Raw genomic sequence first — 72,089 nt, forward strand, 5'->3', positions numbered from 1 at the left:
AAATCCCTGAGCGGTTTCCTTCCTCTCCGGCAACTGAGTTAGAAAGGACGCCTGTATCTGGGTAGTGACTGGGTGTATTGATACACCATCCAAAGTGTCATTAATAACTTCAACATGCTCAAAGGGATATTCAGTGTCTGCTTTTTTTTCCTTTTTTTTTACCTATCTACCAATAGGTTTCCTTCTTTGTGAGGTATTGGAAAACCTCCCTGGTCTTTGTGGTTGAATCTGTGTTCGAAATTCACTGCTCGGCTGGGGTACAAAGATGAGGTAGTCATTCAAAAATCCTTGTTAGGCAAATTCGTACTCCTGAACTTATTTTGGCTTGCCATAACAAAGGGGTTGAACACCTACTGAGTCAAGACATTTCAGATTTTCATTTTTTATTAATGTGTACAAATTTCTAAAAACATAATTCCACTTTGCCATTATTATTGTATTGTGTGTAGGTCATTGACAACAAAAAAAATCTAAATTGAATCAATTTTAAATTCAAGCTGTAACACAACAAAATGTGGAAGAAGTATGTCATAAAAAATGTTTCATCTGTTGTTGCTAGGGATAGTCACAACAACATTTAAATCAAAATTGTATTTCTTCCACTTTATTTTTTCTTCCACTTTATTTTGTATTTATTGTCACGGAGCCCCTGCAGTACCTCCGGTTGAATTCCCCTGCATTAGGCAGCAGGGAAAGGGCATTCAGTGTCTTTTGATGGCTGTACATTGTGTCATATGGATGTGTGGAACTCTACTTCTCTTCATTTCCTTTGTTGCATTTGTCCTCTTTTCTCTATACAAGTATTTCCCCCACCTCTGAATCACCAGTATTGTAGCAGTAATTTGTATGGTTTGAATTTAACTCCCATATCCTCCCTTCATGTCCTCTGCCCGCTGTGTACAGTATAACACAGGTAGAGCAGGTCCTTGCCCAGCTAACTAGCAGCCAAGTCTGATACGGTACCTGTAGTTCAGCTCAGGTGTGCAGGGCCTGTGTTACCGTCAGAGAGTCCTTGCTCAGGTGTGCTATAGTGTGCTGAGAGGTTCAGTGGAAGAGCATGGTCAGACATGGTCTTTATGGATCTGTCCTCTCAGCTGGAGATGATTTCAATGAAGACGAGTCATTGACCCTAAAGATGAACGGGTCATGGCTCATGTATCCATGGCTCAGGTACTGTATCCATTATCCATGCTCAGGTGTGCACATCAGGTGTGCCGGGCCTAAGGTCCAGTACAGGTCATAAGCCTTGCCTGACATGGTTATGATGGACCTATTGGCCTCTCAGCAGCAGATGATCTTATTGAAGTAGAGTCATTGCCCCTGATAATATGCAGTCAGGCTCAGGCCATGACTCATGCGTCTTATTCATACTCAGGTATGCCGGGCCCAAGGTCCAGTACAGTTCAGGTGCCTGGCCATTAGCCTGACATGGTCATGCCGGACCAACTCTGTTCTCAGCAGCTGAGGATCTTGATGAAGGCGCGTCTGAACTCAATGTTGAAGGTGGTGTAGATGACAGGGTTGAGGGCGCTGTTGACATAGCCCAGCCAGGTGAAGGCGCTGTAGAGCTCCGGGGGAATACGACATGTCCTGCAGTGGGTGTTCAGGATGTGAGTCACGAAGAACGGCAGCCAGCAGATCAGGAACACTCCTGGAAGATGGAGAGAGAGAGAGAGAGAGTGATGGAGAGAGAGAGGGAGGGAAGGGGGAGGGAGAGATAGAGAGAGAAAGTCATGGAGAGAGAGAGGGGGGGGGGAGGGGGAGAGAAAGGGATGGAGAGAGAGAGAGAGACAGGGGAGGGAGAGATGGAAGGATGGAGAGAGAGAGGGAAGGAAGGGGGAGAGAGAGGTGGAGGGATGGAGAGAGAGCGATGGAGAGAGCAAGAGGGATGGAGAAAGAGGGGGAGGGATTAGGAGATATGGATGGGGAAGAGGGAAGAGGGAGAGCATGATGGACAGAGAGAGAGAGAGAGAGAAAGGGATGGAGAGAGAGGGGGGGACAGAACGAGAGATCGAACGAGATAAAGAGGAGGGAGTGAAAAAGTAAAAGAGAGGGAGTCAGAATTATGACTTCAAACACTTTCATTTCTCATGAACCTGTACAGTGTGTGGTGTATACATTAGCCTTACGGTCAGCTAACGCATGCTACAGCAGCCACAGAGAGCAAGCCTGGTCTACAGGGTTAATGGGTTTAACTTATGCTCCTATACAAACATCCTCCAGCAAGTTAACACACAGCAACTTCAACACACTGACAGAATTCCAAGTAGACCCATACCCCCATAGACACTTTATGTACAGATCTTAATGTAGGATGTTCCTTTATGTAGGATCTTAATTTGACCGGTTTCTTTGAAGGAGTAAAATAACCCTGCAGCAGGAGGATTTGATTATTATCATAAAAGTGATCATTTCTAATGGGAAACTAGTTGTTTAGAGTCCAATTGAATTTCGGATACACTTGTACGTCATAGTGGAGAGACCAATATCGCTTGTGTCATTAAAGATGCGTTATAAAGGTTTCGTATCATTTCTGCCAGTAGTTTTGAAAGTTTTGTAAACAATTTCATATGTATTAAGCCCTGCAAAAAAATTATACAGTGCCTTCAGAAAGTGTTCTTACCTCTCGACTTCTTCCATATTTTGTTGTGTTACAGCCTGAATTCAAAACGGATGAAAAATCAAGTAAAATACATCTCACCCATCTATACACACTACCCCATAGCAACAAAGTGAAAACATGTTTTTTACATTTTTGCTAATTTATGAAAATGAAATACAGAAATATCTAATTTACATAAGTATTCACACCCCTGAGTCAATACATGTTAGAATCACCTTTAGCAGCAATTCAGCGCTGTGAGTCTTTCTGGGTAAGTCTCTAAGAGCTTTGCACACCTGGATTGTACAATATTATTCCTTAAAGAATTCTTTAAGATCTGTCAAGTTAGTTGTTAATCATTGCTAGACAGCCATTTTTAAATATTGCCATAGATCTTCAAGCCAATTTAAGTCAAAACTGTAACTAGACCACTCAGGAACATTCAATGTAGATTTGGCCTTGTGTTTCAGGTTATTGTCCTGCTGAAAGGTGAATTCATATCCCAGTGTCTGTTGGAAAGCAGACTGAACCAGGTTTTCCTTTAGGATTTTGCATGTGCTTAGCTCTATTCTGTTTCTTTGTATCATAAAAAACTGCCTAGTCCTTGCCGACGACAAGCACATCTATAACATGATGCAGCCACAACCATGCCTGAGAATATGAAGAGTGGTACTCAGTGATGTGCTGTATTGGATTTGGTCCAAACATAACACTTTGTATTAAGGACATACATTTGCCACATTTTTTGCATTATTACTTTAGTGCCTTATTGCAAACCGAACGCATGTTTTGGAATATTTTTATTCTTTACAAGCTTCCTTCTTTTCACTTTGTCATTTCGGTTAGTATTGTGGAGTGAATACAATGTTGTTGATCCATCCTCAGTTTTCTCCTATCACAAAGATTAGACTCTGTAACTGTTTTAAAGTCACCACTGGCCTTGTGGTGAAATCCTTGAGCGGTTTCCTTCCTCTCTGGCAACTGAGTTAGGAAGGACAACTGTATCTTTGGAGTGATAGGGTGTATTGATACACCATCCAAATGAATAACTTCAACTTTAACTTGGTTGGTGGTACCTTAATTGGGGAGGACAGGCTCGTGGTAATGACTGGAGCAGAATAGGTGGAAAGGTATCAGATACATTACACACATGGAAACCATGTGTTTGATGCCATTTCATTTGCTCCTTTCCAGTCATTCTTATGAGCCCTCCTGCCCTCAGCAGCCTCCACTGACTTCAACGTGCTCATTGGATATTCAATGTCTGTGTTTGAAATTCACTACTCGAAAGAGGGACCTTACAGATAATTATACGTGTGGGGTACAGTGATGAGGTAAACACTATTTTTGCACACAGAGCAATTTATTATGTGCCTTGTTAAGCCCATTTCTACTCCTGATATTGTTTAGGTTTGCCATATCAAAGGGGTTGAATACTTATTGACTCAAGACATTTCAGCTTTTCATTTTTAATGAATTTGTAAAAATGTCTAAAAACATAATTCCACTTTGACATGATGGGGTATTTTGCGTGTAGCCCAGTGACACAAAGTCTCAATTTAATACATGTTAAAGGCCGTAAGACAACAACATGTGGAAAAAGTCAAGAGGTGTGAATACTTTCTGAAGGCACTGTATGTTATGAATTCCAATTCAACAATATCTTACGGATTTGTAAGTGCTTAAGATTCCCTTCAATCTCTTTAAGCTTTATAAAACAGTGGTTGTTGATGTGTATGGCTGCATTTAAAACCTCTCTGATCTCCCCATCCCGGATCCGGGATCGTGAATACAGACTCAAGCTCATTACCATAACGCAACGTTAACTATTCATGAAAATCGCAAATGAAATGAAATAAATATGCCATCTCTCAAGCTTAGCCTTTTGTAAACAACACTGTCATCTCAGATTTTCAAAATATGCTTCTCAACCATAGGAAAACAATCATTTGTGTAACAGTAGCTAGCTAGCGTAGCATTTAGCGTTAGCATTAGCGTTAGCATCCAGCAGGCAACATTTCAACAAAAACAAGAAAAGCCTTAAAATAAAATAATGTACCTTTGAAGAACTTCGGATGTTTTCAATGAGGAGACTCTCAGTTAGATAGCAAATGCTCAGTTTTTCCAAAAAGATTCTTTGTGTATTAGAAATAGCTCCGTTTTTTACATCACATTTGGCTACCAAAAAAAAACGAAAATTCAGTCCTCAAAACGCGAACTTTTTTCCAAATTAACTCCATAATATCGACTGAAAACATGGCAAACGTTGTTTAGAATCAATCCTCAAGGTGTTTTTCACATATCTCTTCGATGATATATCGTTCGTGGAAGCCTGGTTTCTCCTCTCTATCAAATGGAAAAATACTTGCACCTGGCGTTGCGCACCAATTTCGACGCAGGACACCAGGCGGACACTTGGAAAATGTAGTCTCTTATGGTCAATCTTCCAATGATATGCCTACAAATACGTCACAATGCTGCCGACATCTTGGGGAAACGGCAGAAGGTCTAAGCTTATTCCTGTCGCATTCACAGCCATATAAGGAGACATTAGAAAACAGAGCTTCAGAAATTCTGCTCATTTCCTGTTTTACGTTTCATCTTGGTTTCGCCTGTAGAATGAGTTCTGGGGCACTCACAGACAATATCTTTGCAGATTCTGAAACTTCAGAGTGTTTTCTTTCCAAAACTGTCAATAATATGCATAGTCGAGCATCTTTTCGTGACAATATATTGCGCTTAAAACGGGAACGTTTTTTATCCAATAATGAAATAGCGCCCCTATAGATTTTAAGATACTGTACATTTGAATGTCGCAGTAGTAGGACCTACAGTAGGACCTAGTAGTAGGAAATGTATTCTTTCTGGTGCTTTAGTGTTAAGCGAGTGATTGAGAAAGAGAACTGCAGGGTTTTAGTGAATTTATGTAAATCACGGGCTCATTTGACGACGCAGAAAAATTCTCACCGACAACAGAGTGATCAAATTAAGATACCGCGGGCTAGGTGTCGATTTGGAATTCAGAAAGTGGCTCCCCCACAGTTCAAAGTCGTCCAAGTCATGTGACATGGCTGACCGATCCAATTCTCTCTAGGCCAGAGAAGCTAGGGAGTGTGTCAGGCTGAGGACATCTGCTCTCTCTGTGTGTGTGTGTTTGTGTGGTATGTGTGCGTACGTGACTCTTCTGTCTAATTAAGCAGACACCTCTGATTAGCTTCAGTCTCACTCAGTAGGGCATGGACTCGCCAACATGCCAGCTCTCACAATGAACAGCCTGGACCAATGGAGGCTAACAACATCCGCTAATCATTACAGTGTGTATGTTTGTGTGTGTATGTGTGTGTGCGGTGCATGCGTGTGTGCAGGTGTGTATACATGTGTCTGTGCGTGTGCGCTTGCGTGTGAGTGAAAGAAAAATAGAATGGTAAGGTGCTACTGCAGGTGTTTCACCTCATAAAGTGGATATCTATCTTTAGATCCACCCACCCAATTTACATATCTATATTTAGATCCACCCGTCCAATTTACATATCTATCTTTAGATCCATCCATGCAATTTACATATCTATATTTAGATCCACCCATCCAATTTACATTTCAGCTTTACCATGGTCTGTTCTGATTTAATAAAGTCTCACTAGAACTGAAGACAAACTAGTGCTAGGCACCCAGCAGTGAAGGTAATGAATTATAACTGATGGTATTGTATGGCTCTGGAGACATTGTTCTATTATTCTGCAGAGTAAAATGGTGTTATAATGGCGGGAATAGATCTGGGAGGGAGAGTGATTCTGACCTCTGACCCCCATGTCCATAACCCCAGTATTCTACAACAGTATTCACAGTCTATCATCCCAAGCTTCTGATTGACCCATTTGACTACTTTGTCTCTCCTCTCCTTTCCACTCTTCCCCATGTTGTCCATGTGTTCTCAATCAAATCACGTGGTAGAGTTCATAGAGATGAATGAATAATATACATGGTGATAGTCCTAATAGAGAGAGTACTACTTCTTACCAAGAACAATGGCCAGCATCTGCGTAGCCTTCTTCTCCCTGTTCTGCATGCTCCTGATTCCATGTTGTTGTTGTTGTTGGCCGGCCAGGGACTGGGAGCAGGGGGTGGGGCGGAGGGCCGTGTGAATGCGTCCATTGGACAACTCCTTGACCTCACAGCTCCTTCTCACGGGTCTACGCGCTCTCTCTTTGGCCAACTCCTCCTCTTCTTCGGCACGGTCCTGTTCGTGCTCGGTGCGGCCACAGGAGGCGTGGCTGATGCTGCAGTAGTTCTGGATGTCCACTGGGGGCAGCAGAGTGTTCTCCACAGGGGCCGTCCGGGTACGCTTACGCCTCAGGCACCCCGACAGGAGGTGAGTTTTAGGGGGCACTGCCGGCTCCACACTCTCCTGGAAGGAACACACAGTCAGTCATATCTGAAGGTGCTGATCAATGACCCTACTGTTGATCTGGTCCAAAAACAACCCCTTGTCTGATTCCAGAGGGAGGGGATGGGGGTATGCAGATTAAGGTCTGCAACACTGTTTGCTTTCATATTTCCCCTCTAATCAGGGACTTTTTCAGACCTGGGACACCAGGTGACAGGATTCCCTGACATTTACTCCTGATTCTGGACGTGTACCTGATCTCCACCCCATACTTTCAGAGACCCCGGCCCTTCCTAGTTCACTGCTCCTTCCTGTTTCTCATGTTTCCACCTGTCAATCTGAACACACGTCTAACAGCCGAGCCTCGCAGCCCTGTTCTCAGTAGGAAATTAAAGCTTGTCATTTTCTCCATCTTTGAAGTCATTTGTTGATTATGCGCGAGCTGGTGTGACAAATAAAGCGCAAAACTTTAAGATTGGGATCGCAGTTTAGAGGCAGTAGGCGAGGAGAGGAGCTTCATAATTCAGATTTTCAGCTTCCTCTCAGCCCTGGGGCTAAGACAAAGTAATGACACACACACACACACACACACACACACACACACACACACACACACACACACACACACACACACACACACACACACACACACACACACACACACACACACACACAGTGCTAAAAAGAGAACAGACACTCACAGCCAAGAATATCTGAATTTGCCACCTGATTCATTGAAAGTCGTGAGTTATTTAGATTCTGTTTAAACCAACAACAGTGCAGCTTGAATACCCATCCAAAAACTCAGGTTGTCTATCTATCTGCCTCGAAGCTGTCTATCTCACACACACTCTTAGTATTAGTGGTGACTCAAGAAACCCTGGAGATCCTCAAGGAACCCCTGTAGTTCCTAAAGGAACCATTGCTAGTTGCTAGTCAATTGTTCATATTTGCACCTTTGGTTGGTCAAACGGCCAATTTAAATAATCAGAATTGGGCTGCCTGTGTAAACATACCCTCGGTTCTTCAAGAGTCTACTCAAATCCCGAAGTTGGAATAGTTAACACTTTATTACTATATATAATCAGCAATGTTAATATCATTAATATTATATTAGAATACGTAATATGCATAAATATTCAAGGAGAATATGTTCAAACTTAACATGATAAACAGGAATGAGATTTACTCTAACGTTTGGCCAAAAATAACTATTTGAAAGCCATACCTTCTGATAGGCTGCCACCTCTACAATATATTATTAAAAAGGTAAAAAATGGAACCCCTCCCATCACAAAAAGGTTCCAGTTTCAACCTTTACACAGGGATTCCTCTTTTCAGAGAGGTTCCTCGAGGAACCTTTTTGAACTGGAAAGGTTCCCTGTGTGGCAATTTTTAGAACCCCAAAAGGTTCTCCCAGGCTCCTTTCCTTCTAAAAGTGTACTTTACCCTCTCATACTTTCCAACATAAACAAGCACCTACATGCAGACCGCATAAAGACATACACGCATGGACTCAGATATACACACACACACGCACTCAGACACACACATATACACACACACACATATACACACTACTCTTACCACTTTGATCCTGATGGGAGACAGGTCTCTCTTCTCCTTGGGGGTTTCCTCCTGCAGACACGTCTCCTGGGAGAGGGGAATGAAGGGAGAGAGAAAGGGATGAATGGAACGAGAGAGGGATGAATGGGGCATGAGAGAGATGGAGAGAGGGATACACATGATGACTGACTCATCTTGCAACATGTAAGGGACAGTTTGAAATTTACCCTCATAGAATTAACTCAAAATAATGTTTACGACCACAAATAATAATCCTAGCGACCCTGTGTTTATAGTCGTGGATATCGACTTTGCCACTTCAGCATGCTTTTGTGGCATAGTCGATGCCGCAAAGGGATACGGGCCAGGAGGTTGAGGGTTCGCCCACCACCAAGGATGAGTTCAATCTCCCTGCCTGTTTCATTAGTCCTACACTACAATCAGAGCCAGACAATGATCAGCTATGGGGATATCAGATTATCACAATTATGATGCCATATTTAGAATAATATAAACAACTCATTTTCCACCAACAGGTTTCTGTGCCAATGCACCACACAAAGCATAACGACTTCAGGTTCTTCAAAATCATGGTATGCGTTTTCAATACCATGATAGACTATGTCAATCTCGACAAACAGAAAATACATCCCTCCCTGCCTTGTAGGCCTACCCAGTAACCGAGGTCTGTTTCCATTTATCAAATGGCCGCTGCACAGTTTGGATTGATTTTATTTGTCAGTTACAAAATATATACATACTGTATATATACAGTGCATTGGGAAAGTATTCAGACCCCTTGACTGAGCGCTCTGGAGCAGGTTTTCATCAAGGATCTCTCTGTACTTTGCTCTGTTCCTCTTTCAATCAATCCTGACTATTCTCCCAGTCCCTGCCACTGAAAAACATCCCCACAGCATGATGCTGCCATCACCATGCTTCATCGTAGGTATGGTGCCGGGTTTCCTCCAGAAATGACGCTTGGCATTTAGGCCAAAGAGTTCAATCTTGGTTTCATCAGACTAGAGAATCTTGTTTCTTGTGATCTGAGAGTCCTTTAGGTGCCTTTTGGCAAACTACAAGCGGGCTGTCATGTGCCTTCAACTGAGGAGTGGCTTCCGTCTGGCTACTCTACCATAAAGGCCTGATTGGTGCTGCAGAGATGGTTGTCCTTCTGGAAGGTTCTCCCATCTCCACAGAGGAACTCTGGAGCTCTGTCAGTGTCCATTGGGTTCTTGGTCACCTCCCTGACCGAGGCCCTTCTCCCCTGATTGCCCCGTTTTTACCGGTCGGCCAGCTTTAGGAAGAGTCTTGGTGGTTCCAAACTTCTTCCATTTAAGAATGATGGAGGCCACTGCCTTCTTCGGGACCTTCAATGCTGCGGAAATGTTTTGATACCCTTCCCCAGATCAATCCTGTCTCGGAGCTCTACGGACAATTCCTTCAACCTCATGGCTTGGTTTTTGCTCTGACATGCGCTGTCAACTGTGGGACAAAAGGCGTGTGCCTTTCCAAATTATGTACAATCAATTGAATTTAACACTGGTGGACACCAATCAAGTTGTAGAAACATCTCAAGGATGATCCATGGAAACAGGATGCACCTGAGCTCAATTTCGAGTCTCATAGCAAAGGGTCTGAATACTTATGTAAATAAGGTATTTTCACTGCAGCCTAGAGTATAATTTTGTACTCACTTAAATACAATATTGCAATTATTAATTGCATTGTGGTGTTGTAGGCTAGTTTTGTTAGGATAATTGTATTGTCCCTAAACAAGATCAATAGGGGAGCTTTTTCAGCTGTGTGTCTCATGTCTTCACTGTTCTTTCATGCGCAATGATGCAACTGGCCTCTCCGCTGCCTATCAGCTATTCCTATTTGTTCTTGTGGATTCATATTGAAAATGTATGCAGCTTTGAATGCTTTTACCTGTGGTATGATTGCTAGTTAGCCTATTGCAGATCTGGAGAAATGAGCCACCAACTCCTATTGTCACTATGAATGGTGAATAGAGGGCAGGATAGACAGACTGCTAGACCATATTGACCTGTGGTATAGTAAAAATTAGCACACAGAAAAGCGTAGTGCATAAAGGAAGTACCAAAACACCTTGATATAGTGGAGGTGCATGCAAGCAGATGAGGAAACTTGGCTGTATGGATAAATTATATAGTAAACCTGCAAAAGAGCGAATGTTAACTTCTTTGAGATAGGGGGCAGCATTTTCACTTTTGGATGATTAGCGTGCCCAGAGTGAACTGCCTCCTACTCAGTCTTAGATGCTAATATATACATATTATTATTTGTATTGGATAGAAAACAATCTGAAGTGTCTAAAACTGCTTGAATGATGTCTGTGAGTATAACAGAACTCAAACAGGAAGTGGGAAATCTGAGGTTTGTAGTTTTTTTAACTCACCCGTCTTGAATACACAGTGGGATATTGGTTATGTTGCACTTCCTAAGGCTTCCACTAGATGTCAACCGTATTTAGAACGTTGTTTTAGGCTTCTCATGTGATGTGGGACCGGATGGGAGCTCTTTGAGTCAGTGTTCTGCCTACAGCCTCGTTCTCAGTTACGCGCTTTCACTTGAGAGGTAGCTGTCGTTCCATTGCTTTTCAACAGACAATGGAATTCTCCGGTTGGAACATTATTGAACTTTTATGATAAAAACATCCTAAAGATTGATTCTACGCTTAGTTTGACAAGTTTCTTTGACCTGTAATATAACTTTTTGAACGTTTCGTCCGAAAGGACCAGATCGCGCAATTGGATTTGTTTACCAAACGGCCTAGCAAAAGAAGCTATTGGACATAAATGGACATAAATGTTGGACATTATCGAACAAAACAAGCATTTATTGTGGAACTGCGATTTCTGGGAGTGCATTCTGATTAAGATCATCAAAGGTAAGTGAATATTTATAATGCTGTTTATGAATAATGTTGACCAACATGGCGGATTTTTCTCTGGCTGGTTTGGGCTCTGAGCGCCGTTCTCAGATGATGCTTTTTCCGTAAAGTTTTTTTGAAATCTGACACAGTGGTTGCATTAAGGAGAAGTGTATCTATATTTCCATGTCTAAAAATTGCATTTTCATTGACATTTATAAATATTTATGTGAATTCATGTGGCTCTCTGCAATATCACTGCATGTTTAGGAACTACTGAACGTAACACGCCAATGTAAAATAAGATTTTTGAATATAAATATGAACATTACCGAACAAAACAAACAAGTATTGTGTAACATGAAGTCCATTAAGTGTCATTTGATGAAGATCATCAAAGGTTAGTGATTAATTTTATCTCTATTTGTGCTTTTTGTGACTCCTCTCTTTGGCTGGAAAAATGGCTGGGTTTTTCTGTGAGTTGGTGATGACCTGACATAATCGTTTGTGGAGCTTTCGCTGTAAAGCATTTTTGAAATCAGACACTTTGGCTGGATTAACGAGAATTTTATCTTTAAAATGGTGCCTAATACTTGTGTTTGAGAAATTTGATTTATGAGATTTCTTTTGATTTGTATTTGGCGCCCTGCAATTTCATTGGCTGTTGAACCCCAGTCCTAGACAGGTTAACAAGGGAAAAAAATGCACTACCATCCTCTTTGCCCAATGAAACAATACACAACCCTCACCAAAGCAAAACAAAAGTTAGTCAACCCTCCCCTATTTTGGACCCCTAACCCCCCCACCCCAGTAAATTTCAAACTGTCCCTAAACACACAGGAGGCAAGACGGAGGGAGGGAGAGAAGGAGGGAGAGAGGATTGGCAGAGAGGAAATATCACACCTGACTCATCCTTCAAAAGGTAAACAAATCTATCTTAGCACCCATTCCCCCATCCATCCATCTGTCAATATAGTAGCTGTTAACTATACCACGTAGCACAGGGCTCTCGAACACCTTAAACCAGATTCCTCAAGTTCTTAACGTCTTTGCCTGCTGTGTTGCAGATAATATTGCTCTAATCTCTGATTGACTATATTGAAATTGGATGGGGAGAAAAAATTGCATTCCATTTATATCAAAATAAAAATACATCAGGACAGCATTGAAAGCTTTTCTCTCCATATCACATTTTTCTCCAGTTAGCTGGAACTAAATCCTGTTCCAACATTCCCAAACAGCACCGTTAGTTCCCTCATCCCAGATGTCTCCTAGGACGTGATTCGATAACACAAACGACCCATAATGGATATGATCAAACCTGGGCTCAATGACTGGAAATGATCCTGCTACCCGCTGCTCAAACGAAGGGTCTGATCTTATAACCAGTCCCAATGTCACTGATTCAATTCTCTTTATTTGACTTCCCCTCCAGATGGTGTTGCTTGGTATTTACTAAGACATTATGTGGTAACAATTGGCACCCTTTGGAACTAAATACAACATAATGGCTCCTATTTTAATGAATCCCAATTAAACAAAACAGTAATTAGTTTATAATTACCATGTAATTACCATTTATTTGACATTGTGATTTCTAAGCCGGTAAAGAGCGGACTGTAACATAAACTATCCTTCCACCTGCTACCGTCACATTATGGGCATGACCTTACAGTCACCTCTAGTGTGATGGAAATGACCCTGAAACCTGCCTGAACATGAATGTAATGATCAAAGGAACTCCAACAAGCCCACGGATCCTCAGATCCCACATGATCGTATAACATGAACTGACAAATGAGTAGAACTGAGCCTCTTCGCCCAGCTCTCACATCACAGATACGCTCCTTTCTACACATCACATGGAGCCGGCCACCTAGAGAGCAGCACGGACCTCAGCACAACTCCATGGAGTGGTTATATCATCATCCCTCCTCCTGCAACCACGACAAGCCTAATAGCTGGATGACCTCCTCTCTACATCAGATCTCTCCAAGATCTCTGTATGATGGTGGTAAACATTTCATTGTGGTTGTGTCACATGACAGATGCCACTTGTGACATTGGCTATTCATGAGTGGAATGTTGATGTGAGCGTGTAGTGCTTTATCATTCATTTATCTATGTGAGTCCCATTGAGATTGCCATCTCATGTGTAAGGAAATCCTTACACCGATGTGCAGATGTATGAGGGTATGCACTCACTTCAATGTACATTTGCACTATCACTGTGGGACCATTTGGATGTGTTCTCACCACTGAGGGCAGGGCCGAGCCTGGCTGGACCTTTCCACTTCTGGCCTGGCGGAAGGCGATCCTCTTCCTCCTTTTCCGTAGGAAGACATAGATGCGGACGTACACCAGCAGGGTGACAGTGAAGGGCAGGTAGAAGGACACCACCGACGAGTAGATCACAAAGTCAGGGTTGGAGATGGAGCACACCGTCGGGTCGCCTGAGGAAGAAGAAAACAACCGTTCGGAGAACACAACCATGGTCTAATTACTAAACACTTACAGTACGCCCCTGATCCTGATATGAGCTGAACATCTAGTCCAGTGGTTCCCAAGCTGTGGGTCGGGACCCAAGCTGCAAGGTTTCGGATCCCTCCGGAACATTCATTACTTCCCACTGATTAGTACTCGTATAAGTGTGCCCTTTGGTGTCCATTGGGCTGTACATTACTGTTACAATGTCCGTTGGTGCGTGTGAGTACCTGTGCTGTTTGTTTTGGCTTCCGTGCCATTGTGGATTGCGCAGATGATTACGGGTCTCGTCCCGTGTGTTAATCATTGTGCGCGTGTGTTATTTATTCGAGGTACTCCTCACTCTTTTGTTTTGGGTTTCAACCCTGTGTTTTTGTATAGTGTTTGTTTCGCCTTCGTTGTAACGCTCGTCGTTGCATGAAGAAGGAGTGGATCAAAGCGCAGCGTGGTACGTGTTCATGATCATTTATTTAAACTGAACACTGAGACAAAATAACAAAATGGAACAAAAGAAAACAGTTCTGTCTGGTGCAGACACAAAACAGAAAACAACTACCCACAAAACATATGTGGGAAAAAGCTACCTAAGTATGGTTCCCAATCAGAGACAACGATAGACAGCTGTCCCTGATTGAGAACCATACCCGGCCAAAACAAAGAAATACAAAAACATAGAAAAAAGAACATAGAATGCCCACCCAAATCACACCCTGACCAAACCAAAATAAAGACGTAAAAAGCTCTAAGGTCAGGGCGTGACATTCGTTCCCGTGCATTTTTACGGCAAGCCGTAATTTTGGTACAATAACAAACCCTATGACCCATTCCTGCGTCTGATCCCGGCAATCAAACAAGCTAAGCGTCAGTATAGAGACAAAGTAGAATCTCAATTCAACGGCTCAGACACAAGAGGTATGTGGCAGGGTCTACAGTCAATCACGGATTACAAAAAGAAAACCAGCCCCGCAGGCCCAGATGGCATCCCCAGCCGCGCCCTCAGAGCATGCGCAGACCAGCTGGCTGGTGTGTTTACGGACATATTCAATAAATCCCTATCCCAGTCTGCTGTTCCCACATGCTTCAAGAGGGCCACCATTGTTCCTGTTCCCAAGAAAGCTAAGGTAACTGAGCTAAACGACTACCGCCCCGTAGCACTCACTTCCGTCATCATGAAGTGCTTTGAGAGACTAGTCAAGGACCATATCACCTCCACCCTACCTGACACCCTAGACCCACTCCAATTTGCTTACCGCCCAAATAGGTCCACAGACGATGCAATCTCAACCACACTGCACACTGCCCTAACCCATCTGGACAAGAGGAATACCTATGTGAGAATGCTGTTCATCGACTACAGCTCGGCATTTAACACCATAGTACCCTCCAAGCTCGTCATCAAGCTCGAGACCCTGGGTCTCGACCCCGCCCTGTGCAACTAGGTACTGGACTTCCTGACGGGCCGCCCCCAGGTGGTGAGGGTAGGCAACAACATCTCCACCCTGCTGATACTCAACACTGGGGCCCCACAAGGGTGCGTTCTGAGCCCTCTCCTGTACTCCCAGTTCACCCACGACTGCGTGGCCACGCACGCCTCCAACTCAATCATCAAGTTTGCGGACGACACAACAGTGGTAGGCTTGATTACCAACAACGACGAGACGGCCTACAGGAAGGAGGTGAGGGCCCTCGGAGTGTGGTGTCAGGAAAATAACCTCACACTCAACATCAACAAAACTAAGGAGATGATTGCGGACTTCAGGAAACAGCAGAGGGAACACCCCCCTATCCACATCGATGGAACAGTAGTGGAGAGGGTAGCAAGTTTTAAGTTCCTCGGCATACACATCACAGACAAACTGAATTGGTCCACCCACACAGACAGCATCGTGAAGAAGGCGCAGCAGCGCCTCTTCAACCTCAGGAGGCTGAAGAAATTCGGCTTGTCACCAAAAGCACTCACAAACTTCTACAGATGCACAATTGAGAGCATCCTGGCGGGCTGTATCACCGCCTAGTACGGCAACTGCTCCGCCCACAACCGTAAGGCTCTCCAGAGGGTAGTGAGGTCTGCACAACGCATCACCGGGGGCAAACTACCTGCCCTCCAGTACACCTACACCACCCGATGTCACAGGAAGGCCATAAAGATCATCAAGGACAACAACCACCCGAGCCACTGCCTGTTCACCCCGCTATCATCCAGAAGGCGAGGTCAGTACAGGTGCATCAAAGCTGGGACCGAGAGACTGAAAAACAGCTTCTATCTCAAGGCCATCAGACTGTTAAACAGCCACCACTAACATTGAGTGGCTGCTGCCAACACACTGACTCAACTCCAGCCACTTTAATAATGGGAATTGATGGGAAATTATGTAAAATATATCACTAGCCACTTTAAACAATGCTACCTTATATAATGTTTACATACCCTACATTATTCATCTCATATGTATACGTATATACTGTACTCTATATCATCTACTGCATCTTTATGTAATACATGTATCACTAGCCACTTTAACTATGCCACTTTGTTTACATACTCATCTCATATGTATATACTGTACTCGATACCATCTACTGTATCTTGCCTATGCCGCTCTGCACCATCACTCATTCATATATCTTTATGTACATATTCTTTATCCCCTTACACTTGTGTCTATAAGGTAGTAGTTTTGGAATTGTTAGCTAGATTACTTGTTGGTTATTACTGCATTGTCGGAACTAGAAGCACAAGCATTTCGCTACACTCACATTAACATCTGCTAACCATGTGTACGTGACAAATAAAATTTGATTTGATTTGAATCATTTATACCAGTGTTACAGGGATGGAGAAACGCTTTCAGTGTAAACTTAAACCAAATAGAAAATATATAGAAAAGTTAATGGACCTACAGTACCAATCAAAAGTTTAGAACACCTACTCATTCCAGGGTTTTCCTTTATTTTTACTATTTTCTACATTATAGAACAATAGAACAATAGTGAAGACATCAAAACTATAAAATAACACATATGGAATAATGTAGTAAATTATGCTAGTAAATGATGAACAAGGTGATTAGCTCACTAAGGTGAACAAGGTGATTAGCTCACTAAAGAACTCTAAAGCCAATGATGTGTTTGGGCTGACCTCTACCTTTCTTAAAAACTACAAAGAGTCACTCATTGGTCCCATTACTAAGGTCACCAACACATCTATTGGTCTCGGGGTGTTTCCAAGGGTATGGAAGTCGGCCATAATAATGGCCATCTTTAAATCAGGCGACCTTGCTGACGTGAGTCACTACAGGCCCATTAGTATACTACCTGTGGTGTCAAAAGGTTGTTGAAAAGTGTGTAGCAGAACAACTGATTGCCCACCTCAACAACAGCCCCTTCACATTACACTCCATGCAGTTTGTCTTCAGAGCGAAACACTCCACAGAAACGGCCAACTGCTTTCTTCTGGAAAATGTGAAGTCCAAGATGGACAAAGGGGGCGTTGTTGGGGCTGTGTTACTGGACCTAAGGAAGGCTTTGATACTGTTAACCATGAGATTCTCATCACAAAATTGTCCAAGTTAAACTTTTCCTCCGATGCCTTGAGATGGATGAAATCATACGTTGAAGGCAGAACTCAGTGTGTCAGACTGAGCAAAGAGCTGTCGCCCACTCTTAGCTATGATGTGGACGTACCCCAAGGGTCAATACTGGGGCCCCTCCTGTTCAGCCTGTACATTAATGATCTGCCTTCTGTCTGTACTGGGTCTGAAGTTCAAATGTATGCAGATGATACAGTGATATATGTGCATGGAAAGTGCAAACAACAAGCTGCACAAGAACTCACTACTGTAATGGTCCAGGTTACAAAGTGGCTCAGTGACTCGTGTTTGCATCTCAATGTGAAAAAAACTGTTTGCATGTTCTTCACAAAGAGGGCAACAGATGCTACCGAGCCAGATGTATATGTGTCAGGGGAGAAGCTCCAGGTGGTATCTGATTTTAAGTACCTTGGCATCATACTTGATTCTAACCTCTCTTTTAAAAAGCATGTGAAAAAGGTAATTCAAATAACCAAATTCAACCTAGCTAATTTCCGACTAATACGAAATTGTTTGACTACAGAGGTAGCAAAACTGTACTTCAAATCTATGATACTCCCCCACTTAACATACTGCTTGACTAGTTGGGCCCAAGCTTGCTGTACAACATTAAGACCTATTCAGTCTGTCTACAAACAGGCTCTCAAAGTGCTTGATAGGAAGCCCAATAGCCATCATCACTGTTACATCCTCAGAAAGCATGAACTCCTGAGTTGGGAAAATCTTGTGCAATACACCGATGCATGTCTTGTATTCAAGATCCTAAATGGCCTGGCTCCCCCTCCACTCAGTATTTTTGTTAAACAGAAAACACAAACATATGGCAGCAGATCCACAAGGTCTGCCATGAGAGGTGACTGTATAGTTCCCTTAAAGAAAAGCACCTTTAGTAAATCCGTTTTCTCTGTGAGAGCTTCCCATGTCTGGAATACACTGCCATCAGACACACATAACTGCACCACATATCACACTTTCACAAAATGCTTGAAGTCAATCAGATTTGTGAACATGGTCCCTAGCTGTGTGTTGCCACTTTCCATGTCTGTTGTCTGTAACTTGTGAGGTGTGGAAACACTTTGATGCTTTTATGAATTTTGTCTTGCTGTTGCTCGGTCTGTATGCTACGTCTTGCTTGTCCTATGTTGCTCTGTCTGTATGCTATGTCTTGCTTGTCCTATGTTGCTATTGTCTATATTGTCATTGTTTTTAATAACCTGCCCAGGGACTGTGGTTGAAAATTAGCCGGCTGGCTAAAACCGGCACTTTTACTGAAACGTTGATTAATGTGCACTGTCCCTGTAAAAATAAAATAAACTCAAAGTCAAACTCAAAGAACCATTAAACAGGTCAAAATGTATTTTATAATTGAGATTCTTCAAAGTAGCCACCCTTTGCCTTGATGACAACTTTGCACACTATTGGCATTCTCTCAACCAGCTTCACCTGGAATGCTTTTCCAACAGTCTTGAAGGAGTTCCCACATATGCTGAGCACTTGTTGGCTGTTTTTCCTTCTCTCTGCGGTCCAACTCATCCCAAATCATCTCAATTGGGTTGAGGTCAGGTGATTGTAGAGCCCAGGTCATCTGATCCAGCACTCCATCACTCTTCATCTTGGTCAAATAGCCCTTACACAGCCTGGAGGTGTGTTGGGTCATTGTCCAGTTGAAAAACAAATGATAGTCCCAATAAGCGCAAACCAGATGGGATGGTGTACTGCTGCAGAATGCTGTGGTAGCCATGCTGGTTGTGTGCCTTGAATTCTAAATAAATCACTGACAGTGCCACCAGCAAAGCATCCCCACACCATCATACCTCCTCCTCCAAGCTTCACGGTGCGAACCACACATGCGGAGATCATCCGTTCAGCTACTCTGCGTCTCACAAAGACACGGCTGTTGGAACCAAAAATCGCAAATTTAGTCTCATCAGAACGAAGGACAGATTTCCAGTGGTCTAAAGTCCATTGCTCATGTTTCTAGGCACAAGCAAGTCTCTTCTTATTATTGGTGTTCTTTAGTAGTGGTTTCTTTGCAGCAATTCGATCATGAACGCCTGATCTTATATTCGTCTATATCTTATATCTTATATTCGTTCAAGAAACACATTCATGCAAAGAGGACTTTTTTTTTAATTTTGGAAAAAAGCAATCAAATAAAATGTGTCACATGCGCTGAATACGACAGGTGTCTTACAGTGAAATGCTTACTTACAAGCCCTTAACCAACAATGCAGTTCAATTCTTTTGTTTAAATTATACCTAAAAAAAAATACGAATACGAAATTTAGATTAATAAAAATCAGCGGGGCAGTGACATTTTCTTGTCCACGGGACTAATCATGCAGCTGGGGTTGCAATTTTAGCACACAATTTCAAAGGGACATTTTTGTTTACTCACATGGACACCAATGGACATTGGCTAGTAGCGGTCATCAACCACATTGACAGATTTGTGTTGTGTAATGTGTATGGATCCTGTTCTAGTCCTCCAAATCTCTTATCACAAATCACTCTGAGAAAATATCCATCCAGTCAGATTATAGTTGGTGGGGATTTTAATATGGTTTATTATAATGAGACTGATAGATTACCCCATAGACCTAACATTGGTGTGAACAATTTGGTGAATTTCTGAAAAAGCCTGGACTTAATTGACATATGGAGAGAAACAACACACACTGAGTAATAGAGATCATTCACTACAATCAAGAACTGACTCACTGGCTAGGGAGGCAGTTTTCAAAGGGTATAGGGGCTCACTGGATAGTGGTTAATTTCAAACTGTGTTGGCGCGAGGGGGTGTGGGTGTGTCTCACCTGTACTCACGTGTCTCACCTGATGTGTTAAATCCGAACAGCAGGGGGCAGGATACAGCAAAGGCCAGGATCCACACTGTCGCGATCATGACCGAGACCCGCTTCCTGGAGCTGTGTGTGGTGTTGTAGAGGACAGGCATCACCACCGCTGTGTACCTGGAGATGGATCACACAAACGGGTTATACTAACTAACCCTAACCGTATCCCTGGAAATGGATCAGTCACCACAAACAGACTGGTTATGCTAACTAACCCTAACCCTGGAAATTGATCAGTCAGGTTATACTGATCTGTGACAAGATCTCTTACTCTGAGAGAGGAAGTTTGTGTTTGAGAAAGAGACAGAGAGAGATAGAAAGAGACAGATGGGGAGAGAGAGAGAATTTGTAAAAGGGAGAGGTCAATTAAGTTAGAAAAATTAGAAGTTAACAGAAAGAGAAAGAAGCAAATTAAATTCCAATGAGCGTGATATCAATTTCCACAATGGAACAGCAAATAAAGCACTTCTATATTGAAATTGTTTCACAATTACTTAATTTGGCTATTCAGCAAATTGGCAAGGAAAGCTTTGATAAAATTCATCAACTTTGTGTTGTATGCCAAGAATGCGTAATGGCTGGTGGCATTGTCATGCTGGAGGGTCATGTCAGGATGAGCCTGCAGGAAAGGTACCACATGAGGGAGGAGGATGACTTCCCTCTAATGCACAGCGTTGAGATTGCCTGCAATGACTTCAGAACACTTCCGAACACGGCAGATCACTTCAGAACACTTCAGAACACTTCGTGTCACTTCGGATCACTTCAGAACACTTCAGAACACTTCGGATCACTTCAGAACACGGCAGATCACTTCAGAACACTTCAGAACACTTCGTGTCACTTCGGATCACTTCAGAACACTTCAGAACACTTCGGATCACTTCAGAACACGGCAGATCACTTCAGAACACTTCAGAACACTTTGGATCACTTTGGATCACTTCAGAACACGGCAGATCACTTCAGAACACTTCAGAACACTTCGTGTCACTTCGGATCACTTCAGAACACTTCAGAACACTTCAGATCACTTCAGAACACGGCAGATCAGGGGCCTCCCGGGTGGCGCAGTGGTTAAGGGCGCTGTACTGCAGCGCCAGCTGTGCCATCAGAGTCCCTGGGTTCGCGCCCAGGCTCTGTCGTAACCGGCCGCGACCGGGAGGTCCGTGGGGCGACGCACAATTGGCCTAGCGTCGCCCGGGTTAGGGAGGGCTTGGTCGGTAGGGGTGTCCTTGTCTCATCGCGCACCACCGACTCCTGTGGCGGGCTGGGCGCAGTGTACGCTAACCAAGGTGGCCAGGTGCACGGTGTTTGGTGCGGCTGGCTTCCGGGTTGGATGTGCGCTGTGTTAAAGAAGCAGCGGCTTGGTTGGTTGCGGCTTGGTTGTTGTGTATGACTTTCAACCTTCGTCTCTCCCGAGCCCGTAAGGGAGTTGTAGTGATGAGACAAGATAGTAGCTACTACAACAATTGGATACTACGAAATTGGGGAGAAAAAGGGGTAAAATAAAAAAAATAAAAAAATAAATAAAAAAAAGAACACGGCAGATCACTTCAGAACACTTCAGAACACGGCAGATCACTTCAGAACACTTCGGATCACTTCAGAACACGGCAAATCACTTCAGATCACTTCAGATCACTTCGGAACACTTCGGAACACTTCGGATCACTTCAGATCACTTTAGCGTTGAACTCAGAAAATGTGAAACGTAATGAAAAAAATGTGGGTGTTTCTCATGAGCCAAACAGTATGAGTCAGTCCGACCCCTGGACCTGCATCATCACATTATCAATCACTTACTATCTATTTTGATATATTTATCCTAATATATTGTATTACAGTTTCTTGCGATTGCTTACACACTTGTTGCGGAATTTGGCTCATTGTGTCAAACCTCTACACACAAGCCACTTGGAGATAAATATTGTATTTCTATGTCAAAATGAAACTCTGCAATCAAAACCTAACAATCCTTTTTCAAAGTGGCATTTTTGCAACAAAATGATACATACATGCACCATTTACAATTTTTTACAATCACTCTGGCACTAATTTCGGAACCTTGATGTCATTTTACAAAACTCTAGACACAACTCTAGACACAAAACTCACAACCAATGATTGGTACCCCAGGTAATCTTAGGTTTTATTATATACAGTCGGGAGGAACTATTGGATATAAGAGCAACGTCAACTCACCATCATTACGACCAGGAATACTTTCCCAAAGCGGATCCTCTGTTTCCCCCACCACGCAGGGCAATGGATCAGATCCCAGCCCGCGAACCAAAACAACGACGCCGTAAAAGAGGCAGACGAAGCGGTCTTCTGGTCAGGCTCCGTAGACGGGCACATCGCGCACCGCTCCCGAGTATACTACTCGCCATTGTCCTGTCTCTTGACAAAAAGGTAGATGAAATCCGAGCAAGGGTAGCATTCCAGAGAGACATAAGAGACTGTAACGTTCTTTGCTTCACGGAAACATGGCTCACTTGAGACACGCTATCGGAGTTAGTACAGCCAGCTGGTTTCTTCACGCATCGCCCCGACAGAAACAAGCATCTTTCTGGTAAGAAGAGGGGCGGGGGGGTATGCCTTATGATTAACGAGACGTGGTGTGATCATAACAACATACAGGAACTCAAGTCCTTCTGTTCACCTGACTTAGAATTCCTCACCATCAAATGTCGACAGCATTATCTACCAAGAGAATTCTCTTTGATTATAATCACAGCCGCATATATTCCCCCCAAGCAAACACATTGATGGCCCTGAACGAACTTCATTTGACTCTATGTAAACTGGAAACCACATATCCTGAGGCTGCATTCATTGTAGCTGGGGATTTTAACAAGGCCAATCTGAAAACAAGACTCCCTAAATTCTATCAGTATATTGATTGTGCAACCAGGGCTGGTAAAACCCTGGATCATTGTTATTCTAACTTCCGCGACGCATATAAGGCCCTCCCCCACCCTCCTTTCGGAAAAGCTGACCACGACTCCATTTTGTTGCCTCCAGCCTATAGACAGAAACTAAAACAGGAAGCTCCCACGCTCAGGTCTTTTCAACGCAGGTCCGACCAATCTGCTTCCACGCTTCAAGATTAATTCGATCATGTGGACTGGGATATGTTCTGCATTGCGTCAAACAACAACATTGACGAATACGCTGATTCGGTGAGGGAGTTTATTAGCAAGTGCATCGGCGATGTCGTACCCACAGCAACTATTAAAACATTTGTAATGGCTTCCTTTCCTCTTTACCATAGCCACTGCCCAGGCCTGAAGCGGGGTTGTTTGGTACGCATACAATCCACACTCAGGGTTTCCAAACGGCCAAACATTCAATGACATCCAGGGATATTTATTATTCTTATATCTAACAAAGAAATGATTCTCCAATCAACTTAAAGCATAGATTACTTGATATGGAAAATACATAATATGACCTGTCTCTATGTATGTCTGTATGGTCAAAAAATTATACCGCTCCCGCATCTAGCAAGGACTTCCTGCCTTTATCCTAACACACTTACCACAATACAATGAATGGGCAAGAGGGAAGGGACAAAAACTGAATTACAATAACAAATGAATATATCTCAATCAGGTAAATATAAATCATAACGGTACGTACCTAATATTTCATCATGTACATTAATATTTACTATATTTACACAAATGTACATGGAGCTCGGTGCAAATATGTCCAAATCGGCTCTAACAACATTCCCAAACCAGAAACCGTGGAATGATGGCAGCATTCGCACGAAACTGATAGTGCGAACCACTGCTTTTAACCAGGGCAAGGTGACCGGTAACATGACCGAATACAAACAGTGTAACTATTCCCTCAGCAAGGCAATCAAACAAGCTAAGAGTCAGTATAGAGACAAAGTAGAGTCGCAATTCAACGGCTCAGGCACAAGAGGTATGTGGCAGGGTCTACAGTCAATCACGGATTACAAAAAGAAAACCAGCCCAGTCGCGGACCAGGATGTCTTGCTCCCAGACAGACTAAACAACTTCTTTGCCCGCTCTGAGGACAATACAGTGCCACTGACACGGCCTGCTCCCAAAACCTGCGGACTCTCCTTCACTGCAGCCGACGTGAGTAAAACATTTAAGTGTGTTAACCCTCGCAAGGCTGCAGGCCCAGATGGCATCCCCAGCCGCGTCCTCAAAGCATGCACAGACCAGCTGGCTGGTGTGTTTACGGACATATTCAACCAATCCTTATCCCAGTCTGCTGTCCCCACATTCTTCAAGAGTGCCACCATTGTTCCTGTTCCCAAGAAAGCTAAGGTAACTGAGCTAAACGAATACCCCCCCCCGTAGCACTCATGTCCGTCATCATGAAGTGCTTTGAGAGACTAGTCAAGGACCATATCACCTCCACTCTACCTGACACCTTAGACCCACTCCAATTTGCTCACCGCCCAAATAGGTCCACAGACGATGCAATCGCAACCACACTGCACACTGCCCTAACCAATCTGGACAAGAGGAATTCCTATGTGAGAATGCTGTTCATCAACTACAGCTCAGCATTTAACACCATAGTATCCTCCAAACTCGACCCTGGGTCTCGACCCCGCAATGGGCAACTGGGTACTGAACTTCCTGACGGGCCACCCCCAGGTGGTGAGGGTAGGTAACAACATCTCCACTCCGCTGATCCTCAACACTGGGGCCCCACAAGGGTGCGTTCTGAGCCCTCTCCTGTACTCCCTGTTCACCCACGACTGCGTGGCCATACACGCCTCCAACTCAATCATCAAGTTTGCAGGATGACACTACAGTGGTAGGCTTGATTACCAACAACGACGAGACGGCCTACAGGGAGGAGGTGAGGGCCCTCGGAGTGTGGTGTCAGGAAAATAACCTCACACTCAATGTCAACAAAACAAAGGAGATGATGGTGGACTTCAGGAAACAGCAGAGGGAGCACCCCCCTATCTACATCGATGGGACAGCAGTGGAGAGGGTAGTAAGTTTTAAGTTCCTCGGCATACACATCACGGACAAACTGAATTGGTCCATCCACACAGACAGCGTGGTGAAAAAGGCGCAGCAATGCCTCTTCAACCTCAGGAGGCTAAAGAAATTTGGCTTGTCACCAAAAGCACTCAAACTTTTACAGATGCACAATTGAGAGCATCCTGTCGGGCTGTATCACCTCCTGGTACGACAACTGCTCCGTCCACAACTGTAAGGCTCTCCAGAGGGTAGTGAGGTCTGCACAACGCATCACCGGGGGCAAACTACCTGCCCTCCATAACACCTACACCACCCGAGGCCATAAAGATCATCAAGGACAACAACCACCCGAGCAACTGCCTGTTCACCCCGCTATCATCCAGAAGGCAAGGTCAGTACAGGTGCATCAAAGCAGGGACTTAAAAACAGCTTCTATCTCAAGGCCATCAGACTGTTAAACAGCCACCACTAACATTGAGTGGCTGCTGCCAACATACTCACTCAACTACAGCCACTTTAACAATATAAAAATGTATGGAAAAATGTATCACTAGCCACTTTAAACAATGCCACTTTATATAATGTTTACATACCCTACATTACCCATCTCATATGTATATACTGTACTCGATACCATCTACTGCATCTTGCCTATGCCGTTTTGTACCATCACTCATTCATATATTTTTACGTACATATTCTTCATACCTTTACACTTGCGTGTATAAGGTAGTTGTTGTGAAATTGATAGGTTAGATTACTCGTTGGTTATTACTGCATTGTCGGAACTAGAAGCACAAGCATTTCACTACACTCGCATTAACATCTGCTAACCATGTGTATGTGACAACTAACATTTTATTTGATCAAAATGCACATTTTTCAAAACTTTAACACTTTTTCCAATTGCTTGGATATAATACACATAAAGCTAAGATCATTTGTTCATTGAACTAAAATCACCTGTTGAAAATAACACAACTTAACATTAAAGTATTACCATTTCAAAATGCAATTCACACATTATATCCGAGATGACTGTCTATTCCTTTCATTACAGTGATCTAACTATCTATTGATACAACTGCTCAAAATGATGAGTAACTGTTGCATTACTCTTAATGCATAGTTTTATGGAAACTGAAAAACAATACTCCGTGCTTAGATCATGAAAGTTTCAGGATAACAAGATCCATTGACACCAATTACCGTGGAACATGAACCACTTTGACTGAACCACTATGTATGTCATATTTCATCATCATTCTTTATCACACTGTTTCTATGGTCTCATGTACCACTTTTCCAGACCTTGTTTTCAGATTTGACATTACTGTACACTGTGCCACTTTATTAGGTACACCTATCTAGTACTGGGTAGGACCCCCTTTTGCCTTCACAACAGCCTGAATTATTCATGGTGTTGTACGTTAAGAGATGCCCTTCTGCACACCACTGTTTTAAACAGCTGTTATTTGAGTATTTGTGGCCTTTCTGTTAGCTTGAATGAGTCTGGACATTCTCCTCTGACCTCTCTCATTAACAAGTTGTTTTTTCCCACAGAAATGCCTTTCACTGAGTGTGTTTTGTTTATCGCACCATTCTCTGTAAACTCTAGAGACTGTAGTGCATAAAAATCCCAGGAGGGCAGCTGTTTCTGAGATGCTGGAATCACCATGTGTTGCATCAACAATCATACCACGGTCAAAGTTGCTTAGATTACGCATCTTGCCCGTTCTAACTAAAGCTCTCTACTCTATATATTGAGATGCAGGCAGCCACATGATTCGCTTTTCGAATGTAACCTTCCTTGATGGGCTAAATCAGGTCTGTAGAGCTGATGGCATGACATATGTCATTGTGTGGAATAATGTCAGGTTCCACCATGTTCAAATGGTGCAAGCATGGTTTCAGGCCCACCCACAATTTACCACCCTGCACTTACCCCCATACTCTCCTTTCCTAAAACCCGATTTAGGATTTTTTTCTCCACATGGAGGTGGAAGGTACAGTGGGGAGAACACGTATTCTGTAAACTGTAAATTACTCTTTCAAAGCAGCAACAACACATTGATGTACTCCACACAAAACACTGCTGTCTTTAGTACTTCGTATACCTTTTTGATTTTCTCATACAGGCTTCTTTCTGTGAAAGATTGTCCAGTACAGTACATCTACTCACATTTCAATGAACACAAAAGTGTTTTTTTGCCATTGCAGGTTATTACAACAACAACAAAACAACTTTAAAAAGTAGAATTACAGTACAGTAATCAATACGATATGTTACTGTAAACTCACGGAAACAATATTAATTACCGTAAAATTACAGTGCAATGGTAAACAAAAAATATAATTGTAAGGGATTGTAAGGGATGGGGTGGATGGTTTATGGATCCCGCCTTCTGTTAGGGTCTGGCCACATCACCTCAGCCACATCACAAGCAGTGTCAACCCTGGCTAGGCAACAGGGGAAATATTTCCTTGCCCCATATCCATCCTTGGACTGACCCCACCTCAATGTCTCCGCCTGCCTCTTCCGTTGCTTGCAGAAGAGGCAGGCAGTCATGTGGTTGGCGGTCATACACTTTCCAACTCCAAGCCGAAAATAATTCCTCAATCGGATTGAGATATGGGGAGTAAGGGGGCAAGTATACAACTGTGAAGTTATTGTGGTTGGTGAACCAGTCCCTGACCAGAGCAGCCCGGTGGAAACCAACATTATCCCAGATGACCACAAACCTGGGCTGCTCTGGTCCGCCCTGTACAACTGCATTATATAGTACATCCAGAAATATGATTATGTGTGCAGTACTGTAGGGACCTAGGGTGGCATGGTGATAGAGAACTCCTTGCAGACTAATGGCGGTTCACACAGTGATATTTCCTGCGCGCTACCCAGGGACATTCACAACGGCTCTTTGTTTTAGCTAGATTGAATCCAGCTTCATCAATGAAAATGAACTCATGAGGCTGTGCAGCTGCATCAAAGTCCAGGACTCTCTGTAACAGAAAATGCATACACTGTACCGTGAATATGGTGTAACTCAAAACACAAAACTACAATGTCTACATTTTCACACAAGGATGGGGAGGGATGGGTCAGACACATTCAGTCAAAACTACAAGCTACAGGCAAGGCAGGTGCCTTGTTCACTAGGGAGCATAGACCTAATATTGTATGTCATACATTGTATTGTGATGCAGAATGATGTGCAACGATTACATACATACAGTCTAGTGTAGAAAGTTGAAGACATACCTGTTCTCCAGCCTAAATGTCAGTATTATGGATGCTACCGTGTAAGCTGGACTCTCTGCATCCCTCATCGTCAGGCCATGATTTATGACATGGTCCACCAAAGTGGCCCTAATGTCATAGGAAATATGTCTCCGTTGCCTGGTCCCCTTCTTTGTTCTTGTCCTCCTCCTACTACTCTCTCTCTTTCTCTTCCTCTACCTCTTCCTCTTCCTCTTCCTTTCGCTCTCACTGCCTCCATGTTTGGAAAGTTCTCACAAAAGAGGTGATCTTACCGGAGGTCTATTTGCAGGGCTGAGGCTCAGACTAATTGGTGTTCAATTACTGTATAAATGTTTTCATGTGTGTGTGTGGGTGTTGCCAATTTCAGGTATGTTTCACATTTTGAATAGAAGTGTTTTCCAATGATTGCGAGAGATTTCATTCTTGATCGAAGTGTCTAATGTAAGAAACAGTGTGTAGTGTTTTTCAAGTGTTTTGCAGAATTGTAAACTAAGTGCAAACAAAGTGCAAAGTGTGTTGCAGAACTGCAAACAAAGTGGAAAGCAGAAAATGTGTTTGTACTTTTGGTGCCTTTGTTTAAGGCAGGGTTACAAAAGTTAAGGTTTTGACGCTTTAGTCTAAGCATTCACATGAATGTACTTAATTTACTGCAAATGTAGCGTAATACCACAGCATTTATGTGTTTTGGGTCCCGCTTCCAATAACATTCAGCTTATAAAGGCTTCATAGATCCTTCATAACGCCTTCATAAGTACTACATAAATGTATTACAAAGCATCTATAACTATATGTCATGCTTTATAAAGTGTTCATTAATGTGGCATAACTGTGTGTCATAATCACCAATGTCAAATGTGACATACCCACTATGTTGAATATGATATAGACGTGCTCCGTGATAAGAGTCACTGACTCAAAGACACAAGAGGGTAGAACATATTTCAAACGTTGCTTGTTAGGGGGAGTTAGTTGCAGAAATGTTCTAATGGTTTAGTGAAGTCACGTTATTCACATTACCCCTAATCGTTTTTCTGTTGTGCTATCTGGGATCATTGGTACGTCCCTGCCCTAAACCCTAACCTTAACCTTAGGGTTAGGGTTTAGGGGAGCCACCTCCAGGACACCTACAGCACCCAATGTCACAGGAAGGCCAAAAAGATCATTAAGGACATCAACCACCCGAGCCGGGGCCTGTTCACCCTGCTATCATCCAGAAGGCGAGGTCAGTACAGGGGCATCAAAGCTGGGACCGAGAGACTGAAAAACAGCTTCTATCTCAAGGCCATCAGACTGTTAAATAGCCATCACTAGCTGCCTTCCACCTGGTTCCACAAGCGTGCACCTTAGAAGCTGCTGCCCTATAAACATAGACATGGAATCAATCACTAGTCACTTTAATAATGTTTAAATAATGTTTACATACTGCTTTTCTCATCTCATATGTACTGTATATACTGTGTCATATTCTACTGTATTTAGGCAATGCCACTCAAACATTGCTCAATGTAATATTTATATATTTCATAATTTCATTATTTTACTTTTAGATGTATGTATTGTTATGAATAATGTTTAGATACTACTGCACTGTTAGATACTGCTGCACTGTTGGAGCTAGGAACACAAGCATTTCGCTACACCCGCAATAACATCTGCTAAACATGTGTTAATGTGACCATTCAAATGTGATTTGATTTAACCCCTGCCCTTACCCTAACCTTGACCATAATCATAACTCTTACCTAATCATAACCTTAATCCCCCAAAACATCTTCCCCAATGAGTCTTGGCAATAAAGAGATTGTGTTTGTAACTCTCATTGGGATAGTATTCCACACAAGCGCAACACATATTGACCACAGATTTTAAGGATGTAGTCTTTCTTCTTCTTGGTGGAGCATTTAGCTTGCTAGCTATGTCCTTTGCTAATTAGCTAGCTGGAAGGTAGGAGCTGTTGTTCGCTTGCTAGCTATGTCCTTTGCTAATTAGCTAGCTGGAAGGTAGGAGCTGTTGTGTTTTTCTGCCGTGAGGCCAAGGGGAATGGTTTCCACTAGATAGCGCAGCCACAAATTCAAAGTTGTCTATATCATAAAAATGTATGAAAAAAAATGTATTGGTGTTCATTTAAGGTTAGGGTTAGGCATAATGTTATCATTGTGGGTTAGGGTTAAGGTTAAGGTCAGGTTAAAATAACATTTTAAGAAGATAAATTGTGGAAATGGGTGGGGTTTAGCCATAATTATTACTTTGCGGCTGTGATAACTCTTCCCCTGTAAATATTCCCCAGGTAGTTGTTGTAAATGAGAATGTGTTATCAGTCAACTTACCTGGTAAAAAAGGGTAAAAAAATCTAAACATTTACTAGTGAGGACAAGGGGAAATATTTTTTGCTAGCAAAGGACATAGTCAGATGACAAATACTTTACTCACTCCCATATAATTCTATGGTCACTCCCACTAAAGCCAACTTTGAATGGATACACTTACCTTGATGAAAGACCTCAACCTAAAGAAAGTGTCTTTATTTACATGTTCCTTAGTACACAAACACAACAATATAACAAGCCATACCGTGGATGCTGGGCCCAGTCAGGTCTCTGATACAACAATATAACAAGCCATACTGTGGGTGCTGGACCCAGTCAGGTCTCTGATACAACAATATAACAAGCCATACCGTGGGTGCTGGGCCCAGTCAGGTCTCTGATACAACAATATAACAAGCCATACCATGGGAGCTGGGCCCAGTCAGGTCTCTGATACAACAATATAACAAGCCATACCGTGGGTGCTGGGCCCAGTCAGGTCTCTGATACAACAATATAACAAGCCATACCGTGGGTGCTGGACCCAGTCAGGTCTCTGATACAACAATATAACAAGCCATACCGTGGATGCTGGACCCAGTCAGGTCTTTAATACAACAATATAACAAGCCATACCGTGGGGTGCTGGACCCAGTCAGATCTTTGACACATTCAACCCAGTCCCCCACTGAAAGATCAGCCACAAAATGTTGGCACCATTGTAACAGGTTGTAATCAAGCCCTGGTCTCCAGCATGGAAACAGAAGAGGAATACCTGCTGGGGTAGTCTCAGTTACTGTAGACCTACTACTACTATTAGTACTATTTATTGACACTTTATGCATTATCCTGTAATACTCATAACTAGGGCTGTTGTGGTGACCGTATTACCGCCACACCCGCGGTCACGAGTCATGAAGGCAGTTCATTTCCATGTGACCGTTCAGTAACATAATTAGGCTTCTCCAAGCTCTGATGCTGCTGCTGGTCATTAGTAGCCTACCAAACTTGCTAACTGCCTGGTACTCAGCACTCTATTGTCCCTCTAATCACTCTGACATCAATGCAAATGTAATTGAAAATCTGATCAAGCACTTCATGAGAGCCCATGAGCTAATGTTGCACAACATTTCTATAGGCTATGCAACAGCGCGAGAAAACAGAGTGATGGCCTCTACTAAAAATAGGAGGATCCCATCATATAGGCCTACTATATTTATTTCTCAACTTTCCTAATATTAAACACATTGTTTATATTTACAACAGGAGTATAGCCTACCTGGCAGGCATGAAAATGAACCATGGGAAAAGCTTCCTCCATTCGCTATTTAAGTGCATAGATGACATGTGTTTTTTCGCGCTGCCCCTATTTTGAGACAGGTGCATGATAATGGTCCATATTAAATCAAAACAAATTTCACACATATACTGTATTATTTAGTATATGTAAAGACAAGATTAAATCAAGAACAGTCTGATGGGTGACAATATTAGTCTATCACGTGTGAATTATATATTATCAGCTGTGATATTATTATATTATATATTATCAGCTGTCACTTTGGAATATTTATTTCTCGCACAGAATAGAATAGGTTGACTTTTGTACTATGGGGGATAGTAGATTGACATAGGCTAGTGCTTTTGCTGTTCGTTAGGTCTACTCATCATGTTGGCTGATGAACAGGAAATGTGGACAGTTCTTCCAATATCTTCAATATGCATCTCAGAATTGGATAAGGACAAGAGCAGTTGCGTCCCCGATGTCTGTCTTCACTCGTAGCCTGTGAGAAACACCCGATCACTGACGGAGAGCCATGTGAGTGAGAGGTACTGGAGCGCATGGAGAAGGGCACAATGGCCACTGGTCGCAAAAGGCATGTTTTTTTAGGGTGCATTATGGCCACACAAGGGGATGCTAGATTCTAGACATTATCAAGTGCTTGTCAAATTGTGAATGAGTGAAGGATATAGTGTGTACAGCCTGCACAAAGAAAACATGTCTTTCAAGCAACTTTTATCAAATCATCATTAGAGTCGCATCAAATCAAATCAATCAAATCAAATCAAATTGTCTTTGTCACATACACGTGGTTAGCAGATGTTAATGCGAGTGTAGCGAAATGCTTGTGCTTCTAATTCCGTCAATGCAGTAATATCCAACGAGTAATCTAACCTAACAATTCCAAAACTACTACCTTATACACACAAGTGTAAAGGGATAAAGAATATGTACATAAAGATATGAATGAGTGATGGTACAGAACGGCATAGGCAAGATGCAGTAGATGGTATCGAGTACAGTATATACATATGAGATGAGTAATGTAGGGTATGTAAACAAAGTGGCATAGTTTAAAGTGGCTAGTGATACATGTATTACATAAAGATGCAGTAGATGATATAGAGTGCAGTACATACATATACGATGAATAATGTAGGGTATGTAAACATTATATTAAGTAGCCTGTTAAGGTCTGTTAAGAAATGCATTTGTCTCACCATCTGGGTAAGGGTAGCAGGTCTGTTAAGAAATGCATTTGTCTCACCATTTGGGTAAGGGTAGCAGGTCTGTTAAGAAATGCATTTGTCTCACCATCTGGGTAAGGGTAGCAGGTCTGTTAAGAAATGCATTTGTCTCACCATCTAGGTAAGGGCATTTCTGTGATGCACAATAAATACTCTAAATGAGGAGATGGGAAACTTAGTTTGATTCGTATTATTATATTCCTCTTTAATTCACAAATCTAATGACTTGACTATGAGACGTGGCTGTATCTAGGGAGATTTGTATTTAGCTGAGCTAAATGTTGTATTGGTATAGCTAACTAGCTAGCTTATGCTGCTAACATTAGCTAGAAATGGCTATTTAGTCACAAATTATTTGAAATAACGATTGAGGTAGCTATGGTAGCTATCTATGTATCAAATATAAAATTTGATTTGATTTATATAATCTAACTCAACACTTAACTACTACAAACTAATTTCAATTACAATAAATAAAGGTTAACTTACTTGTTTTTCGCTGTCCAGTGGTAGCACAAGTCGGCATTTGAGTTGCAAACTGCATCACGTGAGCTTACTGCTCTACAGAAACACCACATGAATGAAAGGGTAACTACTCTCAAAAGTTTCTTAGATTTTTCCCAGACCCCAAAAGTTATCCCCTGATGTGTTTTATGCATTGCTGTGAACACAGAAAATCCAATTCAGTTGTTTTTCTATTAAAAACGTGTGAAACAAACTGTGGGGAAACGAGAAAACGGAATTTGGGGAAAAAAACAAATTACACAAAAAATAAAAACAGATTTTAAAAGGCCAATGATTTCACTTTAGAGCGTGTGTCATCACACAGCACAGCATTTTGGGTAAAGTTGAGGTCAGGTCCAATATTGTCTATGCACCCAGGGGGGGAAAGAGGTTGGGCCATCCTAGAAATGTTTTAGAATAATATAATATAAAATAATATATGCCATTTAGCAGACGCTTTCATGCAAAGCGACTTACAGCCATGCGTGCATACATTTATACGTATGGGTGGTCCACTATCCTGGTGTTGCAATGCTCTACCTAGATGCATGACAAGGTTATGAATGCTTTGTGAAGCCTCAATTCAATATACTTAATAAAGACTTTATTAAACAGTGCTTATGCCACCCTTTTATTAAGCACAAGTTTATGTCATATTTTACATAGTGGGTTATGTCACATTTGACATTGGTGGTTATGTCACACAGTTATGCCACATTTATAAACCCTTTATAGAGCATGACATACGGTTATAGATGATTTGTGACACATGTATGTAGTGTTTATGAAGGCTTTATGAAGGCTTTATGAAGCTTTTATAAGCTGCACGTCATTTAAAGCGGGACCATATTGGTGAAAGCATTCTATCAAAAACATATATGCCCCAGGTGTTTCTGGAAAACATGGATGATAATAATACAGATGTGATGTCTGCTTGGGAGAGCAGTGATACATCATTGGGACAGCTAATGTAATTGCATCCGTACAGTGTAACACACAGGCTGTAAACTGGACCTTTAAACAGATCAGCTCTCTGTCTTTCTCTCTGTCTCTCTCTTTTATCGCTCTTTCTTTCTTTTTCTCTCTCTCTCTCTCTCTCTCTCTCTCTCTCTCTCTCTCTCTCTCGCTCGCTCACTCATACACACACACAAACACATTCGCACGCACACACACACACACACACACACACAGACTTCACACCCAGGTGAAGGACTTAATGAATCACCTGTCAGGGTAACCTGCTAATGAGTGATTTTCAGTATAAAGATGCACATAAACAGAGAATAACCATACGCTTTCACTCTCCACACACACACAGTGTTCAGCCCCCTGTGTTCCTATTTCTTTGATGGTTAAAAGCACGTTGTGCCCAATGGTCGTTTGGGTTCAACCCACAAAGAGCTATTAAATATTAACTTATACATGAGCTGGAAAACTAAGCAAATAAAAAATGTACATGCCCAATGCACATCAACATTAAACATGGGTAGTTTACAACATTTTACAATTTGCTAACCTAGAGGGTACAGGCACATCCCTCCAGCACAAATATTTAAGGCTCATTTGGAGAAAGTAGACCTGCTCTCTGAACCTGACAACTCAACATCAAGCCAACTGGAGGTGCAGTAATGACAAATAGTACTATATATAAAGTCTACCACACACACACACACACGCACGTGCACGCACGCACGCGCACGCACGCACATACACACACACACACACACACTAAGTCACTCGTATAGTATATGCCCACTTTCTCTTTCAAAAAGAAACTCAGACATGCGCACACTCTCACACACACGGACACAAAGAAACAGACACACACACGCACGCAGAGCGTCTTACCTGTCAATGCTGATAGCACACAGGTTGAGAATGCTGGCGGTACACATCATGACATCCAAGGTGACAAAGATGTTACAGTACATCCTGCTGAAGAGCCACGCCCCTCCGACCACCTGGACAGGTAACGCAGGGTCACACGACACACACATTCACACAGCTTCATCAGTATCATCATGATTATCATCATTATCCATATCAATCATCATTCTTCATAATCAACAACACACATCAAATAAATTATTCTCTCTCTCTCTTTTCCTCCCTCTCTCTTTTGCTCCCTCCCTCTCTCCCTCTCTCCCTCTCTCTTTCTCTGTCCAATTATGCCACCCACGTTCAAACCCTTGAAAGTACAATTACACAGTCCCAGTTCCAGCCTGCCTCACCCAGATAGATAGTGCTGCTCAGACAGGCCTTCCCTTAGGTGCTATAATACGTGATAACAACTGTCTGACAGAGATAAATGTGTTCTGAGCTGCAGCGCCTGACATATCCCAGCCCCCCCATCCACATGCATCCTTCCTATCCTCTAATTCAGGTATTCCCAAACGGGGGTACGCGAACCCCCAGAGGTACGCACAATTCTGTCGGGGGTACGCCAAATAAAAATGTGATTCAAGTTTTTTTTTAAATAAAAAATACACTACCGGTCAGAAGTTTTAGAACACCTACTAATTTAAGGGTTTATCTTTATTTTGACTATTTTATACATTGTCGAATAATAGTGAAGACATCAAAACTATGAAACAACACATATGGAATCATGTAGTAACCAAAAAAGTGTTAAACAAATCAAGATATATGTTATATTTGAGATTCATCAAATAGCCACCCTTTGCCTTGATGACAGATTTGCACCCGCTTGGAATTCTCTCAACCAGCTTCATGAGGTAGTCACCTGGAATGCATTTCAATTAACAGGTGTGCCTTGTTAAACGTTTATTTGTGGAATTTCTTTACTTCTTAATGCGTTTGAGTTGTGTTGTGTTGTGACAAGGTGGGGGGGGGGGGGGGGGGGGGGGGGGGGGTATACAGAAGACTGCCCTATTTGGTAAAAGACCAAGTCCATATTATGGCAAGAACAGCTCAAATAAGCAAAGAAAAATGACAGTCCATCATTACTTTAAGACATGAACGCAAAAACCATCAAGCGATATGATGAAACTGGCTCTCATGAGGACGGCCACAGGAATGAAAGACCCAGAGTTACCTCTGCTGCAGAGGATAAATTCATTAGAGTTACCAGCCTCAGAAATTGCAGCCCAAATACATGCTTCACAGAGTTCAAGTAACAGACATCACAACATCAACTGTTCAGAGGAAACTGTGTGACTCAGGCCTTCATGGTCGAATTGTTGCAAAGAAACCACAACTAAAGGACACCAATAAGAAGAAGAGACTTGCTTGGGCCAAGAAACACGAGCAATGGACATTAAACCAGTGGAAATGTATCCTTTGGTCTGGAGTCCAAATTTGAGATTTTTGGTTCCAACCGCTGTGTCTTCGTGAGACACGTTGTGGGTGAACGGATGAAATCTGCATGTATATTTCCCACCGTGAAGCATGGAGAAGGAGGTGTTATGGTGTGGGGGTGCTTTGCTGGTGACACTTTCTGTGATTTACTTAGAATTCAAGGCACACTTAACCAGTATGGGTACCACAGCATTCTGCATCAATACACCATCCCATCTGGTTTGTGCTTAGTGGGACTATCATTTGTTTTTCAACAGGACAATGACCCAACACACTTCCAGGCTGTGTAAGAGCTATTTTACCAAGAGGGAGAGGGATGGAATGCTGCATCAGATGACCCTGCCTGCACAATCCCCCGACCTCAACCAAATTGAGATGGTTTGGGGTGAGTCAGACCGCAGAGTGAAGGAAAAGCAGCCAACATATGTGGGATCTCCTTCAAGACTGTTGGAAAAGCATTCCAGGTGATGCTTGATGAGAGAATGCCAAGAGTGTGCAAACCTGTCATCAAGGCAAAGGGTGGCTATTTGAAGATGTGTTTAATACTTTTTTGGTTTCTACATGATTCCATATGTGTTATTTCATAGTTAAGATGTCTTCACTATTATGGGGCGGCAGGGTAGCCTAGTGGTTAGAGCGTTGGACTAGTAAACGAAAGGTTGCAAGTTCAAATCCAAAACAGGTAGCCAAGTCAAATAATGAATATCCAATCACATTAACCGTTACTCTCTCGCGGGAATTCCACTAACGGTCCTTATGTAACCAAACGTAGCTGCTGCTCATTCCATTTATGATAAATGGTTAAAAACAAAGTGAGGCCCGTGTCCATAGAAACACATACCAGCTCTACAGATAGTACTGCTACTACCAGCAGTTCTACACCTGCACCTGTCGACGACACAAGTTGGTCTGCTTCCACGAGAACATCCAATGCTAGCATCGGTAATTTTACATTTGTGGTTAGCCCAGCTAGCATGGACACTGACAGTTGTGAATCAGTTGCAGCCCTTCGGCTACCCGGGAAAGCACCGAACAACAAACAGGGACGTTGGACCATCGAAGAGGCACAAATATGATGAGAACTACATTTGTTTGGAGTTCAATTATATTGGGAGTAGTGCCTTTCCTCAGCCACAGTGTGTTATATGTCCAAAAGTAGTATCTCACAACTCGATGAAACCTTCACTCTTGCTCAGACATTTAGAAACAAAACATTCCAATTTGAAAAATAAGCCACGGGAGTTTTTTAGTGAGAATTAAGACGAATTACGAGTAGTAAGACATGTATAAAAGCAACAGATACCATTAATAAGAAGGGGCTAGAAGCGTCTTATATGGTGAGCTACCAAGTGGCTAAGACAGGCAAGCACCATACTATTGTGGTGGACTTAATTCTTCCTGCTGTCGAAAATTGTGAATAACTCACCACAGGTTAATAAGAAGGGTGTGCTTGAAAGTATGCACATAACTCTGCAATGTTGGGTTGTATTGGAGAGAGTCTCAGTCTTAAATCATTTTCCACACACAGTCTGTGCCTGTATTTAGCTTTCATGTTAGTGAGGGCTGAGAATCCACTCTCACATACGTACGTGGTTGCAAAGGACATCAGTGTCTTAACAGTGCGATTTTCCAAGGCAGGATACTCTGAGCGCAGCCCAATCCAGGTATCTGGCAGTGGCTTCTGATTAAATTACATTTTCACAGAACCGCTTATTGCAATTTCAATGAGTCTCTCTTGTACAGCTATTGGTAAGTGGAATGGAGGCAGGGCATGAAAGGGATAACGAATCCAGTTGTTTGTGTCATCCGTTTCGGGAAAGTACCTGCGTAATTACACACCAACTCACTCAGGTGCTTTGCTATATCACATTTGACATTGTCCGTAAACTTGATGGAAAGACCTGTGTGTTGTCCTTGTTGATGCAGACAGAGAAGAGCTCCAACTTCTTAATCAGAGCCTCAATTTTGTCCCGCACATTGAATATAGTTGCAGAGAGTCCCTGTAATCCTAGATTCAGATCATTCAGGCGAGAGAAAAAACATCACCCAGATAGGCCAGTAGTGTGAGAAACTCGTCATCAAGCAGTAAGTTAACTACTGAGGTAATTATGATTCAAGACTCTCTAAAGGCCAGGTTTGTGTCTGCTTCTCACTATGACACTGTTGATTGTCATGGAACCCAAACAGCTGTTACAGTGCACTATTTTCACTTAACTCTCTTAAATAATGTATATTTTCTCAACTCCACATGGTTGAGGTTATAGAGAAATCTGACCCTGGTTCAGGCCTTAGGTGCAACGTTGCGAGTTGAGTTTGCAATAGCACCCTGTGCCTCTCGCCCAACCCTGAATTGAATCATGACCAACGATTATCCCTCACGTCCTCCCTCTTGACCAATTCAAAATGAACACATCAACACTTTATCTTCCTCCAGTCCCCCAAGCCAAGAATTATATCTAATGGACGAAACAACCCCCACTGACTATACCTCTCTAAATTCATTTCAGTAACACTCCTCACATGGGACAATTATGTGGAGCATATAGAAGATAAAACATTCTTAGAAGCAATAGGCATCAATATCTTCCAGCCACTCACAGTCACTGAATGTATCACCACACCCCTCACACCCTATAAGGGAGAAACTCAAAGTAATAACATGACCATCTCCCTGTCCTATCCTTCCTCCATCTCCCTGTCCTATCCTTCCTCCATCTCCCTGTCCTATCCTTCCTCCATCTCCCTGTCCTATCCTTCCTCCATCTCCCTGTCCTATCCTTCCTCCATCTCCCTGCCCTATCCTTCCTCCATCTCCCTGTCCTATCCTTCCTCCATCTCTTTGCCCTATCCTTCCTCCATCTCCCTGTCCTATCCTTCCTCCATCTCTTTGCCCTATCCTTCCTCCATCTCTTTGCCCTATCCTTCCTCCATCTCCCTGTCCTATCCTTCCTCCATCTCCCTGTCCTATCCTTCCTCCATCTCCCTGTCCTATCCTTCCTCCATCTCTTTGCCCTATCCTTCCTCCATCTCTCACATGTACAGTGCATTCGGGAAGGTATTCAGACCCTTTCCCTTATTACACATTTTGTTACGTTACAGCCTTATTCTAAAATGGACTAAATTATTTTTTCCCCTCATCAATCTACACACAATACCACATAATGACAAAGCGAAAATAGGTTTAAAAGTAAATAAATAAATACATTTACATTTAAACTGAATATCCTGTTTCCATTAATCATCCTTGATATACGTTTCTACAACTTGATTGGAGTCCACCTGTGGTAAGATCAATTGATTGGACATGATTTGGAAAGATAAATATACGTCTATATAAGGTTGACAGTATATGTCAGAGCAAATACCAAGCCACGAGGTCAAAATAATTGTCTGTAGAGCTCTGAGACAGGATTGTGTCAAGAAAGACTACCAAAAAATGTCTGCTGCATTGAAGGTCCCCAAGAACACAGGGACCTCTATCATTCTTAATGGGAAGAAGTTTGGAACCACCAAGACTCCCGGCCAAACTGAGCAATCGGGGGAGAAGGGCCTTGGTCAGGGAGGTAACCAAGAACCTGATGGTCACTCTGACAGAGCTCCAGAGTTCCAATGTGGAGATGGGAGAAACTTCCAGAAGGCCAACCATCTCTGCAGCACTCTACCAATCAGGCCTTTATGGTAGAGTGGGCAGACAAAAGCCACTCCTCAGTAAAAGGCACATGACAGTCCGCTAGGAGTTTGCCAAAAGGCACCTAAAGGACTCAGACCATGAGAAACAAGATTCTCTGGTCTGATGAAGGCACTCAGGACCTCAGACTGGGGCGAAGTTTCACCCTCCAACAGGACAACGACCCTAAGCATACAGCACACAGAGACCTGAAAATAGCTGTGCAGCGACGCTCCCCATCCAACCTGACCGAGAGGATCTGTAGAGAATAATTTTTAGAAACTCCCCAAATACAGGTGCGCCAAGCTTGTAGCATCATACTCAAGAAGACTCAAGGCTGTAATCTCTACCAAAGGTGCTTCAACAAAGTACTGAGTAAAGGGTCTGAATACTTATGTAAATGTGATATTTCAGTTTTAATATATAGATTTTTTTTACATATTTGCAAACATTTCGAAAAACCTGTTTTTGCTTTGTCATTATGGGGTATTGTGTGCAGATTGATGAGGGGAAAAAACTATTCAATCCATTTTAGAATAAGGTTGTAACGTAACAAAATGTGGAAAAAGTCAAGGAGTCTGAATACTTTCAGAATGCACTGTATTTCATTGAAAAGAATGAAAACTCAAAGTGAACACATCCCCTCCCCTTCCTGTCAATCCCAAAGCCATCCAGTGTCACAAACTGTGTCTCTTTCAGTAGTTTATATAACATGAGTAGGTCTGAGGAGTGTTTCTAACCCTGGGATCTGACCAAGAAAAACATCCCAGCCCTAAACATTCCCAACGGACATTCCCAACAAAGAGATATTGTTATGCTGGCCAACTCCTATGGTCCTATGGACATTGTCACGCCAATTACAATAGGAGTTGGCAAGACCACCACCATCCCTGCTCCGAACCTGCTTTATCTCCTAATACCCTCCCTCCCCAACCTATCCCTGGTCCACCCACACAAGGTCGACCCTCACCTCCAAATACCCTCCCTCCCCAACGTATCCCTGTCACCCCCACCCAGTGGACCCTCACCTCCAGGTATACGGCCCAGGGCATGACAAGCGAGGCCACCAGCAGGTCAGCTACAGCCAGGCTCACCACTAGGTAGTTGGTGGTGGTCTGTAGGGACCTCTCCCGCACCACAGCCAGACACACCAGCACGTTGCCAAACACGATGGCCAGGATGAGCAGGGAGTACAGCATGGCGTAGTAGTTACGCTCCGTATCCTCCTCCCAACCACCAGAGGAATTCCACTGGAGGCGGAGGTCTTCCGGAACCTGTTCCGAGTCATTCCAGAAGAAGCGTTCAGATCCGCTAAACATCGCCATGGTGACGTCCCGGTGACATGAGAGAAGGGCTGGGTGAGAGACCTGCATGGGAGAGAGGGACATAGCTTGAGCTGATATCTATCACATGACAACTACTAAGACAAAAAACCTTCCATACTGTACATGTGATATAAGATGTAATCCTCATAGGGAAACCCTGAGTCACATGCACATCTAATCTGATACATCCCCATGACCAAGACCAATATACAATATTGCACCCTTCCTATCCTCTGGGTTCAAGTGAGACACTATACATCAGGCTCCCTCTTCCAGGCATGACCATACTGTATGGTTCAGAGCTGTCTGCTCTCTGCATATCATCACTAATGTGACCTCTATGTACAAGGCAGACAGGACCAGCATCTGTGTCTGCAGTGTGACGTACTGGATGTATGTGGGATGTATCTAATGATGGCATGTTTTAGCCTTAATACTAATAAGTGGACAAATAAAGTCGAGGACATGTTATTAGAATCTGATTATCTACTTTGCATTGAATAATTGGCACTTGGCCAAAGCAGTAGGTTAGCTACTGAGGTAATTATGATTCAATACTCTCTATAGGCCAGGCTTGTGTCTGCTTCTCACTATGACATTGTTGATTGTCATGGAACCCAAACAGCTGTCACTGTGCACTATTTTCACTTAACTCTCTTAAATCATGTTTATTTTCTCGGTTATAGGGAAATATGACCCTGGTTCAGGCCTTAGGTGCAAAGTTGTGAGGTGAGTTTGCAATACACCCTGTGCCTCTCGCCCGACCCTGAATGGAATCATGACCAACGATCATTCCTCACATCCTCCCTCTTGACCGATTCAAAATAATCACATCAACATGAGAGGTTTTACAGCTTAATGTCATAGATGTGAATCTGAGGAAGGCTGCTAGAGGTTAATGTTTTCTGCTGGAGCACTGCAACAGAGAGCACTGCAACAGAAAGTACTGTACCAGAGAGCACTACAGATAAGAGCACTGCAACAGAGAGCACTGCAACAGAAAGCACTGTACCAGAGAGCACTACAGATAAGAGCACTGCAACAGAGAGCACTGCAATAGAGAGCACTTCAACAGAGAGCACTGCAACAGAAAGCACTATACCAGAGAGCACTACAGATAAGAGCACTGCAACAGAGAGCACTGCAATAGAGAGCACTTCAACAGAGAGCACTGCAGCAGAGAGTACTGCAACAAAGAGCACTGCAGCAGAGAGCACTGCAACAGAGAGCACTGCAACAGAAAGCACTATACCAGAGAGCACTACAGATAAGAGCACTGCAACAGAGAGCACTGCAGCAGAGCACTGCAACAGAGAGCACTGCAATAGAGAGCACTTCAACAGAGAGCACTACAGATAAGAGCACTGCAACAGAGAGCACTGCAATAGAGAGCACTGCAGCAGAGAGTACTGCAACAAAGAGCACTGCAGCAGAGCACTGCAACAGAGAGCACTGCAATAGAGAGCACTTCAACAGAGAGCACTGCAGCAGAGAGTACTGCAACAAAGAGCACTGCAGCAGAGCACTGCAACAGAGAGCACTGCAATAGAGAGCACTTCAACAGAGAGCACTGCAACAGAAAGCACTATACCAGAGAGCACTACAGATAAGAGCACTGCAACAGAGAGCACTGCAATAGAGAGCACTTCAACAGAGAGCACTGCAGCAGAGAGTACTGCAACAAAGAGCACTGCAGCAGAGAGTACTGCAACAAAGAGCACTGCAGAAGAGAGAACTGCAACAAAGAGCACTGCAGCAGAGAGTACTGCAACAAAGAGCACTGCAGCAGAGAGTACTGCAACAAAGAGCACTGCAGCAGAGAGCACTGTACCAGAGAGCACTACAGATAAGAACACTGCAGCAGAGAGTACTGCAACAAAGAGCACTGCAGCAGAGCACTGCAACAGAGAGCACTGCAATAGAGAGCACTTCAACAGAGAGCACTGCAACAGAAAGCACTATACCAGAGAGCACTACAGATAAGAGCACTGCAACAGAGAGCACTGCAATAGAGAGCACTTCAACAGAGAGCACTGCAGCAGAGAGTACTGCAACAAAGAGCACTGCAGCAGAGCACTGCAACAGAGAGCACTGCAATAGAGAGCACTTCAACAGAGAGCACTGCAGCAGAGAGCACTGCAACAAAGAGCACTGCAGCAGAGAGCACTGCAACAGAGAGCACTGCAACAGAGAGCACTGCAGCAGAGAGCACTGCAACAGAGAGCACTGCAGCAGAGAGCACTGCAACAGAGAGCACTGCAGCAATAAGCACTGCAGCAAAGAGCACTGAATTTAATAAAACATTTTATTTAACTAGGCAAGTCAGTTAGGAACTAATTCTTATTTACAATGATGGCCTACCCTGGCCTAACCCGGACGACACTGGGCCAATTGTGTGCCGCCCTATGGGACTCCCGATCACAGCCGGATGTGATGCAGCCTGGATTCAAACCAGGGACTGCAGTGACGCCTCTTGCACTGAGATGCAGTGCCTCAGAGCGCTGCACCACTTGGGAGCCCATAGGGCGCACGGCAACAGAGAACACTGCTGCAAAGAGCACTGTAACAGAGAGAACTACAGCAGACCCAAACTGTTGGCACAATCATCCATTTAATCTTACTGCAACAGTATTCCCTCTTTAATATGAGGATTTCCTAGTCATTCCCTCACAGTAAATAGCTGTGGATTATTGCTTGTATTAAATGGCTACAACGATAAATTGAAACATGTTAATCTAATGCAGTCATGTCATTGATTATTGCCTTTGGCCTGTTACGGTAAACCCTCTCCATCAGAGAGCGCTAATAACTCCCAAGCTGCTGTTTTGAGTGGTCTGGGTCCTATCTCTCTCTCTCACTCTCTCACTCTCTCTAGCTCTCTCTGGCTATGGTCCCTGTCATCATCCCTCCCTATCTTCATCCCTTCACCCACTTCTTTCCATCAATTCCCCCTACCCTTCTCCTATTCATGGCTGGACTCCAGGTATCAGCAACATGGTAATGCCTATACCTGTGCAGTCCAAATCCCCGCTTCATGCATAACATACCTTTGTTATAAAATGGTTGACACTTGTACCTGGCCCTGTGGTAGGTCGATTATGCTAACCTACCAATACCTTCCAGCTACATTAATTTAACCTATCCAGACCTTTCAGATCAGCAGGGGGAGTGTACAAGGGCCACTCCTCTCACCTTCTCTTCCCTCCCCTCCTTCCCTCCCCTCCTTTCACATTCCCTCTTCTCCTCATGTTTCATTGTCCCACATAGCTCCCACTACTCCCCACAATACTAACCTGGTTGTCCCAGACTCCCTCCTGTGTCTCCTCCTCTCTACAGCTGTAATGATGGACTCTGCTCTATTCTCAATCCCTCTGTATTCCCTCAACATTTACTCTCTATCCCTCTATATCTATGGTCTACTTCCTGATGCTACACATACACAGTACCTTCAGAAAGTATTCACACCCCTTAACTCCACATTTTGTTGTGTTACAGCCTGAATTCAAAATGGATTACATTTGTTTTTTTAAACTCACCCATCTACACACGATACCCCATAATGACAAAGTGAAAACATGTTTTTGTGCAAACGTATTGAAAATTAAATACAGAAATATTTCATTGGACATACCTACTCATTCAAGGGTTTTATATATTTTAAAATTATTTTCTACATTTTAGAATAATAGTGAAGACATCAAAACTATGACATAACACAAATGGAATCATCTAGCAACTAAAAAAAGTGTTCAATAAATCAAAGTACATTTTATATTTTAAATTCTTCAAAGTAGCCACCCTTTGCCTTTGTAGTGAATACTCAGTTAGAAAAAGGTGTAGATTCACTCGCAGGGCGCGGCAGCTGTTTATTTCGCAGAAGGCAGGAATTGTGGTCACAGACAGGCAATGGTCATACACAGGTAGGCAAACAGGCAGGTGAATCAAAACTAGGAGTGAAGGCTATAACTGCTTCTCACAAACGGGCTAGGAAAAAGTTTAGTAGAGTCAAAACGGACAATATCTCACCAAGGCACAAACAGAATGAACTGAACTAAATAAGGAGCTGATAAGACCAGGTGAGTAACTAACACAGGTGAAATTAATGAACAAAAATGAAAGACAGGGCTACGTTATAGAACACAAAGAAACAGGGCTACGTCCAAGAACACAACGAAACAGAACTCAAGGTTGACTAAGAAAATAAATACAGAACCTTACAGCCTTGATGACAGCTTTGCACACTCTTGGCATTCTCTCAACCAGCTTCACCTGGAATGCTTTTCCAACAGTCTTGAAGGTGTTCCCACATATGCTGAGCACTTGTTGGCTGCTTTTCCTTCACTTTGCGGTCCAACTCATCCCAAACCATCTCAATTGGGTTGAGGTTGGGTTATTGTGGAGGCCAGGTCATCTGATGCAGCATTGCATCACTCTCCTTCTTGGTCAAATAGCCCTTACACAGCCTGGAGGTGTGTTGGGTCATTTTCCTGTTGAAAAACAAATGATAGTCCCACTAAGCGCAAACCAGATAGGATGGTATATCGCTGCAGAATGCTGTGATAGCCATGCTGGTTTATTGTGCTTTTAATTCTAAATAAATCACCAAAAGTGTCACCACCAAAGCACACCCACACCATCACACCTCCTCCTCCAAGCTTCACGGTGGGAACATCACATCGGAGATCATACGTCTCACAAAGACATGGAGGTTGGAACCAAAAGTCTGAAATTTGGACTCATCAGAGCAAAGGACAGTTTTCCACCGGTCTATAGTCTATTGCTTGTAATTCTTGGCCCAAGCAAGTGTCTTCTTATTATTGGTGTCCTTTATTTGTGGTTTCTTTGTAGCAATTCGACCATGAAGGCCTGATTCACATAGTCTCCTCTGAACAGTTGATGTTGAGATGTGTCTGTTACTTGAACGCTGTGAAGCATGTATTTGGGCTGCATTATTTCTGAGGCTGGTAACTCCAATGAACTTATCCTTTGCATCAGAGGTAACTCTGGGTCTTCCTTTCCTAGGGCGGTCCTCATGAGAACCAGTTTCATCATAGCGTGTGATGGTTTTTGCAACTGCACTCTTCAAAGTTCTTGAAATTTTCCGAATTGACTGACCTTCATGTCTGAAAGTAATGATGGACTGTCGTTTCTCTTTGCTTATTTGAGCTGTTCTTACCATAATATGGTCTTGGTCTTTTACCAAATAGGGCCATCTTCTGTTCAGCTTCAGCCCTACCTTGTCACAACACAACTGATTAGCTCAAACGCATTAAGAAGAATAGAAATTCCACAAATGAACATTTTAACATGGCACACCTGTTAATTGAAATGCATTTCAGGTGACTACCTCATGAAGCTGGTTGAGAGAATGCCAAGATTATGCAAAGTTGGCAAAGGGTGGCTATTTTGAAGAATCTCAAATATAAAATATATCTTGATTTGTTTAACACTTTTTTGCTTACTGCATGATTCCATATGTGTTATTTCATACTTTTGATGTCTTCACTATTATTCTACAATGTTGAAAATAGTAAAAATAAAGAAAAACCCTAGAATGAGTAGATGAGTACTGTAAGTATTCACACCCCTGAGACAATATTTTGCAGAAGCACCTTCGGTGGCGATTACAACTGTGACCCTTTTGGGGTAAGTCTCTAAGAGCTTTGCACACATTGATTGTACAACATTTGCTAATTAGCACAGGACGTACCAGGCTGTGGAGACGTACTGGAGACCTGGTGCGTATAGCTGGCATCAATGGTACCGGAACTTCAACACACTTCACACGGCAAGTGCGAGGAGCTGGCACAGGATGTACTGGGTTGTGAAGGTGCGCTGGAGACCTGGTGCGTATAGCCGGCATCAATTGTTCTGGAACGTTAACACACTTCTCAGGACAAGTACAGGGAGCTGACTCAGGTGGTACCAAACTGACAACACGTTCCTTTAGTCCAAATCCGTGCATCCTCCACCAACTCAACAACTCTCCCATTTCTCTCTCCTCCAAATTCTCCTTCTCCCAGACTGGCTCTTGTTCACTCCTCGGCTCCGCCGACTGCTCCATGTGCTCCCCCAAAAAAATCTTGGGGTTTCTGTGGCCTTCCTCCCCGACTTCGTCACTGTCCCTCCTTCGCTGCTTCCGCCTGCTTCCACGGCAGGCTCTTCTCTCCTGCCATTATGTCATCCCAAGTCCAGGATGTTCTCTCCCTAATCTCCTCCAAAAACCAGGATGCCATTACCTCCAGCACGCTGCTTGGTCCTTTGTAGATGGGATATTCTGTCACAATCGTTATAATAAGTGGTGATCGGACCAAGGCACAGCGTGCATAGATCCCACATGTTTAATAAAGAAAGTGAAACTTAAGCTAATACAAAACAAAATAAAGAATAAACTAACCGTGATGACAATGTAGTGCGAATAGGCAACTAAACATAAACAATATCCCATAACCCACAGGTGGAAAAAATGCAACTTAAGTATGATCCCCAATTAGAGACAACGATTACCAGCTGCCTCTAATAGGGAATCATACACAAACACCAACATAGAAAAATAAACCTAGAACCCCACACAGAAATAATAAACTAGACTAAACACCCCTAGTCACGCCCTGACCTACTCTACCATAGAAAATACAGGCTTTCTATGGTCAGGACGTAACAATTTGTCTCCAAGTGTCTGTTGGAAAGAAAATGAACCAGGTTTTCCTCTATGATTTTGCCTGAGCTTAGTCCTTGCAGATGACAAGCATACCCATAACATGACGCAGCCACCACCATGCTTGAAAATATGAACAGAGGTACGAAGTGATGTGTTGTGTTGGATTTGCCTCAAACATAAAGCTATGTATTCAGGACCAAAAGTACATTTCTTTACCACATTATTTGCAGTATTTCTTAAGTCCCTTGTTGCAAACAGAATGCAAGTTTTGGAATATTTTTTATTCTATACAGGTTTCCTTCTTTTCAACATGTAATTTAGGTCAGTAATTGTGGAGCAACTACAATGCTGTTGATACATCCTCATTTTTATCATATGACGACCGTTAAACTCTGTAACTGCTTTAAAATCCCCATTGGTGTAACGATCGTTGTCCTCCTCGGATGAGGAATAGGAAGAATCCGACCAAAACGCAGCGTGGTAAGTGTCCATGTTAATTTTAATAAATAAACTGAACACTGCAATAACCAAAAAACAACAAAGAGAGAGAGTGACCGAAACGAAACAGTTCTGTAAGGTGAAGACACACAAAACAGAAAACAACTACCCACAAACACAGGTGGGAACAGGCTACCTAAGTATGGTTCTCAATCAGAGACAACGATAGACAGCTGCCTCTGATTGGGAACCATACCAGGCCAAACACAGAAATACAAAACATAGAACAAAAACATAGAATGCCCACCCCAACTCACGCCCTGACCAAACCAAAAATGGAGACATAAAAAAGGAACTAAGGTCAGAACGTGACAATTAGCCTCATGATGAAATCCTTGAGGGGTTTCCTTCCTCTCCGGCTACTAGTTAGGAAGGTCGCCTGTAACTTTGTAGTAACTGAGTGTATTAATACACCATTCAAAGCCTAATTAATAACTTCACCATGCTCCAAGAGATACTCAGCGTCTGTTGCTTGTTTTTTTACACATCTACCAATCGGTGCCCTTCTTTGCAAGGCATTGAAAAAAACTCCCTGGTGTTTGTGGTTGAATCTGTGTTTGATATTCAGTACTCAATTGAGGGACCTTACAGATAACCACACAGTATGTGTGTGGTAGAGAGATGGGGTAGTTATTAAAAAAGAATGTTAACCACTGTTATTGAACACGGAATGAGTCCATGCAATTCATTATGTGATTTGTTCAGCAAATTTTTACACCTGAACTTATTTAGGCTTGCCGTAACAAAGAGGCTGAATACTTATTGACTCAAGAACTTTCTGTTTTTATTTTTCTATTAATTTCAAAAAGATTCTACAAACAAAATACCACTTTTATATTACGGGGTGTTGTGTGTAGCTCAGTGACAAACAATCTCATTGAATCAATTTTAATAACACAACAAAATGTGGAAAAAGTAAAGGCGTGTGAATACTTTCCGAAGGCACTGAATATTCTTGATTCTCTCATGCTCTATCTTCTCTCTATCCCTGTTTATTCCATGATCCTGTCTAGTCCTTGACCCTGTCTAGTCCTTGATCCTGTCAAGTCCTCCTGTCTAGTCCTTGACCCTGTCTAGTCCTTGATCCTGTCAAGTCCTCCTGTCTAGTCCTTGACCCTGTCTAGTCCTTGACCCAGTCTAATCCTTGACCCTCTCTAGTCCTGGATCCTGTCAAGTCCTTGACCCTGTCTATTACTGGATCCTGTATAGTCATTGCTCCTGTCTAGTCATTGATCATGCCTGGTCCTGGATCCTGTCTAGTCCTGGATCCTGTCTAGTCCCCCTGTCTAGTCCTTGACCCGATCTAGTCCTTGACTCAGTCTAGTCCTTGATCCTGTCTAGTTATTGAGCCTATGCAGTGATAGAACAGACCCAAACAGAGTCTACAGGGAGAGATATCTTCCATCTGCATGGAGACATGATGAATTAAGAGTGAGCGAGGTGACTGGTGCTGCACACTTGCTGCCCTCAGATAATAAACACCTCTATCACTGGACCCGGGAACGACAATGCAGCGTGGGTCTACATGCGTTGAAGACAGGGAAAAAAGACACAAATGTTTTGTGACTGTGTCTCTTTCTCTCTCTCTCACTCACTCACACACACACACACACACACACACACACACACACACACACACACACACACACACACACACACACACACACACACACACACATATGTACGTGCTTTGGAACAGGCAGTGCTTGTTTGTCCTGTTGATGGCTCAGGTTGTGCTGAAGGTGCCAATGTACTTGAACATGAAATTTAAAAAAACAGCTCCCTCAGACAACCTCCACACACCGCCAAAACAAACCACCAAAACACACATTTACATAAATATTTTCACATGAGAAAAATAACTGGACTGACATCAAATGTATTCATCCATGATTGCATTGCTAATAGGCATTCCATATGTAAGCTGGTAATTAAAAATAACAGTGCTACTATTTATCCAGATAGCCTATCACAATTATCACTGAAATGTGCAGTTATCATTTCTAATCACTTTGGCTGTCCAAATCAATTTGGAGATGCTATCTTACACATGCAGTTCTGATAAATCCTCCCTGCTGTCAGGACATCCTCATTTGCATGCGAAAGCCTCTTATGCACTCCTCATAGGATAAATTAAAGTCGAACCCATAAAATTCCGCGCGAAAGGTTGCCTACCTACACCTTCGATATGTCTCTCTTGAGATTGGGGTCAGTCCCTGACACCTAACCCACATGTGACGAGCCAACATGCATGGCCAAAGGATATGGTCAAATGGACCATACTTAATAAAACATGGGTAATAGTCGGCATAAAGTGAAAAAAATCATGAAAGTCATACATCAAGCAGGCTAGAATAAATAAACACCTAAATAAATGCTGGATGTAAAACGGTTAAATGCATCAGAATAAAACTCGGCAGGCGACAATAACAGTTCCAACTTGTATTTAAACCTGTCATGTTTATTATGTGTGCGCCACAAACAGACAGTCCTACCTGTTAGGCTGTTTCAGCGCAGGATGCATGAGGTGCCATCGTGGAATCCGTCCGTTGGAAGGTAAAAGTTGTCCGGACTGTTTTTATCCGCTCTAACTGCACCCAGAGCTGTGGGGCGCCCATTGTCCACGCGCTCTGAGTCAGAGCCGCGAAACTCATTAATGCACAAGACTAGAGATACTCACATACTCCGTTTTTCCAATCCTTGAGTTATTCTAGCAAAGCCACTGGTTCACTTGACTTGAGTTGCGCTGAAGCATCTCGGAACATGATAGAGCCAACTAGTCTCGATGAAAATGAGCTTCAAGTGTAACGATTACACTATGCGTGGTGGTGGTGCATCTACCTTGTCATACAAGGCCTATATGTTCAAGCAGATTTACAATTGATATACGTTTTGTTTGGCTAGTGGGAGTGAAGAGAAAAGTTATATATTTACAAAGGCCTATGGGCATAAACCAAAGTGGCCTACATTCATAATTATCAGGCAAATGCCCGTGTATTATTAGATGGAAATGTTTGACATAGCCTAGCCTACATCAGGATGCAGGTCTGAATTTTCAATTACCGAGACTCTGTTATTTTTTAGGGGAAGAGCAATTGAGGACGGTAAAATCTAGTGACGAGCTCGGAAGATATTTATTGCACCGCGCGACACCGTTGGTGCTGCGCATTAACGAGCAGGTCTTAAAATACACCCTTCTGAGACAGACTCCGTCAATAACAACGTGTAGTCGACAAGGTGAGAAGTTGGTTGTGCGTGAGCTATAAGTTGTTATGGTATTTTTATATTTTAAAAAAAAAATCGCCCTCCAGCGTGCAGATTAATTGAAAACACCCAAATAAATCTTCACAGGCTGTGAGTAGTAACTGGGCAGAGAGGAAATCCGTTTCATATTAGGATGAAGCTGACTAAGTAATAACTTCATCTCGTCATTCCTTACGACAAATTACACGTCGGTGAGTTCATTTACAGTGGTATAATTGTCTATGTGTTCTTGAGAATTATTGCCCATTTGACCATGATTATCAGAGGAAAACAATTTGCGCCTGTGCGTCTCTGTTAAGGTGCATCCATGCCTGTCTTACACACAGGGATGGAGTGAATACTTCCTATAGTGCCATTTTTTTAGGTGCCAGGTCGCAAAAAATAAGTTAATGAAGTCATCATTTCTCAAACAAAGTTTGTACCGACAGATGTAGTCTATTAATAGATTATAAAATATGCATAAAATACATCCTCCAATTGCAACGTTTGCCTATGCCCACACATATTGCCTCAAATGAATTGTGTATGTTTAATAACCTCAAACAGAAAATTATGCATACCTAATTTCAAAATAAGCTATCATCACTGTCAATCGTGAATAATTCTTTACTTTTTACAGGTTGAATCATGAAGATGTCAGTGATCTTTAGGTGGTAGCTCTAGAAAGAGTCCTCGAGTTCCGGATTTACAATTCCAAGTTGGATGAAAGTTCAAAACTTATTTTCCCAGTTGTAGCTCTTTTTACAGAGTTCCCAGTTGTCTTGAACTCACAAAAGTCAACGTTTGCAGTTCTGAGTTAACAGTTGTTTTGAGCGTGGCACAAATCATGCTTCATTGACAGCATGGCCAATCTTGAATGTTTATCATTTTAAACTAGGAAAAGAGACCCTTAATCTTAGACTTGGGACCACATAGCCACTCCACAGAATAGCAGGCTAATGATTGCTTTTCAATGCTTGCAGTTAGACACTAATTCCCTCCAAACCACTCATTGTAGAATTTACGATTTCCAACTTGTTGTTTAATGTTTATGTCCAATGGCCAATGAGCACCAATACGTTTTATCTATAATTTATTTTCATTATTTCTCTTCATATGGCAAGGATTAAAAAGGATTTGCCAGTAGATTGTCGACTCTGATTCATGATGATGACTGCTAGCTAAGATTTTGAAAGTATGATTTTGACATGATCAGTCCAATCAAAGCTACTGTAGATCTGACTTTAGTGAGTTCAAGACACGTGGGAACTCTGGGAAAATGAGCTACGACTGGGAAAATACGTTTTGAACCTTCTTGGATGGGTAGTTCCAATGTAACTCTATGGCATCACCAAAGGGGCTTGAATTTTCTAGCTCTACCCTAAGACTTGGCGGTGACGTAGTGTCCCCATGAGTGACAGAACACTGAGCCAATCACAGCGCAATGCAATTTTCTGCTGGCTTGCCCCACCACCACAGAAAGCACTGAGCTAGGCTGAAACGCCTGCATTTTGGAGCTGCCTTACCGAAGAAATAAAAAAAGAGACCATGTTGTATGCAGCTTTATTATCTCAATGATATAACTTTTTTTTACATTGTTTGCAAACTGATATGTGACACGTATTAATGGCAAAATAACATGCAAAACAGGCATGTTGTTTTTTTTGCAAAAAATGTGGGGCTCAAAATGACGGGTCGCTACTTTGTATATACTGATTAGTCATTATGTGATTGTGCAGGACATTGATTCACCTTCAGAAATCATTTTCCGGAAATATTTTTTATCAGCTCTGTGTGTTCTCAAATTGAAAAAGTGCTGCAGGAGCACTACACCCCTGCCTTCCATAACCATACATTTATGATAATACCTGATCCATATAGGCAACGGTGTCACGTATACTCCCTCTCCGGCCTCTAGGTCATCAGGCTGCTGATTATCCCGCACACCTATCGCCATTGTCTTATGACACTCACCTGGACTCCATCACCTCCTTGATTATCTTCCCTATATCTGTCCCTCCCCTTGGCTCTTTCCTCAGGTGTTATTGACTCTGTTTTCATGTCGGTGCATTGTTTGTGTTTCGTGTTCATTGTTTATTTTATTTATTGAAACATTCACTCCTTGAACTTGCTTCCCGACTCTCAGCGCTGGGAAGACGAGAGAGAAGTGGCCAACCCATTAATATGACCAGACAGTCCCAGTGTGTAAAGGCCAAGGTCTGTTCAGGTCATACAGAACAAAGTACCTAGCAACAGTATTACTTTATGGAGCAGATAACTCACCCCAAAACCGCTTTTATCATAAGTATGTCAGATGTTTCCATGGCTCTTACAGTCAATGAACTCAATCGAACCGGATTCCTTAATACACACCATCTGGCCAGTAAATCTCGCTATGCATTGTAAAAAATCAGCAGGCTTCAAACACAAATTAATGGGCATGGGAAAGATTGGCAGAATCTAATTATTTTCAGAGGCCGTTTGTCTTACTCCAGATGCATTCTTCAATAGCCTCCTGCTGCACACCAGTGGTCTATGAGGGGGAGGCAATGTGAGAGAAACAGGAGCAAAGGAAAGAGGAGAGAGATAATTGGAAAAGGCATTTTAGGGTCTAGAGCCATATACACACTTGGAAAGAGATAGTATTGATATTTGCACCAGAAGAGGCTGGTGAGGTGTGGAAAGCTCATAATAATGGATGGAATGGTATCCAACACGTGGAAAACCAGGTGTTTGATGTGTTTGATACCATTCCGTTCATTCTGTTCCAGCCATTACTGAGCCTGTCCTCCCCATTTAAAGTGAAACCAGCCACCACTGATTTGCACCTTATTAAAATCCAAGACACGTACTGTAGACTATCAGCTCCCAATGCAAAGAGAGAGAAAGAGAGGCAAAGAGAGAGAGGATCTCCTCAAACATTGTGTTATAGACTCTGTGGACCATTGCAGCAGCTCTGTGTCAACTAGCACTTGTACAGATTAGCAGGGGACTGTGTGGGAATGAAAGGCTCAATCCACAGACAAAACTGTCACCAGCCTCTATCCTGACCCCTTCCAGCGGGGACAGACTACTACCATGCCCTTGGAATGGTGGATTATGACCTCCCTATACACCCTGTTCTAGCCCCCCAGTAAAAATCACACTCTCACACTCACTCTCTTTTTCAGCAGTGTAGTTAGTAAACATTATCAGGGGAGGGGGGTCATACTTTCAACTGTACTGTCATTGGCTGGCAGACATGAAATTATATGGGGGAGAGAGAGAAAGAGCTGGGAGCAGCTTTCCTACTGAATGAGGGATGCAGAGACCTTGAGCTGACCCTGTGCTTGGCAGCTGTTTAGATATCTGGCTGTTACTCACAGGCGCCATGCCTGTCAACATAATGTAAGTTTGAACAGCATCAATGGCCGTAAAACACTCACCTCAGGGACCATCATAAACAGCATCAATATAATTAATTAAGAAGAACATTGTTATTAGTGGAGATGATAAAGTAACTGTCCAGTCTTTCCAGATTTCTATCAAATATGAGCTATAATTAATGACAATAAGTGAAATACTTTTCCCTCCACAAATGGGTAATTAAGTATGTTAAAAAGCAGCTTTTCTGTGTTGAAATGGTGTGGGCGTAGCCCAACAAAATAATTAATGGGGTGGGCGTAGCCCAACAACAGAATTAATGGGGTGGGCGTACCCCAACAACATAATTAATGGGGTGGGCGTACCCCAACAACAGAATTAATGGTGTGGGCATACCCCAACGACATAATTAATGGTGTGGGTGTACCCCAACAACATAATTAATGGTGTATACCGGTCATGTGTGTATACCGGTCATTAAAAATATTCATGCGAGTAGACCGCTGATTGGCCAGCTTAGCCAATGAGGCAGGATGACATTTTCTATGAGGAAAAAGCAAGCATTTTTTTAAACGGTCTGTTTGAGATACAAGTCGGAGGTGGGGTTTTGAAGTGTAGCACGTAAAAATGGTCTGTCCTCGGTTGTAACAGTCATTACCTCTGCAAACAACATCAGCACAAGATCTGTTTGTTGAGATCTGTTTGTTGAAATGGGTTTCCATGGCTGAGCAGCCGCACACAAACCTAAAATCACCATGCGTAATGCAAAGCGTCGGCTGGAGTGGTGTAAATCTCGCCGCCTTTGGAAATCCGTTCTTTAGAGTTAAGAATCACGCTTCACCATTTGGCAGTCCGATGAACGAATGTGGGTTTGCTGGATGCCCGGAGAACGCTACCTGCCCGAATGTATAGTGCCAACTGTAAAGTTTGGTGCAGGAGGAATAATGGTCTAGGGCTGTTTTCATGCTTCAGGCTAGACCCCTTAGTTCCAGTGAAGGGAAATCTTAATGCTACAGCATATAATGACATTCTAGATGATTCTGTGCTTCCAACTTTGTGGCAAAAGTTGGGGAATGCCCTTTCCTGTTTCAACGTGACAATGCCCCTGTGCACAAAGCATTCCTTTCAGAAATGGTTTGTCGAGATCCGTGTGGAAGAACTTGACTGGCCTTCACAGAGCCCTGCACAGAGACCTGACCTCAACCCCAATTACCTTTGGGATGAATTGGAACACCGACTAATCGCCCAACATCAATGCACGACCTCACTAATGCTCTTGTGGCTGAATGGAAGCAAGTCCCGGCAGCAATGTGCCAAAATCTAGTGGAAAGCCTTCCCATAAGAGTGGAGGCTGTTATAGCAGAAAAGGGGGAGGACCAAGTCCATATTAATGCTCATGATTTTGGAATGAAATGTTTGACGAGCAGGTGTCCATATACTTTTGGCCATGTAGTGTGCTAAAAGCTATGGGCTACATAAAACACTGCTGCCATCTTGTGGCTGAACAGGTGAATTGCAAACAGTTTCACTTCATTGTTTTGATGGTAGGTGCACACTAACTTTGTGCACCTGCGCCACTGTTCATTTTTCATGTTGCGTATCAAGTGTAAAAAGCCTATAATAAAAAAATTGTAATACAACCATAAAAATAATTCATATTTAATTAAAAGTCTCATGATCATGCCTATCACAGGTCTGTGAAACCAGAGTGCATTTCAACCAAATATTTCACTTCTATTTCAGCCGATATGAGGTATGGATACTAAAAAAACAATTTCAAGTAAGTGAATTTCATAGATAACTGAGGTCAATCATTCAGGAACAGTAATGGAATACTCAAAATAATATTTCTGTGTAGATGTGTGTTTCCATATGCCTTTTGGTTTTCTGGTACTGTACTCAGACTTGAGGAGTCATAGGGGGCTATATCAGAACTCAGATTGAGGCTTCATGTTATGGATGTGAAACGACTCACTTTCCCTCATGTGCGGCCCAATCACTGTACCCCCCTCCCCCTTGGTAGGTCCGAGCCCTAGGAGAGAGTGGAGGAGGAGAGAGGGAGGGGGTGATAAAAATGGAGGTGAGAGAGGGAGGAGAGGGAGAGGGGGATCTTTCAGGTGTCTTTCAGTGTGTACATGAGAATATGTCCACATTAATGTACCCCATTAAGGTAAACCAGGTAGGTGGAGGTGAGAGAGGGAGGAGAGGGAGAGGGGGATCTTTCAGGTGTCTTTCAGTGTGTACATGAGAATGTGTCCACATTAATGTACCCCATTAAGGTAAACCAGGTAGGTGGAGGTGTGTTATACATGTTGAAGCTCAATTGTCGGACGATGGCCAGAGCTAAACATAGCCTTAACCCTTAACCGTAACCGTAACCCCAAACACCTCAACCTTAACGTTAACCCTAATTCTAAACCTAACCCTAAATTTAACCCTAACCCCCAAGCCTAAAATAGTATTTTTCCTTAAAAGAACCAGTGAAATGTCCCAACTTGTATGAATTGTCAAATCAAATCAAATTTGTCACATGCGCAGAATACAACCGTGAAGCTGTAACGACGTTCGTCTGTACGAGAGGCGGACCAAAGCGCAGCGTGGTGGTTACTCATGTTCTTTAATGGAAAATGAACGATACATGAAATAACTTAAATCTACAAAACAACAAACGGACCGTGAAAAACCTATACAGCCTATCCTGTGACAACAAACACAGTGACAGGAACAATCACCCACAAACACACAGTGAAACCCAGGCTACCTAAGTATGATTCTCAATCAGAGACAACTAATGACACCTGCCTCTGATTGAGAACCATACTAGGCCGAAAACATAGAAATGCCCCAAAACATAGAAAAACAAACAGACTGCCCACCCAACTCACGCCCTGAGCATACTAAATAAATACAAAACAACGGAAAATCAAGGTCAGAACGTGACAGTACCCCCCCCCCCAAGGGTGCGGACTCCGGCCGCAAAACCTTGACCTATAGGGGAGGGTCTGGGTGGGCGTCTGTCCGCGGTGGCGGCTCTGGCGCGGGACGCGGACTCCACTTCATCATTGTCTTAGTCCGCCTTATTGTCCGCCTCCGTGGCTTTCTCACCATGGCCACCCCTCTCAATGACCCCACTGGACAGAGGGGCTGCTTGGGACAGAGGGGCAGCTCGGGACAGAGGTGAAGCAGCTGCTCGGGACAGAGGGACAACTGCTCGGGACAGAGGGGACGCTGCTCGGGACAGAGGGGCGGCAGCAGCTTGGGACAGAGGGGCGATAGCAGCTCGGGACAGAGGGGCGATAGCAGCTCGGGACAGAGGGGCGGCAGCTGCTCGGGACAGAGGGGCGGCAGCTGCTCGGGACAGAGGGGCGGCAGCTGCTCGGGACAGAGGGGCGGCAGCTGCTCGGGACAGAGGGGCGGCAGCAGCTCGGGACAGAGGGGCGGCAGCAGCTCGGGACAGAGGGGCGGCAGCTGCTCTGGACAGAGGGGCGGCAGCTGCTCTGGACAGAGGGGCGGCAGCTGCTCTGGACAGAGGGGCGGCAGCTGCTCTGGACAGAGGGGCAGCTGCTCGGGCGGCCCCTGGCTGACTGGCGGCACTGGCGGCCCCTGGCTTACTGGCGGCCCCTGGCTGACTGGCGGCACTGGCGGCCCCTGGCTGACTGGCGGCACTGGCGGCCCCTGGCTGACTGGCGGCACTGGCGGCCCCTGGCTGACTGGCGGCACTGGCGGCCCCTGGCTTACTGGCGGCCCCTGGCTGACTGGCGGCACTGGCGGCCCCTGGCTGACTGGCGGCACTGGCGGCGCTGGGCAGACGGGCGGCACTGGCGGCGCTGGGCAGACGGGCGGCACTGGCGGCGCTGGGCAGACGGGCGGCACTGGCGGCGCTGGGCAGACGGGCGGCACTGGCGGCGCTGGGCAGACGGCGGCACTGGCGGCGCTGGAGAGGAGGAAGGCTCTGGAAGCGCCGGACTGAGTAGCTCTCGTAGCGCCGAACAGGCGGGAGACTCCGGCAGCGCTAGAGAGGAGGAATCACCTGTAAGGATGGGCCGGAGAGACAGACTGGTACGGGGGGCTGCCACCGGAGGGCTGGTGCGTGGAGGTGGTGACGGATAGACCGGGCCGTGCAGGCGCACTGGAGCTCTTGAGCACCGAGCCTGCCCAACCTTACCCGGTTGAATGGTCCCGGTCGCCCTGCCAGTGCGGCGAGGTGGAATAGCCCGCACTGGGTTATGCAGGCGAACCGGGGACACCGTGCGCAAGGCTGGTGCCATGTAAGCCGGCCCAAGGAGACGCACTGGAGACCAGATACGTAGAGCCGGCTTCATGGCACTTGGCTCGATGCCCACTCTAGCCCGGCCGATACGCGGAGCTGGAATGTACCGCACGCTCCACAGCATAACACGGTGCCTGCCCGGTCTCTCTAGCCCCCCGGTAACCACAGGAAGTTAGCTCAGGTCTCCTACCTGGCGTAGCCATACTCCCTGTTAGCCCCCCCCCCCCCCAATACATTTTTGGGGCTGACTCCCGGGCTTCCTTGCCAACCGTGTTCCCTCATATCGCCGGCTCCTCTCTCCGGCTGCCTCTGCTCTCCTCGCTGCCTCCACCTGTTCCCATGGAAGGCGATCCTTTCCCGCCAGGATCTCCTCCCATGTGTAGCAACCCTTGCCGTCCAACACATCGTCCCAAGTCCATTCCTCCTTGTGCCGCTGTTGCCCGTTACCACGCCGCTTGGTCCTGTTGGGGTGGGTGATTCTGTAACGACGTTCGTCTGTACGAGAGGCGGACCAAAGCGCAGCGTGGTGGTTACTCATGTTCTTTAATGGAAAATGAACGATACATGAAATAACTTAAATCTACAAAACAACAAACGGACCGTGAAAAACCTATACAGCCTATCCTGTGACAACAAACACAGTGACAGGAACAATCACCCACAAACACACAGTGAAACCCAGGCTACCTAAGTATGATTCTCAATCAGAGACAACTAATGACACCTGCCTCTGATTGAGAACCATACTAGGCCGAAAACATAGAAATGCCCCAAAACATAGAAAAACAAACAGACTGCCCACCCAACTCACGCCCTGACCATACTAAATAAATACAAAACAACGGAAAATCAAGGTCAGAACGTGACAGAAGCATTACAGTGAAATGCTTACTTACAAGCCCTTAACCAACAAAGCTTGAAGAAATTTAAGTATCAAATAATTAAAAAGCAGCAGTAAAATAACAGTAGTGAGGCTATGTACAGGGGGTACCGGTACGGAGTCAACGTTCAAATTAATTGAGGTAATATGCACATGTAGGGAGATTTAAAGTGACTATACATAGATAATAAACAGAGAATAGCAGCAGCGTAAAAGAGGGATGTGGGTAGCCCTTTGACTAGCTGTTCAGGAGTCTTATAGCTTGGGGGTAGAAGCTGTTTAGAAGCCTCTTGGACCTAGACTTGGCGCTCCGGTACCGCTTGCCATGCGGTAGCAGAGAGAATAGTCCATGACTAGGGTGGCTGGAGTCTTTGACCATTTTTAAGGCCTTCCTCTGACACTGCCTGGTATAGAGATCCTGGATGGCAGGAAGCTTAGCCCCAGTGATGTACTGGGCCGTACTCACTACCCTCTGTAGTGCCGTGCTGTTAGAGGCTGATCAGTTGCCATACAGCCTTCGATGGTGCAGCTGTAGAACCTTTTAAGGATCTGAGGACCCATGCCAAATCTTTTCAGTCTCCTGAGGGGGAATAGTCTTAGTTGTCTTAGTGTGTCTTAGTCTTAGTGTGTTTGGACCATGATAGTTTGTTGGTGATGTGGACACCAAGGAACTTGAAGCTCTCAACCTGCTCCACTACAGCCCCATTGATGAGAATGGGGGCATGCTCGGTCCTCCTTTTCCTGTAGTCCACAATCATCTCCTTTGTCTTGATCACGTTGAGGGAGAGGTTGTTGTCCTGGCACCACACGGCCAAGTCACTGACCTCCTCCATATAGGCTGTGTCATCGTTACTGGTGATCAGGCCTACCACTGTTGATGATGGTGTTGGAGTCATGCCTGGCCATGCAGTCTTGAGTGAACAGGGAGTACAGGAGGGGACTGAGCACGCACCCCTGAAGGGCCCCCGTGTTGAGGATCAGTGTAGCGGATGTGTCGTTACCTACCCTTACCACTGGGGGCGGCCCGTCAGGAAGTCCAGGATTCAGTTGCAGAGGGGGGTGTTTAGTCCCAGGGTCCTTAGCTTAGTGATGAGTTTTGAGGGCACTATGGTGTTGAACGCTGAGCTGCAGTTAATGAATAGCATTCTCTCACAGGTGTTCCTTTTGTCCAGGTGGGAAAGGGCAGTGTTGAGTGCAATAGAGATTGCATCATCTGTGGATATGTTGGGGTGGTATACAAATTTGAGTGGGTCTAGGGTTTCTGGGATAATGGTGTTGATGTGAGCCATGACCAGCCTTCCAAAGCACTTCATGGCTACAGATGTGAGTGGTATGGGTCGGTAGTCATTTAGGCAGGTCACCTTAGTGTTCTTGGGCACAGGGACTATGGTGGTCTGCTTGAAACATATTACTATGACAGACTCAGTCAGGGAGAGGTTGAAAATGTCAGTGAAGACACTTGCCAGTTGGTCAGCGCATGCTCAGAGTACACGTCCTGGTAATCCGTCTGGCCCTGAGGCCTTGTGAATATTGACCTACAGGTCTTACTCACATCGGCTACAGAGAGGATGATCACACAGTCATTCGGAACAGCTGATGCTTACATGCAGGCTTCAGTGTAACTTGCCTCGGGAACAGGCATAGAAATAATTTAGCTCGTCTGGTAGGCGCATGTCACTGGGCAGCTCTCGGCTGTGCTTCCCTTTGTAGTCTGTAATAGTTTGCAGGCCCTGGTACATCCTACGAGCGTTGGAGCAGGTGTAGTACGATTCAATTTTAGTCCTGTATTGACGCTTTGCCTGTTTGATGGTTTGTCAGAGGACATAGCGAGATTCCTAGTAAGCTTCCAGGTTAGAGTCCCGCTCCTTGAAAGTGGCAGCTCTACCCTTTAGCTCAGTGCGGATGTTGCCTGTAATCCATGGCTTCTGGTTGGGGTATTACGTTCAGTCACTGTGGGGATGATATCATCGACGCACTTATAGATGTAGTCAGTGAGTGGTGTACTCATCAATGCCATCGGATGAATCCCGGAACATATTCTAGTCTGTGCTAGCAAAACAGTCCTGTAGCTTAACATCTGCTTCATCTGACGACTTTCTTATTGACTGAGTCACTGGTGCTTCCTGCTTTAGTTTTTGCTTGTAAGCAGGAATCAGGAGGATTATGGTCAGATTTGCCAAATGGATGGCGAGGGAGAGCTTTTTATGCGTCTCTGTGTGTGGAGTAAAGATGGTCTAGAGTTTTTTTCCTCTGGTTGCAAATTTAACATGCTGGTAGAAATTAGGTAAAACGGATTTGAGTTTCCCTGCATTAAAGTCCCCGGCCACTAGTAGCGCCGCCGCTGGATGAGCGTTTTCCTGTTTGTTTATGGCCGTATACAGCTCATTGAGTGAGGTCTTAGTGCCAGCATTGGTTTGTGGTGGTATATAGACAGCTACAAAAAATACAAATGAAAACTCTTGGTAAATAGTGTGTTCTACAGCTTATCATGAGATACTCTACCTCAGGTGAGCAAAACTTGAGACTTCCTTAGATTTTGTTTACCAGCTGTTGTTTACTAATATACATAGACCGCCACCCCTTGTCTTACCAGATGCTGCTGTTTTATCCTGCCGAAAAAGCTTCAAACCTGCCTGCTGTATGTCATTCATGTCGTCGTTCAGCCACGACTTGGTGAAACATAAGATATTACAGTTTTTAATGTCCCGTTGGTAGGATATACGTGACCGTAGTTTGTCTATTTTATTATCGATTGATTGTACGATGGCTAATAGGACCGATGGTAAAGGTAGATTACCCTCTCGGTGACGGATCCTTACAAGGCCCCCCGAACTTTGTCCCCGATATCTCCGTCTCTTTCTACTGCGAATGACGGGGATGAGGGCCTTGTTGGTTATCTGGAGTAAATCCTTCCCGTCCTACTCGTTAAAGAAAAAGTATTCATCCAGTACGGGATGAGTAATCACTGTCCTGATATCTAGAAGCTCTTTTCGGTCATAAGACATGGTGGCAGAAACATTACGTACAAAGTAAGTTACAAATAACACAAAGAAACATACACAATAGTACAATTGGTTACGGGATCGTAAAACGGCAGCCATCTCCTTCGGCGCCATGCTCTCCTTCTTTAACTATCCTAGTGAGCACTTCTGGTCCCCACAAGGATAGTAAAAACAAAAACGCACACTTTCACACACACACACACACACACACACACACACACACATTTTGATGGAAGGTGCTGGTAACCTTTGTTTAAGTCAGTCATAACAATTAGGCTAACCAGCCAATCTTCATCAGCCTATGTTATAATTTTTGCTATTCTAGGTGAGCATTTAAGCGTTTAAAACTCACAATTGTGAAGTTGCTGGCTCGTTAGCTATGCTATAGAGAGAGATCCAAGATGGCGTAGCAGTCGGACGTTTTGTCGTGTCCCTTGTATATATCGTTTTTTTTACATTTTTTTTTCTTCGCATATCTTTTAAAACATTTTGCTAAACCTCAACTTCTAAATACTCTCCTGCAACCTGCCTCACCCAATGTAGCTATTTTTTCTAAAGTACTTATATTTACTTCGGATCCGGATCCCCTCAACTGAAGCTAGCCAGCTAACTACCAGGTATCAGTCAGCAAACCATTGCTAGCGGTCTTCAGCTAACCGGTCATCAGCTAACCTTTAGCTCGGAAAGCTCTCGCCAGTTCGAACAACGCAACTCTAACCAGAGCATAACGGACCTATACTTTTTTATCCCCGGATTCCCACCGGATTCCCAGCGTAAACGGAACATTTTCAGCTGGATCTTCACAACTAGCTAACTAGCTAACCGCAACCCCGGATGATTACTCCTGGCGAGCGTTTCCACCCACTTAGCTTGAAGCTAGCCCGGCCAGAGCTCCTGTGCTACCACCGAAGCATACTCCTGGGCTACAATATCCGGACCCACGACCGGTCTATTGATGTCACCGCATGAAGAGGCATAAACAGACTCACCCCATCGCGACGCCCCCCAAAGGCTAACTTTATAACTTTCTACTTTCTAACTTTCTATCTCCTTGCTTGCTAATTCGGCCTGCTAACTGCTAGCTTGTTTAGCCCCGGTCCGCTAACTGCTACCTTGTTTAGCCCCGGTCTGCTAACTGCTACCTTGTTTAGCCCCGGCCTACTACCTGTTAGCTTGTTAGCACAGGCCTGCTAACCGTCTGAATCGCCGCGTCCCAAACACTCACTGGACCCATATTTAGTTTCAATCTCTTTTCGATTTTTAATTTGTTTATACCTACCTTCTGGTAACCTGCCTCACCCAATGTGATACGGAATCGCTATTATTTTATTTTATTTGTATTTATTATTTTTAGAACACACTCAAGAACCTCCAGAAGCTAACCAGCTAACTAGCTACAAGCTATTTAGTCATTGTTAGCCACTGCTAGCGGCTTTTACCTTACCTTCTGCACAGCCAGCCAGTTTTTTTAACCTGGATAATACTCGCCAGTCCAGCTTCCCTGCCCCATCCACCGCTGCCCCCTGGACACTGATCACTTGGCTACATAGCTGATGCATGCTGGACTGTCCATTAATCACGGTACTCCATTCTGCTTGTTTATGTTTTATCTGTCGGCCCCAGCCACACTCAGGCTCTGTGTGTAGTTAATCCGACCCTCCCTGCCTAGTCAACGCCATTATACCTGCTGTTGTTGTGCTAGCTGATTAGCTGTTGTTGTCTCACCTACTGTTTTAGCTACTGTTTTAGCTAGCTCTCCCAATTCAACACCTGTGATTACTGTATGCCTCGCTGTATGTCTCTCTCAAATGTCAATATGCCTTGTATACTGTTGTTCAGGTTAGTTATCATTGTTTTAGTTTACAATGGAGCCCCTAGTTCCACTCTTCATACCCCTGATACCTCCTTTGTCCCACCTCCCACACATGCGGTGACCTCACCCATTACAACCAGCATGTCCAGAGATACAACCACTCTCATCATCACCCAGTGCCTGGGCTTACCTCCGCTGTACCCGCACCCCACCATACCCCTGTCTGCGCATTATGCCCTGAATATATTCTACCATGCCCAGAAATCTGCTCCTTTTATTCTCTGTCCCCAACGCTCTAGACGACCAGTTTTGATAGCCTTTAGCCGCACCCTCATTCTACTCCTCCTCTGTTCCGCGGGTGATGTGGAGGTAAACCCAGGCCCTGCATGTCCCCAGGCACCCTCATTTGTTGACTTCTGTGATCGAAAAAGCCTTGGTTTCATGCATGTCAACATCAGAAGCCTCCTCCTTAAGTTGGTTTTACTCACTGCTTTAGCACACTCTGCTAACCCTGATGTCCTTGCCGTGTCTGAATCCTGGCTCAGGAAGGCCACCAAAAATTCTGAGATTTCCATACCCAACTATAACATTTTCCGTCAAGATAGAACTGCCAAAGGGGGAGGAGTTGCAGTTTACTGCAGAGATAGCCTGCAAAGTAATGTCATACTTTCCAGGTCCATACCCAAACAGTTCGAACTACTAATTTTGAAAATTACTCTCTCCAGAAATAAGTCTCTCACTGTTGCCGCCTGCTACCGACCCCCCTCAGCTCCCAGCTGTGCCCTGGACACCATTTGTGAATTGATCGCCCCCCATCTAGCTTCAGAGTTTGTTCTGTTAGGTGACCTAAACTGGGATATGTTTAACACCTCGGCAGTCCTATAATCTAAGCTAGATGCCCTCAATCTCACACAAATCATCAAGGAACCCACCAGGTACAACCTTAAATCTGTAAACAAGGGCACCCTCATAGACGTCATCCTGACCAACTGGCCCTCCAAATACACCTCCGCTGTCTTCAACCAGGATCTCAGCGATCACTGCCTCATTGCCTGTATCCGCTAGGTAGCTGCAGTCAAACCACCCCTCATCACTGTCAAACGCTCCCTAAAACACTTCTGTGAGCAGGCCTTTCTAATTGACCTGGCCCGGGTATCCTGGAAGGACATTGACCTCATCCCGTCAGTTGAGGATGCCTGGTCATTCTTTAAAAGTAACTTCCTCACCATTTTAGATAAGCATGCTCCGTTCAAAAAATGCAGAACTAAGAACAGATACAGCCCTTGGTTCACTCCAGACCTGACTGCCCTCGACCAGCACAAAAATATCCTGTGGCGGACTGCAATAGCATCGAATAGTCCCCGCGATATGCAACTGTTCAGGGAAGTCAGGAACCAATACACGCAGTCAGTCAGGAAAGCTAAGGCCAGCTTCTTCAGGCAGAAGTTTTCATCCTGTAGCTCCAACTCCAAAAAGTTCTGGGACACTGTGAAGTCCATGGAGAACAAGAGCACCTCCTCCCAGCTGCCCACTGCACTGGGGCTAGGTAACATGGTCACCACCGATAAATCCATGATTATCGAAAACTTCAACAAGCATTTCTCAACAGCTGGCCATGCCTTCCACCTGGCTACTCCAACCTCGGCCAACAGCTCCGCCCCGCCCCCCCCCCCCCCCCCCCCCCCCCCGCAGCTACTCGCCCAAGCCTCTCCAGGTTCTCCTTTACCCAAATCCAGATAGCAGATGTTCTGAAAGAGCTGCAAAACCTGGACCCGTACAAATCAGCTGGGCTTGACAATCTGGACCCTCTATTTCTGAAACTATCCGCCGCCATTGTCACAACCCCTATTACCAGCCTGTTCAACCTCTCTTTCATATCGTCTGAGGTCCCCAAGGATTGGAAAGCTGCCGCAGTCATCCCCCTCTTCAAAGGGGGAGACACCCTGGACCCAAACTGTTACAGACCTATATCCATCCTGCCCTGCCTATCTAAGGTCTTCGAAAGCCAAGTCACCGACCATCTCGAATCCCACCGTACCTTCTCCGCTGTGCAATCTGGTTTCCGAGCCGGTCACGGGTGCACCTCAGCCACGCTCAAGGTACTAAACAATATCATAACCGCCATCGATAAAAGACAGTACTGTGCAGCCGTCTTCATCGACCTTGCCAAGGCTTTCGACTCTGTCAATCACCATATTCTTATCGGCAGACTCAGTAGCCTCGGCTTTTCGGATGACTGCCTTGCCTCGTTCACCAATTACTTTGCAGACAGAGTTCAGTGTGTCAAATCTGAGGGCATGCTGTCCGGTCCTCTGGCAGTCTCTATGGGGGTGCCACAGGGTTCAAACCTCGGGACGACTCTTTTCTCTGTATATATCAATGATGTTGCTCTTGCTGCGGGCGATTCCCTGATCCACCTCTACGCAGACGACACCATTCTATATACTTCCGGCCCGTCCTTGGACACTGTGCTATCTAACCTCCAAACGAGCTTCAATGCCGTACAACACTCCTTCCGTGGCCTCCAACTGCTCTTAAACGCTAGTAAAACCAAATGCATGCTTTTCAACCGTTCGCTGCCTGCACCCGCACGCCTGACCAGCATCACCACCCTGGATGGTTCCGACCTTGAATATGTACCTATAAGTACCTAGGTGTCTGGCTAGACTGTAAACTCTCCTTCCAGACTCATATCAAACATCTCCAATCGAAAATCAAATCAAGAGTCGGCTTTCTATTCCGCAACAAAGCCTCCTTCACTCACGCCTCCAAACTTACCCTAGTAAAACTGACTATCCTACCGATCCTCGACTTCGGCGATGTCATCTACAAAATTGCTTCCAACACTCTACTCAGCAAACTGGATGCAGTTTATCACAGTGCCATCCGTTTTGTCACTAAAGCACCTTATACCACCCACCACTGTGACTTGTATGCTCTAGTCGGCTGGCCCTCGCTACATATTCGCCACCAGACCCACTGGCTCCAGGTCATCTACAAGTCCATGCTAGGTAAAGCTCCGCCTTATCTCAGTTCACTGGTCACGATGGCAACACCCATCCGTAGCACGCGCTCCAGCAGGTGTATCTCACTGATCATCCCTAAAGTCAACACCTCATTTGGCCGCCTTTCGTTCCAGTTCTCTGCTGCCTGTGACTGGAACGAATTGCAAAAATCGCTGAAGTTGGAGACTTTTATCTCCCTGACCAACTTCAAACATCTGCTATCTGAGCAGTTAACCGATCGCTGCAGCTGTACATAGTCTATCGGTAAATAGCCCACCCATTTTTACCTACCTCATCCCCATACTGTTTTTATTTATTTACTTTTCTGCTCTTTTGCACACCAATATCTCTACCTGTACATGACCATCTGATCATTTATCACTCCAGTGTTATTAATCTGCAAAATTGTAATTATTCGCCTACCTCCTCATGCCTTTTGCACACAATGTATATAGACTCCCCTTTTTTTTCCTACTGTGTTATTGACTTGTTAATTGTTTACTCCATGTGTAACTCTGTGTTGTCTGTTCACACTGCTATGCTTTATCTTGGCCAGGTCGCAGTTGCAAATGAGAACTTGTTCTCAACTAGCCTACCTGGTTAAATAAAGGTGAAAAAAAAAAAAAAAAAAAAAAAAAAAAAAAACATTTTTAAACCAAGAGAATGGTATGGAGCATGTTATGGAGCTATATGGAGAATATTATGTAGCATGTTATGGAGCCATATGGAGAATGTTATGGAGCATGTTATGGAGCCATATGGAGAATGTTATGTAGCATGTTATGGAGCCATATGGAGAATGTTATGGAGCCATATGGAGAATGTTATGGAGCCATATGGAGAATGTTATGGAGCCGTATGGAGAATGTTATGGAGCATGTTATAGAGCCATATGGAGAATGTTATGGAGAATGTTATGGAGCCATATGGAGAATGTTATGGAGCGATATCGAGAATGTTATGAAGCATGTTATAGAGCCACATGGAGAATGTTATGGAGCATGTTATGGAGCCATATGGAGAATGTTATGGAGCCATATGGAGAATGTTATGGAGCCATATGGAGAATGTTATGGAGCATGTTATAGAGCCATATGGAGAATGTTATTGAGCATGTTATGGAGCCATATGGAGAATGTTATGGAGCCATATAGAGAATGTTATGGAGCATGTTATGGAGCCATATGGAGAATGTTATGGAGCCATATTGAGAATGTTATGGAGCCATATGGAGAATGTTATGGAGCCATATGGAGAATGTTATGGAGCCATATGGAGAATGTTATGGAGCCATATGGAGAATGTTATGGAGCATGTTATGGAGCCATATGGAGAATGTTATGGAGTATTTTATGGAGCCATATGGAGAATGTTATTGAGCATGTTATGGAGCCATATGGAGAATGTTATGGAGCCATATGGAGAATGTTATGGAGCATGTTATGGAGCCATATGGAGAATGTTATGGAGCCATATTGAGAATGTTATGGAGCCATATGGAGAATGTTATGGAGCCATATGGAGAATGTTATGGAGCCATATGGAGAATGTTATGGAGCATGTTATAGAGCCATATGGAGAATGTTATGGAGCATGTTATGGAGCCATATGAAGAATGTTATGGAGTATTTTATGGAGCCATATGGAGAATGTTATGGAGTATTTTATGGAGCCATATGGAGAATGTTATGAAGCATGTTATAGAGTCACATGGAGAATGTTATGGAGCATGTTATGGAGCCATATGGAGAATGTTATGGAGCCATATGGAGAATGTTATGGAGCCATATGGAGAATGTTATGGAGCATGTTATAGAGCCATATGGAGAATGTTATATTGAGCATGTTATGGAGCCATATGGAGAATGTTATGGAGCGATATCGAGAATGATATGGAGCATGTTATAGAGCCATATGGACAATGTTATGGAGCATGTTATAGAGCCATATGGACAATGTTATGGAGCATGTTATGGAGAATGTTATGGAGAATATTATGGAGCATGTTATGGAGCATGTTATGGAGCCATATGGAGAATGTTATGGAGCATGTTATGGAGAATGTTATAGAGCCATATGGAGAATGTTATGGAGCATGTTGTGGAGCCATATGGAGAATGTTATGGAGCATGTTATGGAGCATGTTATAGAGCCATATGAAGAATGTTATGGAGCATGTTATAGAGCCATATGGAGAATGTTATGGAGCATGTTATGGAGCATGTTATAGAGCCATATGAAGAATGTTATGGAGCATGTTATAGAGCCATATGGAGAATGTTATGGAGCATGTTATGGAGCATGTTATAGAGCCATATGGAGAATGTTATGGAGCATGTTATGGAGCATGTTATAGAGCCATATGGAGAATGTTATGGAGCATGTTATAGAGCATGTTATGGAGCATGCCACCATATGGCTCCAGCAAAAACGCTACAATTATATAGCCTTTCATTAGTTTCCTTTTTCATATTCAAAATGTGCTATGGGCTATATGGTGGTAGCACATGTGTTAATTCGTTAATACAGGGGTCTAAGGCACTGCATCTCAGTGCAAGAAGTGCCACTACAGTCCCTGGTTCGAATCCAGGCTGTATCACATCCGGCCGTGATTGGGAGTCCCATAGGGCAGCGCACAGTTGGCTCAACGTCGTCCGGGGTTTGGCCGGGTTAGGCCATCATTGTAAATAAGAATTTAAATAAGAACTGACTTGCCAAGTTAAAGAAAGGTTAAATTAAAATGTAAAAAAAGTAGAGCAGTCACACTGAACAACAACTAAGTTTGATTCAGGTTGAACAATAATGAACCAAATTGATAGGCCGCAAGAGGACTGGTGACCGTGTCAGGTGGCAGCTTTGCCTACCAGGGTTGGGCGAGGAGGACTCGCTGAATCTGGCTGTTGACATTATGAAACCAGACCATTGTCCTTTCGTACCGAGCAAACCCCGGCTGCTGGTGTCGGCCACAGTCAGGAATATTCTCCGTAACAGCAGACCGGACATCATGTTGACTGCAGACCGGCTCCCGACATCAGCAAAGGAACAAGCTACTTTGTATCTTTATTACACAGTAGTTCA

At 43.9% G+C, this 72,089-nt stretch overlaps 1 protein-coding gene across 1 annotated transcript; it reads right to left on the reverse strand.

Moving 5' to 3' along the window:
- Positions 1-427: 427 nt before the first annotated feature.
- On the reverse strand, positions 428-42,298 carry drd3 (dopamine receptor D3). The gene is made up of 7 exons (XM_021620317.2): positions 41,980-42,298; positions 35,815-35,927; positions 20,358-20,494; positions 13,705-13,901; positions 8,574-8,639; positions 6,620-7,007; positions 428-1,651 (listed from the first exon to the last, which is right to left on the reverse strand). Exons 1-7 carry the CDS (start codon positions 42,274-42,276, stop codon positions 1,455-1,457), a joined length of 1,395 nt encoding a protein of 464 aa, XP_021475992.2. The 5' UTR covers positions 42,277-42,298; the 3' UTR covers positions 428-1,454.
- Between the last annotated feature and the right edge of the window lie 29,791 nt (positions 42,299-72,089).

This window comes from Oncorhynchus mykiss, chromosome 11 (genome assembly GCF_013265735.2).
Source record: "Oncorhynchus mykiss isolate Arlee chromosome 11, USDA_OmykA_1.1, whole genome shotgun sequence".
Lineage (NCBI taxonomy): Eukaryota > Metazoa > Chordata > Actinopteri > Salmoniformes > Salmonidae > Oncorhynchus > Oncorhynchus mykiss.

Coding starts and splice junctions, on each gene's coding strand:
- drd3 (XM_021620317.2), bottom strand. CDS start 42,276: ATGGCGATGTTTAGCGGATCTGAACGCTTCTTCTGGAATGACTCGGAA. Junction 20,495..35,814: donor TGTGCTATCAGCATTGACAG/GTAAGACGCTCT, acceptor ATCCATCTCCAG/GTACACAGCGGTGGTGATGC. Junction 7,008..8,573: donor CTCCCATCAGGATCAAAGTG/GTAAGAGTAGTG, acceptor TGTTCCTTCCAG/GAGAGTGTGGAGCCGGCAGT.